Source organism: Anolis carolinensis, chromosome 3 (assembly GCF_035594765.1).
Source record: "Anolis carolinensis isolate JA03-04 chromosome 3, rAnoCar3.1.pri, whole genome shotgun sequence".
Classification (NCBI taxonomy): Eukaryota; Metazoa; Chordata; class Lepidosauria; order Squamata; family Dactyloidae; genus Anolis; species Anolis carolinensis.
In genome coordinates, this window is record NC_085843.1 from 60502148 (window position 1) to 60574236 (window position 72089).

The 72089-nt window shown below is 43.5% G+C and overlaps 1 long non-coding RNA gene across 1 annotated transcript; it reads left to right on the forward strand.

Moving 5' to 3' along the window:
* Window positions 1–12776: 12776 nt before the first annotated feature.
* Window positions 12777–32223, forward strand: LOC134297420 (uncharacterized). Its single transcript, XR_010004151.1, has 2 exons — window positions 12777–13306; window positions 30480–32223. It is a non-coding gene; the product is annotated as an uncharacterized LOC134297420 (long non-coding RNA).
* The last annotated feature ends 39866 nt before the right edge of the window (window positions 32224–72089 follow it).

Sequence of the window (72089 nt, forward strand, 5' to 3'; positions counted from 1 at the left end):
AGATTACTATCCTATAAATTTAATATTATTCTTTTAAACAGTAGTGCCTGGTGACTGTTTTAAAAAGTGGAAATGTATTCCAGTTGTTAACCTAAAGTTTAAACCTATTGTGCAGATCGGAGTCAGTGCTTCAGATAATTCCTGTAAAATCTCGACTAAAATCTGGAGTAAATACATCATTCTGCCATCAAACTTACAAAGTTGCCAATAAATGTATCCAATGGTTATTGATGTAAAGTATGACCCTATCACTGAAAGTTTAGATAGTGTAGGAAAACAAACCATCCTATGCAATGCTATAGATACTCAGCTGAAAAATAAAATACTTTATGAATGCTTTAGAATTAAAGCTTTTATCAAAACAGCTACATTTTTTGGATAAATTTTTGATTTACTGGACTAATAAACAAAAGTAGCAGTCTTATTATCAGCTCTCTGCAGAACTTGTTACAAACTTGTAATTATTTCAATTTTTTATTCAGTAACAAAGTTATTTTATGAAAACAAGTATCTTGGCATGTGCTGTTTTTGATCTTATTATCATTATCATCTTCACCCTCATCTCACCTTTTCCCAGTTCAGGAATCAAAGAGGTGTGGATCATTTTCGTGTATTCCGACTACGTCAGGTGTTTTCCAGCAGGTCATGCTTAATTTGTATTTATTTCTTTATTACATTGGTATCCCAGCTTTCTTTCATGCATAAATGTATTATGTGATGTCTTCCTCTCCATTTTTCTCCCCAAAATAACCCTGCAAGGTATGTTAGATTAGCACATAATGAGAGGCCCAAGGTCACCTAGTGAATTTCATGAGAAGTAACATTGCACCCAAGTTTCCACAAGTCCTGTCAATACATTAACCACACTGGTGATCTCAACATATTTTTTCATTTGCAATGTTTGCACTTAACAAGACATTCTAGAATCATAACAAAGATTATTATTATTATATTCTCCTGGGGATGAAGAGCAGTATATAAATTAAATAAATAAATAAACAAACAAACTATAATATAAATATGTGTATGCGATGAATTGTGTATGGCGTGCCCTCCCTCCTTCTCCCATCAGATGGCGGGGATGGGATAAGGTACATTGGTGCCCTGTTCCAATAACAACAACAACAACAACAACAACAACAACAACAACAACAACTTTATTTTTATATCCTGCCACCATATCACCAAAGGGAATCGGGGCAGCTTATATGGGAACCAAGCCCAGCATAAACAAAGATTACAAGCTAAAACACAATTAAAAACATAACACATAAAAATCTAATCAAAAACAGCAGAGTAAAAACATTCTAAAACTACATCAACCAACATCAACAACCAGTAAACCAGGACATGATGGGCATGATCAGATTCAAGAGGGCAGGACAAGGCCTTGTGCAAAATGCATACTATAGGGCCAGGGCTGGGGGTAAAGTGCTGAAAAACATCAATAAATTAGGGCTGGGCAGACCTGATCAGGGACTAAAATTGTTATTCAAAGACACACTGGAACATCCAGTATGATGGGTCCCTGTCCTCATCATATGGGAGAAACGGTGACAACACGTTTTGCCCCACTGCCCTTTCCCCCATCATATGGGGAAATTGAGAGGAAAGTGTGGGTAGCTCCATTGGAGCTACCCAGAAAACACTTTTCTCTCTGTTGTGGAGGAGGAAGCGTCTTGCAATGCTTCCCCTCCACTTCAGGAGAAATGTGGATAGGGCCAAGCCAGCATCATCCGATGATGCTCGGCAGGCCCCATCAACAAATGGAAGAACAGTACAAAAAAGCCCTGTGTAAAGAGTTCCCTGAACTTCTACAATTGTTCAGAAGTAAAGCTATTAGTGCCTCCTATTAAGATGGAGCCACAGACACTCATTGCATTTTCAACAGATTTACTAATACAACTGTGGTGTATCCAATCCTTTTCCTTTTCAGAACTTGGAAATAAACAGTTATAAATAAATATTACATATAACTAATTCCTTTCCTCCATAAGGAGGCATAGGTATATGACATTACAATTCCAATATGAGAAGTTTCACTAGGAGAAATGTTATAGCGCAAGTTAAAACCCACTTGACATCCTCTGGGGATGGTTACATTATCATTAATAAGAATGCCCTGGGCAAAGTAGAACACATAAAGTTACACTACACAAATGAGCCAAGACATGGTAGCAGTTTTTGCAGTATAAAAGGTCACATATGACACCAAAATGTTAGCGATTTATCTGGCATTGAATAAATATTGAAAATAATTCTTTATGATGGTGCACAAATAAATTGATGACATACATGTCACATTTTTCTTCATAATAGACTGACACATGTTTGGAGAAATGTTGATGGTGCATTTGAATGCATAATAATTTACACTGTGTTAATTATTTTGACTAGGTTTGGAAAACATTATCATCACCCATAAGGATGGCATCTGGTGCTGTTACAATAATTAAATATAAATATTTAATAGATTTAAATGAATTACATCTTATCAAAACTTGGCTTGTCTTTCATCTTGTCTTGATCTCTATGCATTCATCAGAACTTCTTATGAAATCTGAATTATATTCAGATTGTAGTGGAGAATAGTATCTGTGAGTTTTGTTTTCTCTTGTATTAATTTTGAATATGAGCTTTATGAATTTTGGTAAATTCTTCAAAACAACTGAAACAAACTTCTTGCCATCTACATTGTTCAAGTACAACACGGAGTTGTGGTTTGAGCGACTAGACTTCAAATCCCTGCTCATCCATGAAAACCCATTATGAGACTTTGGGCAATTCGTATTGTCTCAGCCTTGGAAGAAGACAAAGACAAACTGTATCTAGACAAATCTTGCCAAGAAACCCCGGTGATAGATTTGCCTTAGGACTGCCATAAGTAAAAAACAACATGAAAGCTCACAACACAAAAAGCTATTCCCAGAACTGAGAGGATAATGTGGTTTTGATCTGCTTTATAGGTATTAATGATAAAAGGAGATGGCAACCCTAATTCATAATGAATGTGCTTAAATAGACATGAAGTCAAATTATGGCCCCATTTTCACTGCCATATAATGGCATTTGAACTGCATTATATGAGACTACACTGAACATAAAATGCAGTTTCAAATGGCATTAGGTGGCAGTGTAGATGGGATCTCAGACTTTTAACAGCTAAACTCTCAAAGCTAATGTGGACTAATCTGTGATTTTCAGTTTTTCCTGTCACTGAAAACTTTCAAATCACAAGTTATTTTCAGCCTGAATTTGGGAAATTTCTAAGAAAAAATAAGTTGAACCAAAATCCTCATAGTGGATAGAGATAGATGTACGAGGGCTATCCACAAAGTAAATTATGTTTTGGAATTAAAAATTAACAACGTATAGGAAAAAAATATTTATTATATACATTTGAAAGCCACACTGCAATAATACTTTTAAACATAGTCCCCATTCAAAATTAGGAACATTTCATAACGATTAGTGAGTTTTGAAAGTTATTACCCTCAGTGCTTTTCCGTCGCTGCCCTGAAGAGTGTGGGACCCACGCTATTGCAACGCGGAAGCTCAGCCAGCTGAAGAATGAATGCAAAAAGAAGGGAGGAGCAAGCAAAAACCCCGCTCTCGCTTCTTTTGCAAGATTGCAAGAGAGAATCAAAACATTCTGGCCTCCCATTCCCTTCCCCTTCCTGCCAGCTCTCTTCCAGGCGCGGGCTTTCCTTGCCTCCCAAGGAGAAGCTGCCAGGATCGGCCAAGGCTTCTTGGCAGTTCCTCCTCCGAAGGCAATGCTGATCTCCAGACTGCTTGGCTGATCCTGGCAGCTTCTCCTCGGGAAGCTAGCTAGCTAGCTAGCTAGCTAGCTAGATAGATAGATAGAGATAGATAGATGATAGATAGATTCTCAAAAAGAAACATTTTGGTGGCTGTCTGGACATTAGGAGTGGAATTAAAGTTGTTGGACTTTATTGCATGAATACACTATTTCACACCAGTCCCTTTCACAATCACTGATAGCAGCTACATATTAGGATGAGCACCCTTGTTATTACACATCTCTCCATTTGAGGCATTGAACTGATTCACGGATCTATGGCCACTCATTCATATTTTCGCATACCCTCATGATTTCGCATCCCTCACTTCCCCTATGTCATAATTTAAAAAATAAAATTAAAGCAATGACACAGTTCCAAGTATGAATATTTTCTTAAAAGCCAAATACTAGTGAAAACTTAAAAATTACCAGCTCATAAACATCAAGGGTGAGAGCAGAAGAGTGAAATAGGAGGGGAATCCTGACCTCTGGTGCCATTTCAGTGCTGGCATTCTAGTACAGAAGCAGAACAGTACCACTGCACCAATTAGGTGACAGGAACCTTATGGGTTTGGCAGATATTGATCAATAACAATTAGGAGGTGCATACAACATTGGTTTCAATGCTGATTTGCCTCCCTCATATGATAGTCTACAATCAGATATGCATTACATACTTTCACGCCATGTATTGTGTCATCTCAATAGAGCACGTACCTGCCCAATTCAGTAGATATTCAACCCTACTATACAAAAGTTGCATAAATAATAAAAAGGTTTTCTGTGTGAATAACATGTCATTAATATCTAGTATAGCCTCATTAGGCTTAGTTCAAGACAAGTGCAATACATGGCAAATGATGGTAGCTCCAGGCGTTCTTTTTGCAGTACCTCTTAATTGAAGAAAATGTCCTTCCGTTCATAATGTATGTGTGCCTATCCTCTTCTTTTTCTCCTCTGAAATCCTGAGTCCAAAGCAAAGTTCTTGAAGTCATATCTCTTTTTTGTGTTGACATCAGAAATGAACCTGTCAGTCAACTGGTAGCACTGCTGATAGGAGTAATGTCCTTCAAAATTAAAAATAAGAAAAACAACACAGGCCATTGGACTTCTTGCCATAAAGTGTCTGTTCCTATAGCAGGACAATCAGATTGCTCTTAGCAGAAATGGCAGAGGGAAATAACATTTTTCCCATTAAATGAGAATATTTGGGCAGGAGGAAGTGCAGAAAAAAGCCTATACTAGAATACTATGAAGCTATGTCAGATACAGTACAAGATATTTGATGTGCTTTCAACTAGACAGTGTAGTCTTCTCACCTAATAAATCTAGTGTCTGGGCAATGTCAGTAAACATAAAACCCTTCAGACCTGTAAGATGCAATATCTAGTTCATCTCTGCGCCTCTTTGCTTTGCTATAGCAGGAAAATTATTTTTCTTAAAGAAGTATATTCTGGATTGACTTATTTCCTAGGCTGCAGGATAGATCTTACCAGGCTTTATCTAAAGATCTGCATCACATTATTCGCAAATCAAAAGGTGGAGATGTACTTGTATTCAGTGGCATCTGGTTTGCTGAAATTCATGTGAGAAGATCTTATGTCTTTTAGAAATTTTTCATGAGGTTGTTTTTCATGGCCTGGGAGATGGAATGGCCTGGTTTAACACACAATTATAGTTAAGTCTGAGTGAATAGTGGTTTGTTAGACCCAGCTGTTAGATCCTTTCCTTCTTACCATCCTAGCCTCATCAGGTTTTTTTTAACGCAGATGGACATCTTCTTGGTATTTGGAAATGCAAAAAAATATTTATTTACTTCGCTTTTCTCACCCTAAAGAGGACTCATGGCGGTTTGCAATTTGGCCACTTCAATGCCACATAGTAACACAGTGTATACAAAACATCATATTTAAACAATATACAAATAAACATATAACTACAATAAAACTGTTAAAACTGTTAAAAACATATATACATTTGAATATGGGGAAAATAGTATCAGGGGAACAGTGTCCAGGAAGCCTCACATTTCTTCTCAAATGTTCACATCCTCAAAAGAAAGCTTAATACTTTTTACTTTTCTAAAAAGGCTTTTAAACTAACTTTATATGTGTTTGGGTGTACTGGCTAACAACCTGTTAGTAGCATACACAAACATATGTTCATTTTATGCCTCATCTATTAATCTTTCCTTTTTATTTTCTTTTTACCTTTTGCATTACAGAGGTTGGTATTCCTTTCTAGCCTCCACTGTGACCAAAGCCCCCCCCCCCCCGGACCTGATACACTCCCCCATCAGATAGTCAGTGGCTGATGGACAGTAAGCAGGAACAGAATATTATCTGGCAATGTTCCTGTAGTCGGATGCAAAATGATTACATCACCTAGTGAGACCTCCAATGGACTCTTGATGATCTTACACACACATACTTGCACATACACATTAAATAGTAAAAACTCTGTCAAAACTCTAGCTCAATGACAGGAAAAGATCTCCCTCCAAATGCATTTATTCCCAGCTGTGTAAACCCCCTTCTATTATTTAAAAAATGAAATTCTGATGGAAGTTCTCCAATTGGGTGAGGTGCTGGCAACAGGTTGAAGCCAGATGCTCTTCAGCCCCTGTGGAGCTGTTGAGCAACAAGCAGCTGCTACTTTAGGTATTCTTCTCATTGTTCTCAGTTCTGGGATGAATCATCATTTAAAATTTTAATGGCAACAAGATCTGTTTTGTGACTAGATAGAGACTCTTTAGCATACATATACCAGAGAACATATTTGGCAGCTACAATTTAAAAACTTAGAAAAAAATGCCCACTGGCCTTTAAAAAAATGAATGATTTAGATTATTCAGACATATTAAAAACAGGGGGTTCAACACATGTTCTACTTTTTTAGAGTAGCCAGGAAAGGGTCAGTTAAGGCACTACAAGACAGAATAAGAAGGCAAATTCACTGCTTTATTCCATCATAAAGATTACAAAGACTTGAACAGTCTTTGCTAATAGCTTTGCTTTAGCAAGAACTTTAAGAGAAACCATGTGGCAGTGCATACCTCATCCTGGCCATTCAGCAGTTCCATCTAGAAGTGTCCACTAACAATAAGGTTGCATTCTGGACTTCATTTGGCAAGTCCAATTCAGAGTGATTTGGACTTGCCAAATCTAACTCTCACTAAATCTAACTAAATCTAACTGCTAAATCTAATTCTCACTTCAGAAATTAAAGTACTTGTCTCCCTTGTTTTTTATTTTATTTGATTGGTTCAAGCAGGATACAGTTTGTAAGCATATTGTTGTAGTTCAGCAAGCGCATGAGGATTTTTCTGAATGTCAGAGATTGAGGGGAACAATGGGTTTCAAAGTCAGAAGTGTGTGAATGATCAGAGAGAGTTGCAAGCAAATTGACTGATGTTGTGGATTGCTGTGCTCATTCCCAAGCAACAGAGAAAAATGAAAGCTCCAGTTCCCTTGAGAAAAGGCCTTGGGCTGATGGAGAGTGTTCTCAGGAAACTAGATTAGGCCTAAGAACACAAGGAGTGAAAAATAAACAAACAAGATATTCTTAGAGATTGAATCTTTTACTCCAAGCATATTCAGTGTCTGAAATAAAGGATACATTATTACTCACATTTTCTATTGTATTTCGCGGGTAATATCCTTAGAGGAAAGGACATTTTTGAGCTATATCTGGGATTAATGTATCATTTTGCTAAATTGACTTTGATTGGTTTGTTGATTCACAACAAAACTATATGATGGGATTGTGAAAAATGAAAGGTTGTGGCATTTAGCAGCAACAAAAGTTGATTGTATGTGTCATTGGAAGCAGTGGCTTTTAGATCAACTGATATGGAATACTGGTGAAACATTTTCCCACTTTATAACCTTGTGAGGTATCCAGAAGAGCACATGGTTCACTTAAATCTTAGTATCTTAGCATTATAGTAAATACTGTGGATACATTTCAGAATGAAGAACTGCAAACTTTGCTTAACATCTCTCTTTGTTTTCCCCTCCATTATGATACAATTATAGATTTAAAAAATCATACACAGAGAGGGAGTGGGATAAAGAAAAAAAACAAAAATAAGCAAAGTATTTTTGTCTCAGTGGTCCTAAGCATATGTTCTGCACAAAATCTGATATTTTAGGGATTTATAGCTCTTCATTCCAAAGCTTATCCAAATGAGAGACAAAAACACTTCCCACCCCCTCTTCCCCTGACCCCATATGTGTGTGTAGAGTTATCTGGAAAGCTATGGATTCCTTTCCCATTATTGACAGCACCAGACCACTTTTGTAATGGGATGGAGATCAGGGAAGAAAGGAGATATACCTGCTGTTTTGACCTACATTTGCTATGATGCTCTTATAGTTCACACAGCTTTGTATCTTGATCAATTTGGAGCTCAGATGTTATTGGTGAAATGCCCCATTTATTATTAATTTGGTTTCTCCTTGAAACCTATTTCATAGGTGCTATAAACATAAAGGCTGCATTTATACTCCTTGTGATATGGGCTGACACATCAATATAGGTGTTGTTCCCCCTGGGTATATGGACGATTCAGACATTAATGTTTCATTTTCCTTTAAAAAGATGGAACTCCACTACAGTGTATAGCAACATTGGCCATGGGAACTGAAAAGTATTGATTTATTTGCGTAAGCAGTCTGATCTGCTAAGGCGATAAATTCAACACACCACAAAGCAGATGGTTATAATCAACTGTCTACCATTTCCCAATCACAACTATTTCCTTTCTTTTCCTCTTTCTTTTTTAAAAATTAAATAATATTATATGAGTTCACCCACTGCAAAGAGGCAGCCCCCAAGGTGTTAAAGCCTGGAAACGATCAATAGGTCCCAACCTTCATGTCCCAGGGTTATTTGCAGATAATTCTGGTAGTATTTTTTATAGATGTCATAAACAACATTAAAAATGCAATGGCACCACACCACCAACAACAACAACGTTAAGATTTGAAGTAACATGAAGTGTGACCAGATGAGTGCATAATGCTTCTTTTTTGGGATGAGTGCATAATGCTTCTATGGAAAGGAAATATTCCTTATTTTTTATCCTGCAAATCAACTTACTGACTTTAAAATAACAAGCGATTCATGGAAATGTAACTCTGGAGAAGAATTTGTGATCTAGATATCTTTTCTCAAATCTGAGCTGGAAGGGGGGGGCCATCTCCTCCTGACAACTTATCTCATTCCCCACAGGAATGAGGTTAAGGGACAATGTTGTCTTGAGAATGGCTATTATTCAAGGATGTTTATTTAGTGGTAGTAGGCGCTAATCCAATAGAAACTAGCTTGTAATGTGTAATCAAATAATGGGCATTGCAGTTTAGCCTTCTCTGCTGAAGAGTAATGGTGCCTCACCAAACAACTAAATTCCAGGATTCCATAGCATTGAGCCATGGCGGTTAAAGAAGTGCCGCAATGCATTAACTCTACAGTGTAGATGCACCCTTACACTGGCAGAGGCTTTCCAAATATTTGGAATTTCTTTTCTAATTCTGTCAATCCATGGCACTAACTGATGGTCTCCCTTCCAAGTACTAACCAACCTTCCTAAATCTGATGAGAATTTTGGGGTAATACAGTGGTGGTACAACAGAGGAGTCCTAGGGCCTCATCACATGGACTTTTTCCCTGTCCTAGGATGCTGCCAAGAACCAGCAAGTAATGAGCCTGCTGGACCCCATCACATGACATAGGACTACTTCTGGCGGGGCTCTGTCCCAGCTCCATGCACGCTGCATCTCAGCAGCATGCTAAGAGGCAACCCTGAGAACCAAGGTGACTACCAGTGTTCTTATAAACTAAGCCGGGGTCAGTGCAGGACCAAGGCGGAGACAGACGAGTTACCGTGAGTGATGATAAGGGGGCAATGCAAGATTTGCCCCACTGCCTGATGAATTCCCCCACTGTCCCCTGTATTATGGACCAACATATGATGAGGTCCCTAGTGTTATAGTAGAAGTGTACAACCAGTTGTGCAAATCCCACACACACAATGAAGTGAATCAGGTTGATACTGATTATATGAGCTCTTGATTATAAACTGATGCCTGGTTTGATAGCATGTGAACAATTGTCACCATATGGAGGCCATTTATTAGCATTTATCCCATCCAGGCATCCCAGAACACAATGGGCACAATCCAAAAAAATTAAGTCTGATCTGGCAATCTGGACTTTAAAATATAAATACAAAGAAGCCAGATGGCATTACTCCAAAATGACCACGTGAAGAAAAACATGGCAGAAAGAAGAGGAGAGCTACACTTTGTTCACTGACAGTTGTATCATGCAAGCTGTATCAAAACATCTCATAAGTTCTCTATATGATTGTTCTTATGAGTGTGTGAGGGCACCAAATTTATATAAATATTATATCAGTTTTGAAACAGAGGACAGTTGAATTTTAATATATTTAAATATTAACGATAATATCACGGGGTGCATGAACTGCAGTTGTAGTTAATTGACTAACTTAACAAGGTTATTTCTGGGTGATGCAGCTTACTATATATTTACACAATTTCAATACATATGTAGATTGTGTATCTCTAATTTCAGACACTTATCTTGAAAGGCTATAAAGAAGGACCCCCTTTTCCTTCAATGGCAGGCTATTTAAAGAGGGCTAGTTAAAGTGACCGCAAATGTTTTGTAAAATGACCAGTAACAATTCCTGCTAGCAATATTTGCCTAAGGGGTAGTTTGTGATCCAATTAAGGCAACATGAAAACTGTGACAACAGGCAGCACTATTGAAATGCCTATATAATCACTGCAACAGTCTGAAAGCAAATAGGTGCAAATTAAGATGGAATATGCTGGAAAGATCAAAACCCCAAGATCCATCCCAAGCGGTTTGACCTCTGAGTAGCATTACCCATTTTGATAGAAAAGCAAGAGTTGCGATCAAGTACAGAATAGCAGGCTTTTAATCACCCCAATATCAGAAGAGCTTAAGCATACTAAACTATTTATTGGAATATATCCAATAGAAAAACAATTTCCAAGACTACAAAGGTGCCTGAATGGATGCTAGTAAATGCTTCCCACTAGTGACTAATGTACATATGCCATCAAACCAGGCATGAGATTATATCTAATTTTTTCTCTAATAAAAAAGTTTATAATTGATATTTGTTATTAAAATGAAAGAATGTGCCAATTGTAAGGCCACATGGTTTGAAACTATACTTCCAAGTGATTGTTGTTATCTACACATGATTTCAAATAACTGTGACCACCATACTGTCAAATTAGGTATCTTAGGTATGCCAGCAGACTTTATTTTTAATATATGTTATTCACCCTCCTTCCCTCCCTCCCTCCCTCCCTCCCCCCTCACACACACACACACCCTACCTACCATTTGGTCCAGAACACATTAGTTGCCAGTACTGGCAAAGGTATGGTCATAGTGATGAAACCTTTTAAACACCAACTGGTCAAAACTGAACAAATCACTCCATAGTACCTTTTGGAAAAGTTCTGATATGATATTGGAACTTTTGGCTTCTAGTGGCTGACATTATGAGCAATAAAAATTATGTCATTTAGAAAAGAAGAAAATTATACAATCTGTTCCAGTGTGAGCTATTTTCTGAACCTCCAAATGAACTTGAGTGGTCATCTATATTCTATTTTTAATGTAAAATTGTCCCAGTAGTTTCCATAATATACTGCAGTCTATTTTTCCCCTCTATGTTGGATGCCAAGGAAACTATCAGCAATCCTCCCCTCCTGCTGGTAAATACAAGCTGTTTCAGATGGCTGTAATGATGCAGCAACTACAAGTGGAAATTAAGTAAAAGCATTCCCTTTCCTTTTCAACAATGAGTTTTATTAAAAGTCTCCATTGCAGAGGTAGACAAGGGATGATACTGAGTGCTCATTTTTGTGGCATCAATTATATAATAGATGATATAAATATTTAAGGAAAAAATATTTCTTTTCCAATAGACATTTTCTTTCTTAGACCACAGTTCAGACTGTTAAATCACCTCCCTCCCTCCCTCACTCCCTATCTATATTATCTATATCTATAGGGGTGTGTGCGGGGGGGGGGGGGGGAGTACGTTATAAGACCTGAACATTAAAACCTTTGAGGGTGGATGTATGCAAATGCTCTTATATATATATGACCATTTTCATACTCAAAACAGAAGTCTAGCTTTTAAAATATTAAATACAGTTTATTAACACGTCTAGCTAAAGTGCCAACCCTGCTAGGCAAGGAGAGTAAAGCAAATGGAAATTTGTGAAGACAGTTAACAACAAGGCTTCAAACCTAGTAGAGATGGATGATTCTTAGCTGTGATTAAAAAAAAAGGGACTACAGCCAATACTGACCAGGTTCACACATAACAATAAAATGGAATTTGGGAGACTCATGGCTTTTAATTCACAAGCAGGATGCTCTTGCTCACTAACCAATCACTTCTTTTTGGTTTCTCTTACTGACAGGAGCAGCTAAAGATGATACGAAAGCCAAAGGTCTACATTACATCCAATCCAGAAAGTCTTGCTTTGAAGCTAGGAATCAGAAATAAGCCAAGAATCAGAAAACAAGTATACATTATAGCTTCCGATACAGGCTGGTTAAGTCACCCCAAAAAAACCCACCCTCAGCCAAAAAGAGAAATTGAATACCCCCTTGAAGGAGACCATAATGGATGGGGCTGCATCAGCTTCAGTGGCTCCAATAACATGGGAGCGGTGAAATCAAGCCTATTTAAGGCTGATCCACCCCTCCTTCCTCCTCCTGCTTTTCAGTGCGTGGCCCATCGTAAGGACAGAGTGAGTATAGACTGGTCACATTAAGGCCGGGTAGGATTTTTTTCCCCTCAAGGTCTCTGGGGGGGGGGGGTCATCTACCCCACACTGTTTCAGAGTGGTGTGGTAATTGGCTTAGGTTAGGTCATTTAAATAGGTTTTATTTATTTTGTGACAGATAAATGGTTTATGATATCCTGTTAGGCACCTTCCACCCTCCTTGGTGGGTGAAGTGTGGACTTCCATAGAAGTCTTTTTAAGTTCTGTGGCTCAGGGGCTGTAAATAGTTAGTTTCCCTTGGGGTTGGAATTAGGGTCTTTCACTTTTGTAAAACTTTGAGATTTGGGAACACCTTCAAGACAGCCTTCTACTTTAATTTGGCTGAGTATTGGGGTAGCCCTCAGGATCTTGTTGCTAATACAAGGATGATGGTCAAAGGAGGTGATTTACGGCTACAGCACGAGGATTTTGGAGGAATGGATTTTAATCATATGTTTTATATTTTTATATTGTTTTAATTGTTTTATTGGATTTTCATTGCTGTTTTAATTATGTGTAGGCATTGAATTGTTGCCAATTTGTACGATGCCCTGAGTCCCTTCGGGTGAGAAGGGCGGGATATAAATGTTGTAAATAAAATAAAATAAATAAAAATAAAGGAGGTGACACCTGGCTGAAGAACATTTCCCACTAGGTAGTAGGCTTGCTCAAATAATTCGTTTTCCCCGTTTACCGTTATTGATTCGTTTTTTTCGGATTTTTTGAAGCAATATTGAATCTTGGCTGTCCACACGCCTGGATATCGCGGTTTCGAACCGCGATTGGCCGTTTTCCGTAATGGCGCCTTTTTTTTCGTTTTTAAAAAATGCTTTGTCAAATCATCCAAACTTTTTTAAGTCCACTGGGGCAATCTAGTGTGTTGTTTGCCCCTTGTAGCCAATCAGAGAGCACGTTTAACCAGGGGGAGGGGCTGGTAGGACGTGCTTAATGAAAACAGCGTGCACACGCCTCGTGGCTCAGTCGCACTGGGACTTTTGGAGAGGGTGGAAGGGTAGAGATTCATTGGTGTAGGCAGGCAGGAAACATTGCTGCGTCACAGCATGGCTGTGTGAAGACCAGGACAGGAGAAAAGGTGGGGTGGTCTGTGGCTGAGTTTGGTGGTGTGGGTCTTAGGTCTTTCTATTTGTTTTGTTGTTGCAAACTTGCAAAGGGCTGTCCTGTGGGTGTTTTTCCTGTTCAAAATACAACTCCTTTTGGGAAAAGAAAAGCTTGCCTTTGTGCCTTGCCTTCCTTGTGTGTGTGTCTGCCAGGGACGCTTTGAAAAAGAGTTGCATATCCCATCCTGTTCAAAATACAACTCCTTTTGGGGAAAGAAAAGCCTGCCTTTCTGCCTTGCCTTGTGTGTGTGTCTGCAGGGACGCTTTGAAAAAGAGTTGCATATCCCATCCTGTTCAAAATACAACTCCTTTTGGGGAAAGAAAAGCCTGCCTTTCTGCCTTGCCTTGTGTGTGTGTCTGCAGGGACGCTTTGAAAAAGAGTTGCATATCCCATCCTGTTCAAAATACAACTCCTTTTGGGGAAAGAAAAGCCTGCCTTTCTGCCTTGCCTTGTGTGTGTGTCTGCAGGGGCGCTTTGAAAAAGAGTTGCATATCCCATCCTGTTCAAAATACAACTCCTTTTGGGGAAAGAAAAGCCTGCCTTTCTGCCTTGCCTTGTGTGTGTGTCTGCAGGGACGCTTTGAAAAAGAGTTGCATATCCCATCCTGTTCAAAATACAACTCCTTTTGGGGAAAGAAAAGCCTGCCTTTCTGCCTTGCCTTGTGTGTGTGTGTCTGCAGGGACGCTTTGAAAAAGAGTTGCATATCCCATCCTGTTCAAAATACAACTCCTTTTGGGGAAAGAAAAGCCTGCCTTTCTGCCTTGCCTTGTGTGTGTGTCTGCAGGGGCGCTTTGAAAAAGAGTTGCATATCCCATCCTGTTCAAAATACAACTCCTTTTGGGGAAAGAAAAGCCTGCCTTTCTGCCTTGCCTTGTGTGTGTGTCTGCAGGGACGCTTTGAAAAAGAGTTGCATATCCCATCCTGTTCAAAATACAACTCCTATTGGGGAAAGAAAAGCCTGCCTTTCTGCCTTGCCTTGTGTGTGTGTCTGCAGGGACGCTTTGAAAAAGAGTTGCATATCCCATCCTGTTCAAAATACAACTCCTTTTGGGGAAAGAAAAGCCTGCCTTTCTGCCTTGCCTTGTGTGTGTGTCTGCAGGGACGCTTTGAAAAAGAGTTGCATATCCCATCCTGTTCAAAATACAACTCCTTTTGGGGAAAGAAAAGCCTGCCTTTCTGCCTTGCCTTGTGTGTGTGTCTGCAGGGACGCTTTGAAAAAGAGTTGCATATCCCATCCTGTTCAAAATACAACTCCTTTTGGGGAAAGAAAAGCCTGCCTTTCTGCCTTGCCTTGTGTGTGTGTCTGCAGGGGCGCTTTGAAAAAGAGTTGCATATCCCATCCTGTTCAAAATACAACTCCTTTTGGGGAAAGAAAAGCCTGCCTTTCTGCCTTGCCTTGTGTGTGTGTCTGCAGGGACGCTTTGAAAAAGAGTTGCATATCCCATCCTGTTCAAAATACAACTCCTTTTGGGGAAAGAAAAGCCTGCCTTTCTGCCTTGCCTTGTGTGTGTGTCTGCAGGGACGCTTTGAAAAAGAGTTGCATATCCCATCCTGTTCAAAATACAACTCCTTTTGGGGAAAGAAAAGCCTGCCTTTCTGCCTTGCCTTGTGTGTGTGTCTGCAGGGACGCTTTGAAAAAGAGTTGCATATCCCATCCTGTTCAAAATACAACTCCTTTTGGGGAAAGAAAAGCCTGCCTTTCTGCCTTGCCTTGTGTGTGTGTCTGCAGGGACGCTTTGAAAAAGAGTTGCATATCCCATCCTGTTCAAAATACAACTCCTTTTGGTGAAAGAAAAGCCTGCCTTTCTGCCTTGCCTTGTGTGTGTGTCTGCAGGGGCACTTTGAAAAAGAGTTGCATATCCCATCCTGTTCAAAATACAACTCCTTTTGGGGAAAGAAAAGCCTGCCTTTCTGCCTTGCCTTGTGTGTGTGTCTGCAGGGACGCTTTGAAAAAGAGTTGCATATCCCATCCTGTTCAAAATACAACTCCTTTTGGGGAAAGAAAAGCCTGCCTTTCTGCCTTGCCTTGTGTGTGTGTCTGCAGGGACGCTTTGAAAAAGAGTTGCATATCCCATCCTGTTCAAAATACAACTCCTTTTGGGGAAAGAAAAGCCTGCCTTTCTGCCTTGCCTTGTGTGTGTGTCTGCAGGGGCGCTTTGAAAAAGAGTTGCATATCCCATCCTGTTCAAAATACAACTCCTTTTGGGGAAAGAAAAGGTTCCCTTTGTGGCTTGCCTTGTGTGTGTGTCTGCAGGGACGCTCTGGGAAAGAGTTGCATATCCCATCCTGTTCAAAATACAACTCCTTTTGGGGAAAGAAAAGCCTGCCTTTCTGCCTTGCCTTGTGTGTGTGTCTGCAGGGGCACTTTGAAAAAGAGTTGCATATCCCATCCTGTTCAAAATACAACTCCTTTTGGGGAAAGAAAAGCCTGCCTTTCTGCCTTGCCTTGTGTGTGTGTCTGCAGGGACGCTTTGAAAAAGAGTTGCATATCCCATCCTGTTCAAAATACAACTCCTTTTGGGGAAAGAAAAGGTTCCCTTTGTGGCTTGCCTTGTGTGTGTGTCTGCAGGGACGCTCTGGGAAAGAGTTGCATATCCCATCCTGTTCAAAATACAACTCCTTTTGGGGAAAGAAAAGCCTGCCTTTCTGCCTTGCCTTGTGTGTGTGTCTGCAGGGGCACTTTGAAAAAGAGTTGCATATCCCATCCTGTTCAAAATACAACTCCTTTTGGGGAAAGAAAAGCCTGCCTTTCTGCCTTGCCTTGTGTGTGTGTCTGCAGGGACGCTTTGAAAAAGAGTTGCATATCCCATCCTGTTCAAAATACAACTCCTTTTGGGGAAAGAAAAGCCTGCCTTTCTGCCTTGCCTTGTGTGTGTGTCTGCAGGGGCGCTTTGAAAAAGAGTTGCATATCCCATCCTGTTCAAAATATAACTCCTTTCGGGAAAATAAAAGCTTGCCTTTCTGCCTTGCCTTCCCCTGGGCTACGGGTGTGTGTGTGTCTGCAAGGAACGCTTTGAAAAAGAGTTGCATATCCCATCCTGTTCAAAATACAACTCCTTTTGGGGAAAGAAAAGCTTGCCTTTCTGCCTTGCCTTGTGTGTGTGTCTGCCAGGGACGCTTCCTGATTTTCCCAAGACAACTTTGGGAAAGAGTTGCATATCCCATACTTTCCTGTAGAACTGGAAAGTACAGGTATCCCCTTGTAAATAAATAAAACTAACTAAATGTTATAGACTACGCTTTTGCAACAGTAAATTGGCCAGAATATAACACGTTGCCAATCAAGATTCAACAAATATTTCCCACCAGTAACACAACACCTAACCATCATCCCTTCTGTTACCTGAAAACACTCCCCTTGACATGAAGCGCTCAGCTGTACGCGGGTCTGGGGGAGCAAGTCCTAGTAGTGGTCAAGCCACGGCCAGGACACTGTGGGGGGCCAAAAAAGTTAAGGTGGGTCCCATACGTCTGGAACGCCGAACTATGGGAGTGGGTGGACTTGATGAAGAACCAGGCTGTTCTAATGCAGACAGTTCACAGGCATCCACCCGGAGCCGGCTGTCGCATGGAGCTGAGACAACTGGACGATCATTGGAACATACAGGTGTTGCCGTCGTGGAACTACAGGTGGTGGATAGTGAGGATATAGATAACCCCACCCCTCCACCCGCTACTGACAGTGAGGAGGAGGTAGAGGAGGTACTACCATCAAAACGTAGACTTCCTCATGCTGCTGAAAGGGTGCCCACGACTCCCATCTCTGAGGGCGTCGCCACAGTGGCTGTGGGGAGGCCAAGGTCATTTATTTGGGACCATTTCCATGTCCACTCTCAGAGTTCTACTTTGGCAGTTTGTAGACACTGTGGGGCAAATATCAGCAGAGGCAGAGACACGAGACATCTTGCGACACCGGGGTTGAGCTCTCACATGAAGCGACACCATCCCTCCATTTCGCTGGGAGGGGGAACTGCAAGCCCTTCCAGTGGCAGCCTTAGCACGCAAAGTTCACCAGGTGAAGATAGTGGAAGGCGGACACAGTCCACCATGGAGGATTGGGCCATTCCATTACCCAGAAAGAAAACGGGGGAAACATTGCTCACACCCCAGCAGATAACCCAAACTGTGGGAGAGATGATTGCCCTAGATCACCATCCCTTCCGCCTGGTAGAACAAGAAGGCTTTGTACGCCTTATGAAACGACTGTGCCCCCGCTACAAAATCCCCTCCCGTCACACCTTTTCCAGAAAAGTAATCCCCGGCTTGTACGAGGGCTGTAAGGAACGCATTATCCAGATGTTGCGTAGCGCCATGGGAGGACACATCCATTTTACCTCTGATATTTGGTCAAGCTTGGGAGGAGGCCACTCCTACCTCTCTCTCACGGCACATTGGTGGGAGAAGGAAGGCACTATGGATACATCCCATCGTTGGGCACTCCTCGCATTGGAGGTAGTTGATCGTGATCACAAGGCAGAGACCATCTGCAACTATCTGGAAAACATGATGGGGGAATGGATGCAGTGTAGGCCGGAAGAAATGAGGAGGGGCTTTATGGTGACGGACGCAGGGAAAAATATGATCAAAGCGGTTGAAAGTGCCGGGTTTCAGAATGTGTCCTGCATGGCCCACTTGCTTCACAATACCGTCAAGGAAGGTTTAAAGAGCCAGGAAGAGCAGTCGGGCAGCAACACAAACATCTCCCTGCTGATCGAGCGCTGTAGAAAGATCGCGGGCTACTTCCACCGGAGCATCAAGGCAGCCCGGCAGCTGAGAGACAGGCAGAGCCTTGAAGGCCTCCCGCAGCACAAGCTGCTCCAGGACGTCTCGACTCGGTGGAATTCAACCTTAAAAATGCTCGAACGCATGGTCGAGCAGCAGAAGGCGGTACACGGCATCTCCCTCACTTTGGTTGCGCCTGTTAGCAAGCTTGTTCCAACTAAGCAAGAGTGGGACACCATCTCCCAGCTAGTAGACGTACTAAAGCCATTCAAACATGCCACTGAGACACTTTCGGAATCAAAAGCTCTTCTGAGCCAGGCAGTGCCCATGGTCTTGAGGCTAAGGAGGCACCTAGAAAGGCTTGGGGCCGGTCGAACAATTGACTCCCTGGCTGGACCGCTGACACCGCCGGTCCAGGAGGTGGTGAGGAGGTTGTCCTTTGCTGTACGGAAACGGCTAGAGCCACTTCTTTCCAGCAAGGTCCATATGCTGGCGGCCTTGTGTGATCCACGGCTAAAGTACAACGTCTGCCCAAAAGACTTTACCATGTGGAAGGCCCAACTTGTTGACCTTGTGAGGGAGGTCTTTGCTGCCAGGGTGGAGGAAACGGGCACAGCGGCCCCTCTTCCAGAACTGCCTGTCACCCCAAGCACTAGCGCTAGTGGCGAGACGGAAAGTCCCGCGGAGCCGGTAGGGGGTTGCCGTAGGGATACGGATCTCCAGCCGCGAACAGGAAACGTTTTCTTTGCAGAGACGGTGGCCATACTTGCCTGCTCTGAAGAATCCTCTTTGCTGGCTTCTGCTCAAAAGGTAGACTCGGCCGAATGCTCGGTCAACAGGTACTTTGAGGAGCCTCCGGAGATAATTTCTTGTGATCCATTGTCCTATTGGGCTTCACGCGAACACATGTGGCCGGATCTGTCGCACGTAGCCCGCCAGTTCCTCAGCTGTCCTCCCACCAGCGTCCAGAGCGAAAGGGTCTTCAGCATAGCGGGAGATGTAGTCACGCCCCACCGCAGCTTGCTGGACCCTCAAACAGTTGAGAAACTTGTTTTCCTGAAGGCCAACCTTCCTGTGTTGAATTTCCCAGATTTGGATTTTGAGACCGACTGCTCCTAGAGCAACAGTTCTCCTCCTTTAACCAACTCTGCTTCAGAGTAACTTTGGCCAATTTTTTTGGGCGTCCGGGCGGGGGGGTGGCCCCTTTGGACTCTGTCCAACAACTCTCTCCTCTATCCTACAATGCTTTCCTCTCTCTTTTCCCTTCCTTTCTCCTCTTTTTCATCACTCGACGTTGCCCCACTGACGTTTTTGGGTTCATCCATCTCAAGGGGCCGTTTCACGAATCATGTAATCATGGAATCATAGAAAAGTAGAGTTGGAATAGAACTCATGGGCCATCGAGTTCTCCCCCAAGAAAGACGCAGGAAGTATCATTCAAAGCATCCCCGACAGATGGCCATCGAGCCTATGCTTAAAAGCTTCAAAAGAAGGGGCCTACAACACAGTCCGGGGGAGACAGTTCCACTCCCGAACAACCATCGCGGAGAGAAGTACTATCTTTCATTTGTCCCTGTTGAACTTAATATACTTTTGGCCCATCTCTGTATTCGGAAGTTACAAAACGTTTTCTCTCATGTAATACTGGCTCTGTAGAGGTTGAAGGATATTCTGTGGAAAATTAGACCATAAAAGCCAAGGTAGATAATGCTTCCTCTTTGTGTTCTGTTCGGATTTCATTCAATTCCCTTTTTATTTGGGGGGGGGGGGAAATATTACCATCACGAGCCATGACTGTTTGGTCTTCTACAGATCCTCGCAGCTCCTGTACAGAAAGAGCACTGTTATATTTGATGTGGATACTTCAGATAATCATTTCAGGTGTAGGAATACGCCAGACTCTCACTTTACAGAGGTATACTATCTGTCCATCTGAACCTTTGAGGATGTCTTTATCCACTGGAATTAATACACCTCGACTTGGGACAGAACTTCTCTAAATTGTCATCTTTCAGTGTCCCATTGTCTAGAGCGGGTGTGGTTGCCGCAGTGGTCATGGGACGGCCGCCTTTGGGTCCCCTAGCCCTCTGCCCGCTTACGCGGAGGGTGCCTTTATAACTCGGAGGGGGGAATCATCAAAGACAGTGGTACTCCTCCGCCTTTGCCAGCATTTCTCCAAATGGTTGTCTAGTGTCCCTTCTCCTTTATATGCCGTGGTCTACGCTGTGGTCGTTAAACGGCCGCTTTTGGGTCCCCTCCCCCTTTGACCTGGCACGCAGAGGGTGCCGTTCCCCCTTCAGGACGTGTGCCTTGCGGCTGCTTTAGAAGTTTGGGCGCAGGTTACGCCGAGTGGGAATTGCCTTTTGCTGGCTTGTTGGGAAAACGATAGAAGAGGTACACGGCCTTCCCCTTGGGTGGTGGGGTGTTGCTGTGGGTAGAGGCTTAAATCGCAAAAACAAAAAACTTTGTGGGAGGGCCGTGCCGAATTCTCCGGGATGCATGCCGGCCAACTGTGGCCGGCTGTCTCAGGGTGGGGTCTTTGCTGCCCTTTGTTTTTTCCCCTTACTTTTCTTTTCTTTTTGCTGCCTCTCGGACTACGTGACGCCAGACTCTAGAGGTATATGCCCTTCCCCCTTCAGGGCGTGTTCCTTTGCGGCTGCTTGCAATGTGTGGGCGCAGGTTACCCAGAGTGGGAACTGCCTTTTGCTGGCTTGTTGGCAGGACGATAGAAGAGGTACACGGCCTTCCCCTGGGGTGGTGGAGTGTTGCTGTGGGTAGAGGTTTAAGTCACAAAAACAAAAAACTTTGTGGGAGGGCCGTGCCGAATTCTCCGGGATGCATGCCGGTCAACTGTGGCCGGCTGGCTCAGGGTGGGGTCTTTGCTGCCCTTTGTTTTTTTCCCTTACTTTTCTTTTATTTTTGCTGCCTCTCGGACTACGTGACTCCAGACTCTAGAGGTATATGCCCTTCCCCCTTCAGGGCGTGTTCCTTTGCGGCTGCTTGCAATGTGTGGGCGCAGGTTACCCAGAGTGGGAACTGCCTTTTGCTGGCTTGTTGGCAGGACGATAGAAGAGGTACACGGCCTTCCCCTGGGGTGGTGGAGTGTTGCTGTGGGTAGAGGTTTAAGTCGGAAAAACAAAAAACTTTGTGGGAGGGCCGTGCCGAATTCTCCGGGATGCATGCCGGCCAACTGTGGCCGGCTGGCACAGGGTGGGGTCTTTGCTGCCCTTTGTTTTTTTCCCTTACTTTTCTTTTCTTTTTGCTGCCTCTCGGACTATGTGACGCCAGACTCTAGAGGTATATGCCCTTCCCCCTTCAGGGCGTGTTCCTTTGCGGCTGCTTGCAATGTGTGGGCGCAGGTTACCCAGAGTGGGAACTGCCTTTTGCTGGCTTGTTGGCAGGACGATAGAAGAGGTACACGGCCTTCCCCTGGGGTGGTGGAGTGTTGCTGTGGGTAGAGGCTTAAGTCGCAAAAACAAAAAACTTTGTGGGAGGGCCGTGCCGAATTCTCCGGGATGCATGCCGGCCAACTGTGGCCGGCTGGCACAGGGTGGGGTCTTTGCTGCCCTTTGTTTTTTTCCCTTACTTTTCTTTTCTTTTTGCTGCCTCTCGGACTACGTGACGCCAGAGTCTAGAGGTATATGCAATTCCCCCTTCAGGGCGTGTTCCTTTGCGGCTGCTTGCAATGTGTGGGCGCAGGTTACCCAGAGTGGGAACTGCCTTTTGCTGGCCTTTGGGTAAAACGATAGAAGAGGGTGGAACGATTCAAAGTCTCCCATCACCCTGAGAGGCTGTGATTGACGCTATTGCTGCGGAACGGCCGCCTTTGGTTCCCCTTGCCCACTGTCCGCGCACACGGACGTTGCCGATTGCCCGTCAGGGCGTGTGCCTTTGCGGCTGCTTTCAAGGTGTTGGCAGAACGTTTCGCCGAGTGGTAAATGTTTTTTGCTGGCCTGTGGGTAAAACAATAGAAGAGGGTGGAATGATCAAAGACAGTGGTACAGTCTCCCATCACCCTGAGAGGTTGTGATTGACGCTGTTGCTGCGGAAAGGCCGCCTTTGGTTCCCCTTGCCCACTGTCCGCGCACACGGACGTTGCCGATTGCCCGTCAGGGCGTGTGCCTTTGCGGCTGCTTTCAAGGAGTGGGCGCAAGTTCCGTCTCGTGGAAACTGTTTCTTGCTGGTCTGTTGGTAATAACGAGGGTGGAGTGATCACAGACTGTGGGACAGTGTCCCATTCACCTTAAAAGGAAGTGTACTCAACGATGTGGCGGCAGAACGGCCGCCTTTGGTTCCCCTTGCCCACTGTCCGCGCACACGGACGTTGCCGATTGCCCGTCAGGGCGTGTGCCTTTGCGGCTGCTTTCAAGGAGTGGGCGCAAGTTCCGTCTCGTGGAAACTGTTTCTTGCTGTTCCCCTCGCCCTCTGGCCGCGCACGCGGAATCACTGAAAGAAGTGGGACACCTTGGCCTTTACCACTTCTCAAAATTGTCTTCTTTTACTGTACCATTGCCTTGTGCGGGTGTAGTCGAGAGCATGTGATGATAATCTTACGCAGAGTAAGAAGTAGAGAATCAATCCACTCAGAATCTCTTTTGCTATTAAAAACAATTACTTAATAATGCCTTCATGTTTCCTTTGGAATCCACATTTCTGCTTTGTTTCTACTTTGAATTACTTTCTACTACATTACACACTATATCTTTCATAATTGTACTTCCTCAAGTTTACTTAAACTGTATGTATACCAACCAACTGAAGTCATTTCCCTCTATCCAGGTCATCAGCAGGAGAACTTTAATAACCCCTGAAGAACACACTAGTCTTACCTGCAGTGGAACTGCATGGAAACATGTGCCTAACATCAGAGCCTTAAAACCTTCCCCCTCCAAAAAGCATTATAGGTCTGTGTGGTCGTTTGTAGCCTATTTAAGAATAGCTTGACAGGCCAATAGTATTTCGCACTGTATAGTTTTTTAACTGTCAAACTACCTCCTCTTCAGTCCTCGGACTCGAGCCGTGTTTTTACACCACTGTTTTTTAAGCTGGTAATGCTGTATGCTGACTGTGACTTCAGTTATATCTTATGTCTTATTGACCCAACATGAACACAGAAGAGTCTCACTGATCAAAGCCAAACGGGCCTACCACTGCTGAAATAAGCAGATTTCTTGGATTGGACTTGTTGAAGAAAAGCATATAACACATCATATCAGGTTATTATTATCCAAATAAAGCACCATAAATGCATGTTATACAACCAAGGAGACATAAGAAGTCGTTCTATATGCTGAAATGATATGTTGCTATTGCTTACTTTATGAATTTAGCTTCAAAATATCACAATACAATGGAATCATTGACTACAGAAATGGCTAGATTTTTCCAGAGGCTAGACGGTTTGCTGTTATGGAGTGTATCTTTGTGTCATGGGTTGTGGTGTGTGGGCGTGGGGCCGGCCAACGGTGGCCGGCCCCCCGGGTCTGATGGGCTTGGGCCCACATTTTGAAAGCAGACGTGAAGAAAGCATGCCCTTCCCCCTCTGGGTTCAGCGGTGTGGGCGTGGGGCCGGCCAACGGTGGCCGGCCCCCCGGGTCTGAGGGGCTTGGGCCCACATTTTGCAAGCAGACGTGAAGAAAGCATGCCCTTCCCCCTGTGGGTCCAGCGGTGTGGGCGTGGGGCCGGCCAACGGTGGCCGGCCCCCCGGGTCTGAGGGGCTTGGGCCCACATTTTGCAAGCAGACGTGAAGAAAGCCTGCCCTTCCCCGTGGGTTGCGGCGTGTGGGCGTGGGGCCGGCCAACGGTGGCCGGCCCCCCGGGTCTGAGGGGCTTGGGCCCACATTTTGCAAGCAGACGTGAAGAAAGCCTGCCCTTCCCCGTGGGTTGCGGCGTGTGGGCGTGGGGCCGGCCAACGGTGGCCGGCCCCCCGGGTCTGAGGGGCTTGGGCCCACATTTTGCAAGCAGACGTGAAGAAAGCCTGCCCTTCCCCGTGGGTTGCGGCGTGTGGGCGTGGGGCCGGCCAACGGTGGCCGGCCCCCCGGGTCTGAGGGGCTTGGGCCCACATTTCCTTCTTTTTGGTCTTCTCTCTCTTTCTCTGGGAAGGGTGCCGGCCAACGGTGGCCGGCCTAGTATTTTAAAGTGTGGGCCTTTTTGGCGGTGGCTTTTTCTGTCTTTTCTTAGGTCTTTGCTGCCTCTCGGCCTACGTGGCCGAGTTTCCCCGATGTACCGCCTCTCTCTTCTCTCGCCGGCTGTCGTTCTTTAGCCCTTTATGCTATTTTGCACAGAAGCCTCCTTTGGGGCGGTGTCCTCTGGTTTTTTTTCTCTCTCTCTCTCTCTCTCAGGGATGCGTGCCGGCAAACAGTGGCCGGCCCGGCTTAATGTATGGGCCTTGTCGCCTGTGGCTTTTTTCTTTCTTTTCTTTTCTTTTCTTTTCTTTTTGCTGCCTCTCGGCCTATGTGGCCGAGTTTCCCCCGATGCACCGCCTCTCTCTTCTCTCTCGGCTGTCGTTCTTTAGCCCTTTATGCGAGTTTGCACCGAAGCCTCCTTTGGGGCGACGGCCCCTCTTTCTTCCTGTCTGGGAATCGTGCCGGCCAACGGTGGCCGGCCTAGTATTTTATAGTGTGGGCCTTTTTGGCGGTGGCTTTTTCTGTCTTTTCTTTGGTCTTTGCTGCCTCTCGGCCTACGTGGCCGAGTTTCCCCGATGTACCGCCTCTCTCTTCTCTCGCCGGCTGTCGTTCTTTAGCCCTTTATGCGAGTTTGCACCGAAGCCTCCTTTGGGGCGACGGCCCCTCTTTCTTCCTGTCTGGGAATCGTGCCGGCCAACGGTGGCCGGCCTAGTATTTTATAGTGTGGGCCTTTTTGGCGGTGGCTTTTTCTGTCTTTTCTTTGGTCTTTGCTGCCTCTCGGCCTACGTGGCCGAGTTTCCCCGATGTACCGCCTCTCTCTTCTCTCGCCGGCTGTCGTTCTTTAGCCCTTTATGCTATTTTGCACAGAAGCCTCCTTTGGGGCGGTGTCCTCTGGTTTTTTTTCTCTCTCTCTCTCTCTCTCAGGGATGCGTGCCGGCAAACAGTGGCCGGCCCGGCTTAATGTATGGGCCTTGTCGCCTGTGGCTTTTTTCTTTCTTTTCTTTTCTTTTCTTTTCTTTTTGCTGCCTCTCGGCCTACGTGGTCGGGTTTCCCACGATGCACCGCCTCTCTCTTCTCTCGCCGGCTGTCGTTCTTTACCCCTTTATGCGATTTTGCACAGAAGCCTCCTTTGGGGCGGCGGCCCCTCTTTCTTCCTCACAGGGAAGCGTGCCGGCCAACGGTGGCACGCCTAGTATTTCAACGTGTGGGCCTTGTCGGCCTACGTGGTCGACGTGTTTCCCACGATGCACCGCCTCTGTCTTCTCTCGCGGCTGTCGTTCTTTACCCCTTGGTGCAATCTTGCACAGAACCCTTCTTTGGGGCGGCGGCCTCTATTTCTTCCACTCAGGGAAGCTTGCCGGCCAACGATGGCCGGCCTAGTATTTCAGTGTGTGGGCCTAGCCGGATGTGGCTTATTCTTTCTTTTCTTTTATTTTCATGAAATCAGCGGGGGAGGATGGGCGGGTTGTGTTTCCACAGAACACCACTCAAAGAAACAGTTAGCGGTATCCTATACTGTTCTAAATTGCTCGACAACATAATGATAGAATCATAGAAACATGGCACCAAACATCATATAATCATAAAGCTAGAAGAGACCATCCAGTCCAACGCCATTCTGCCATGCAAAAACAATATACAGTAGAGTCTCACTCATCCAACACTCGCTTATCCAATGTTCTGGATTATCCAACTTATTTTTGTAGTCAATGTTTTCAATATATTGTGATATTTTGTTGCTAAATTCGTAATTAATACGTAATATTACTGCGTATTGAACTACCTTTTCTGTCTAATTTGCTGTTAAACAAGATTTTTTGGGGCTTAATTTGTAAAATAACCTAATTTGCTGTTCAAAAGGCTTTTCCTTAATGTCTCCTTATCATCCAACATATTTGCTTATCCAACGTTCTGCTGGCCCGTTAATGTTGGATAAGCGAGACTCTACTGTATCCAGAAATATCTGGTGCTGTAACCGATATATCATTTACCGTCCCGGAATACTAGCCAGATGGCCCATGAATGGTCACAAAAGTCATAGAAATATGGTCACAGAAGTCATGGAATAATAGAAACATGGTCCCTAAAGTCATAGACTCAAAGAACCAAGTAACAGAATCATCCAAAAAGTCCTAGAATCCTAAAATGATAGAATCATAGAGTCATGGCGCCAAACATCATAGAATCATAAAGGTAGAAGAGACCATCCAGTCCAATGCTATTCTGCCATGCAAAAGCAATATAACACTCTTGCAGGCTTCATCATTACTGGATCCGTCCTTCAGGACTTTTGCAAACGTTGGATGTGCAATGTTGCTATTTCATCCAAGGCAGAAATTCAACTCATTCTTGGATGGACAAACAGAACCACAACTGCTAACGTTCCCTTAAGGCAGTGTTTCTCAACCTGTGGATCTCCAGGTGTTTTTACCTACAGGTCCCAGAAATCCCAGCCATTTTACCAGCTGTTAGGATTTCTGGGAGTTGAAGGCCAAAACATCTGGGGACCCACAAGTCGAGAACCACTGCCTCAAGGGAGAAACTGTGGCATTACCTCCGAAGTTAAAAAATTGGAAAAACCAAACTCTTCCTTGAAAAGCTGTGATTGTCTAGACATGTGGGGGTTAAATCTAGGGCAAAGGAGGGTAAAAATAGATGGGAGGGTCCAATGTGAAAGGTTTGGAACCCCTCCCCTTATATATAAAACAAAGACTCCGCCTCCAATATGTGGCATTCAGTGTGTGTCCACACCAGGGTAGAATTGGCACCATGCTCTCCAGATCAGCCATGCACGTGCCACATTATGCCCCTTCCATGTTCAGGGAGTTTGACAGATGGAAGGGCTATCTGAGCCTTGCGAAAGTGGTTACGGAGATCATCGCGGAACGCAAGAAGGTCCCATTTCCATCTCAGAGTTGGGACACAATGGAGTACGACATGCAGCTAGTCCTCAACGAGGACAACTTTGAAACAGCATCACAATGGGTTAATGGAAGCAGTTCCAGCAGCAAGAGCTCCAAAGGTAGTGCCAATGGCCAGGCTTCCCAAAACAAGGAGATTTGCAATTTCTGCAAACACAACGGGGAATCCAAGCAGGTCTATTCGTCCCACCGGCTGAAGGGGATGGACGGCACCGTGGAGTGCCCCATCTTGCGCAAATACACCTGTCCGCTCTGCGGTGCCACGGGCGAAAAGGCCCATACTTTAAAATACTGCCCACTGAGCCAAGGGAAGAGGTCGCTGTATCGCAAGTGCGGACGTAACTCGGCTGGACGCAAGGTGAGGAGATAAGAAGATCAGGAGAAGACCGAAGCATTTATTCTTAGTTTTAGTTTGACTTTGTAAAAGAACAACATTTGATTTCGAGCATCATTAACACTCTTTACATTTCCTCCCACTTTGTTTCAGGTTTGGAGAATGGAAGCCCAATTCTCTTAGACTACATTTGTGAGTCCAGAAATGTTTTTTTATGTATATTGTTGCCTTCTTTCACATTTGTTGTACCTAGGTTAATTATATTGTGTTTCTTTTAGATGTGTCAGTTGCCTAGTGTGATGATTCATGGGCCCTGCAGTCCTATTCCTGACAGTATTGTGGCAGATGAGGAGGAAAATATGGAGTTTTCCCCAGATTTCCGGTCGGAGTCAGAGCCTTGGCAGCTGCCTGAAGTTCTAGTCCAAGAACCAATTAAACCTGACCTTGGTGGGAACTCTCCCCCTTATGGGAGAAAACAGGCTTACACGACTGATAGAGGATCGAGAGAAAAATTTAGAAGTAGTGCTCGCCTTGCTGCCAAATATGCCACTGATTAGAAGTATTTCCCCTGAGAAAATACGGGGAGTCTTGCACCTGCAAGCTGGTTTCCTTCGCTCCCTGTTCTCTAGGGAAAGTGATTGTTGTTTGGGGAAACGAGACCCAATATAGGGAAATTGCGCGAAGGATTCCTTGCGGAGTCAATTCGTCAGCTCCTGGAGAGAGGTCATGTGTGTGTGGACTTCGAATCCTGTTCCTTGCCTCCTGAATCTAGTTCCAAGCCTTGTCCTCGTCTCACGGATTTACCACAGATCTTGTTCCATGCTTCAAGTTGCTTTGCCTTTAGCCACAGCTCCAGCCACGTTCCAAGTAACTTTCAGCCTTGTGTCAAGCTTCATTGGATTCAAGACTTTTTCTGTTTTCCCAACGCTTTGCTTGGCAAAGCGTGTGTTGCGGTTATTGGATTATAATCTTTGGACTCTAATATTTCATATTGGACAATAATCTGCTGGACTATATTTGGCCTCATTTGAAAGGTCTGCTTCTGAACTTTATTCTACACTTGTTTTTATTGACTTTATATATTCCTTTAATAAAGATATTAGATAGAATCTGGCCTCAGTGTATGGTTATTGGTGCCCAGCAGCCTAGATCCTGACACCTTGTATCATGCTTTTTTATACATATAATCATGTTTTTTACATATGTAATATCACGTTCCTTTGACATATGTAATTGCCTTATATCATATTTTATATTGTGTTTTATATATGCAGTTACTTTACATGTTTCTTTTATGTATGGATGTATAATTTTTACATGTTTAATTATATTATTTGCAACTATAATTGCCTAATATCATGCTTCTTTTATATATGCAATGACATCATGTTTATTTAACGTATATAAGTGCCTTATATCATGTCCGGGTTATCATGTGTGTCTCCAGAGGGATGCAGCCCTATCCTTTGCAGGGAAAATATAGAAATATCTTCTAAATGGCTACTGTCTAGAATTTTGTTTTGTAAAGAAAGGAAAAGTTTATATGCTATTGGAAAGAAAGATACTATTTTATGTTTAAATTTTGGAAAGGAATAGAATTGGTTATTATTACTGTGGTCTAACCTTCAATTGTTTGCAAGTTGTTCTAAAGTTTGGATCGTAGAGTTTAATAAACAGAGTTTATGGTTTTGGCATCAAAACTGTTCATGTTGTGCTTAAATGGGATTGAATTTTCTTTAATTTGTGGCCCATAATAGGCTGGTTATAAGCCTGATCTGGAAGGCAGCCAAGGCAAAGACCATTGAGCTGCTGAACTTGCAGACTGAAAGGTCCCAGGTTCAAATCCCGGGAGCAGAGTGAGCGCCCGCTGTTAGCTCCAGCTTCTGCCAACCTAGCAGCTTGAAAACATGCCAATGTGAGTAGATGAATAGGTACCGCTGTGGCGGGAAGGTAATGGCACTCCATGTAGTCATGCCGACCACATGACCTTGGAGGTGTCTATGGACAACACTGGCTCTTGGGGTTAGAAATGGAGGTGAGCACAACCCCCAGAGTCAGACATGACTGAACTTAACGTCAAGGGATACCTTTACACACACACACATGCAGGGACTACACCAATTTAACAAAGTTTCAGCCACAAAAACAAAGTTTCTAAAGTAGAGCAATGACTTTCACAGTAAAGACAACCCAATTTAACAGGAAATAAGACTTTCAAACCAGGAACAGATTTCTGCAATTATTAAAAAATGGTTCATTATAAAAGCTATGAAAATTTGCCAAAAATCAGAGGATAAGGGAAACGTTCCACATTTTGGTGAGCTATCAGTGTTAAATGTGTTCTACCACTGTACCAAGTTTGAAGAAGATCACTCAAAAAATGAGGGCGGGAGAGCCCCCTAAGTCCCCCCCCCTTCGGGCTGTTTTTGGGCCACCGCGCATGCGCGTCCGCCATTAACGAATTAATTTAGAAAATAACGAATTTTCGTTAATTTCGAAAAATTTTGGGGGCAAAATTCGTTATTAGCAACAAAAACGAAAAACTGCCCCCTCTAGTTTTGAAACGAGTTTAGAATCAAATTTTTCATGGATCGATCAAGCCTACTAGGTAGCAAAGTGTTTATTGTTGGCAGATCCTTTTCCTTGACAGGTTAACTCATTTCTATGGGTATTCCAGAAGTTAGAGTCAATACATTAATAGGTCACGTAAATGGCCCTTTATCTCTATGTTTTGTATCTGGTCTCTTTATTTCGGGGTGCAGGTTCCCATACCAGCTTGAATGCAAGGCTAAGCTTTTCCTTCCTGGATAGTTTGGAGCTCTTTTAGTAACTCACTAGCTGTGCCCGGCCATGCGTTGCTGTGGCGTTGTCTGGTGGTGTTGGTGAGAACTTGTTGATGTAGTGGTGGTATTGAATGTCTGTTGTATGGTTGTCTTTAGGGGCCGGGCTGTGGCGCAGCTGTTGAGCAGCTGCCTTAAATCACTCTGACCATGAGGTCATGAGTTCGAGGCCAGCCCGTGGCGGGGTGAGCACCCGTCAATTAAAAATATAGCCCCTGCTCGTTGCTGAGGGTTTTCTGAAGTTCTTGACCAAAAGTTTGTTATTATATTTATACACAGTAACATCCAGAAAGTTGAAATGTGACAGGTTGAGATGACTGGTAAACTTGATAGACGTATGTATAGTGTTAATCCAATTAGAAAATCCTACTGCAGCCTCAATTGTTTTAAATACCATGAATATGTCATCAATAAATCGGCCATAGTATATTATATTGGCATAGTACATATTTAAAGATGGGTTTAGCAATATAGTACTTCCTAAATTTGCCATGAATAAATTGGCAATGGAGGGGGCCAACGGACTTCCCATAGCCACACCGAAGACCTGAAAGCAGAATTGATTTTGAAAACGGAAATAATTTTTCTCGAGTACTATGTCTAACAGGTCCGTCAAGAAATGTGTGGGTGGTTGCAACTTTGTTCTACTACGAAGGATATTCTCAATGATGGCACGAGTCTCATCTAATGGAATGTTAGTGTGATGACTCATGGGCCTTGTAGTCCTGTTCCTAGTACTATTGTGGCAGATGAAGAGGAAAACATGGGATTTTCACCGGTTCAGCAAGAGCCGGAGCCTCTTCACCTGCAGGATGTTGATGTTTGCCCACAAGAATTCAGCCAAACAGGCCTTGGGCAGAACTCCCCCCCGTTTTCCAGGAGGGAAAATTATTCTAAAGATAGGGGAGCCAGGGAGGCTAATCGCAGAAGCCTGAGAATCGCTGCCAAACAAATGGCTGATTAGGTCTGCTTCCCTTGAGAAATTCTAAGGAGTCATGCATCTGGACAGAGTTGGGTTTCGCTTCTCGTTCTCTAGGGAAAGAGTTCTGTTGGCGGGAAAACGAGACCCAATATAGGTGTTTGGCGCGAGGAATACTTTGCGGAGTCAATTGATCAGCTTGAGGAGAGAGATCGTGTGTGGACTTTGTAATCCCAGTTCCTTGCTTCCCGGATCAAGCTTCAAGCCTAGCCTTGTCTCACGTTTTACCACGGACTCTGTTTCAAGCTTCATGTTCGTCTTGCCTTCAGTCAAGGATCTAGTCGAGAATCAAGTTTATTTCCAGCCTTGTTGTCAAGCTTCATTGGACTTTAAGACTCTGTTATTTCCCCACACTATTGCTTGGCAAAGTGTGTGTTTCGGTCAAGTGGATTAAAACTTTGAACTCTAATATCTTATATTGGACAATACATTTCTGGACTATATTTGACCTTATCTGAAAGGTCTGCTTCTGAACTATATTCTTCACTTGTTTTTATTGATTTTATATATTTCTTTAATAAAGATATTAGATAGAGACTGGCCTCTGTGTAAGGTTATTGGTGCTCTGCAGCCAGGATCCCGACAGTTTGACTCCGCCACCTTAAGCACCAAACAACCTAAGGCCAGAATGTCTACAGGAACCGGAGTGGAGGCTCAACCAGCCAGTTACACCATTTCCCAAGATGAATTCAATCGAATCCGAGACACACTCCGAACGCAGGAGGGAGAAATACGGGGCTTGAAGGAACGCGGAGCCCGTCTCCCTGCCCTAGCGCTACCAACCAAGTTTTCTGGAGAAGCCTCCAAGGTTCATGTTTTCCGTCGCCAGTGCCAGGCGTATTTAGAAGCCCGCCAAGCCGAGTTTTCCCAAGAAGATGTCAAAGTGGTGTGGATCTACAGTCTCCTTGATGGGCCTGCAGCCACTTGGGCGACGGCGCTATATGATGCGGGTTCCACGCATCTAAGTACCGCGCAAAATTTCTTGAACCACCTTAGAAAGACCTGGGGGATCGAGGACGACGAGGAGGCGGCCGGCCATAAACTCCGGCGTCTCTTCCAAGGGGACAGGCCGTTGTCCCGGTACATAGCCGAGTTCTGGGTGCTGGCTCAGAGCACCGGCTGGAACGATATAGCCCTTAGAGGACAGTTTCGCGAGGGCCTCAACATCGAGATGCAGGAAGAAATCTCTAAGGTGGATCCCCCAGGGACTCTTGAGAGACTCATCAACCAGTGTTTATGAGCCGAAGTCCTGCTTGCCAACAAAAAACAGTGGCTCCGAGGCCAGAGTGGAAGAGCCGGAGTGAAACCTCCCGCTTCCGCCAGTGTTCAACCACGTCCAGTTTGGAGATCCCCACCGCCAGCCCCAAACCCCATGGGAAGCGAGGAGGAGCTGATGCAGTTGGGCAATGTGCGCCCCCGACTAGATGTTGCCGAAAAGGCCCGCTGCCAACGTTTGAATCTGTGTTGGTACTGCGGGAATGGGGGCCACTTCGCCAGAGAATGTCCTGCCAAAAGGAAGCCCGCCGCCCGCCTGGCGGCGGCGTCCTCCGCGGAGGTGGAGGCGGCTGGAGCAAAGCCGGCGGGGGAAGCCAGCGACCGGGCGTAGAGAGGCTCGCCAACCCGGTCAAAAACCCCACTCAAGAGCCGCAAACCGGGGTCCTATTCCTCCTGGTGGTCACGCTGTGGTCAGCGAAAAAAGGACCCGTCATGATCCATGCCATGATAGATTCAGGGGCAACAAACAACTTCATCGATAGAGAGTATGCCGACTCTCTGGGATTACAATATCATGATTTCAAGAATGCCCAGGTGGTGCAGGCCATAGATGGCCGTCCCCTAAAGACGGGTCCAGTAAGCCAATGGACAACCCACCAGGATGTGGATAAGGGAACACATGGAAGAAATTTCCTTCTTCGTTACCGAGGTTCCCCACTTCCCTGTGATTTTGGGTATTCCATGGCTGACACTCCACGACCCAAACATCTCCTGGTCCAACAGAGAACTGCAGTTCGCCTCAAGATATTGCCAAAACCATTGTCTAGTAGCCAAGGTCTGCCATGCCACAGACGCTGAGCCCATCATCACCTTGCCCAAGAAATATTCGGACTTTTGGGATGTTTTCAATGAAAAGGAAGCCGAGAAACTACCCCCACATAGACCCTACGACTGTGCCATTGACCTGGTGGATGGGGGCCCCCATTCCACGAGGACACCTCTACTCCCTGACTGAACCAGAGCAAGAAGCTCTCAGGGAGTTCATAGAGTCAAACCTCTGCAAGGGGTTCATCAGACACTCTCAATCCCCAGCAGCTTCCCCAGTGATGTTTGTGAAAAAGAAGTCAGGGGACCTACGCTTGGTTGTGGACTATAGAGCATTGAACAATATCACGAAGCGGAATCGCTACCCCCTGCCTCTGATCTCGGACCTATTAGACCGGCTCCGAGGGGCCAAGGTATACACCAAGCTGGATCTCCGCGGGGCTTACAATCTAGTTCGCATAAGAGAAGGGGACGAATGGAAAACCGCCTTCCAGACCAAATTTGGATTATTTGAGTCCCTAGTCATGAATTACGGATTATCCGGAGCTCCCGCAACGTTCCAGCATTTTGTCAACGATATCTTCCAGGATTATCTAGATCGGTTCTTGATCATATATTTGGACGATTTTTGATGTATTCTAGATCACATTCGGAACAAGAGCAACACGTCAGAATGGTGCTACAACGATTGCGGGATCATGGACTATATGCCAAGTTAGAGAAATGCGCCTTTGATCTGCAAGAGGTAGACTTCCTGGGATACCGCGTCTCGCCACTAGGGCTCTCCATGGACCCGGCAAAGGTTTCAGCAGTATTGGAATGGCGGTCGCCAACCAACAAGAAGGAAGTACAGCTCTTCTTGGGGTTTGCAAACTACTACCGCAAATTCATCCCAGACTTCGCTTGCTGGTCTGACCCAATCACCAGCTGCATCCGAGGGAAACAGCCTTTCCGCTGGACGGAGCAAGCAGAGAAAGGGTTCCACCAGCTAAAGCAGCTATTCACGACCCAGCCAATTCTACAGCACCCTGATCCTAAAACCCCTTTTGTTGTGCAGGCTGACGCCTCTGATGTAGCAATTGGGGCTGTACTCATGCAACCAGTGGGAGAACATCTTCATCCTTGTGCCTATTACTCCCGTCAACTAACAGCCCCAGAGAGAAATTACACTATTTGGGAGAAAGAACTTTTGGCCATAAAAGCAGCTTTTGAAAATTGGAGACATTGGTTGGAAGGGGCCAAATTTCCCATTGAAGTTCATACTGATCATCAAAATTTAGAGCACCTAAGGACCGCACGAAAGTTAAATCAAAGGCAGCAGCGCTGGGCTTTGTTCTTTGAACGTTTTGACTTCCAGATCCATTATTTGACCCCAGCTCAGACCAAGCAAGCAGATGCTCTATCACGGAAACCAGAGTATGCTGCAGGACGCAGAGAGACCTCAGAATCTCGATTGCTGCAACCCGGAAACTTTGCCACGCTCAGTGGGAAACACCAAATCCACTCCAATTGAACCAACTCCCTCTAACCCAGAATCCCTTTGCACTCAAGAAATTAGAGCCAGTCAACAGGCAGATGCCTGGGCTCAAGAACAGATTCGCCAAGGACGTTTCCCATTCTCACTTAAGGATGGGTTACTATGCTACAGGAATCATGTTTACATCCCTCCAGGTCCCAGCAGAGAAAAAGCACTTCATCTGTGTCATGACAGCAAGCCAGCAGGACACTTTGGGCTATTTAAAACCATGCACTTGATCCTACGAGATTTCTGGTGGCCCAAGATCCGCAAGAATGTGGAGAAATATGTCAATACCTGTGATGAGTCATGGGCCATGTAGTCCCGTTCCTGGCACTGTTGTGCTAGATGAAGAGGAAAACTGGGGTTTTTCACCGTTTCAGTCAGAATTGGAACTTTCCCAGCCAGATTTGGAAACCTTGCACCTGCAAGAGATTTGTCTTCCAGAAGTCTGTCAAACAAGCCCTGAACCTAATCTCCTACGTTTTCTCGCCATGAGTTTTGTAAACAACAGAGGGGAGTTCAAGCGGCCTCTCGCAGGAGTGCGAGGATAGCTGCTAAGCATTCAGCTGATTAAGTCTGCTTTCCATGGGAAACTTTAAGGAGTCACACATCTGGACTCAGAGAATAGCTTTCGTTTCTGGTTCTCCAGAGAACTGCTCTTTGGCGGGAAAACGGGACCCTATTTAGGTGTTTTACCCACAAGGGGATCTTGCGGAGTCAATTCGTCAGCTACCGGAGGAGCGTGTGTGGACAGCTACTCCGTTTCCAAGCCTCGTTCCTGTTTCAAGCCTTGTACCCGATTTCAAGCCTTCGTTTCCAGCCTTGTTTTACTCTCCGGATCTTGTCTTGTTTTCCGGACCTCGCCAAGTAATTCCACGGATCCTATTCTTGCTCCTCGTTTCCTTGCTGCCTCGAATCAAGCCTTGTGTTTCAAGAATCAAGTTATTTCCTAGCCTTGCTCAAGTTCATGGACTAAGGACCTTGTCATCTCCCCTCACTTGCTTGACAAGTGAGTGTTTCGGTTATTGGATTACAACTTTGGACCTTAATATTTCATATTGGACATTGCTTCTTTGGACTAATTTTGACCTTTCCTGAAAGGTCTACTCCTGGACTAATTCATACGCTTGCTTTTATTAACTTTACATATTTCCTTAATAAAGATATTAGATAGATTCTGGCCTCTGTGTATGGTTATTGGTGCTCTGCTGCCTGGGTCGTGACAGTTTGACTCCGCCACCCTAAGCACCAATTAACCTAGGCCAGAATGTCTACCGGAGCCGGGCCGGGTGGCCAACCGATCAGCTACACCATCGACAAGGATGAGGTGGACCGGATCCGTGATAAGCTCAATGCGCAGGATGGGGAAATAAAGGGTTTGAAGGAACGCGGAATCCGTCTCCCGGCCATGGCGTTGCCAACCAAGTTTTCTGGAGAAGCTTCTAAGGTTCATGTTTTCCGTCGTCAATGCCAGGCTTATCTAGAGGCCCGTGCTGCCGAGTTTCCCCAAGAAGACATCAAGGTGGCGTGGGTTTACAGTCTCCTAGACGGGCCAGCGGCCAACTGGGCGACGGCACTGTTCGACCAAGCCTCCCCACATCTAAGGTCAGCGCAACACTTCTTGGACCACCTTAAGGAGACCTGGGGAATCGAGGACAATTTGGAGGCAGCCGGCCACAAACTCCGGCGCCTCTCCCAAGGGGACAGACCCTTGTCCCAGTACATAGCCGAGTTCCGAGTGCTGGCCCACAACACCGGATGGAACGATGTAGCCCTTAGAGGACAATTTCGGGAGGGCCTCAACATTGAGATGCTGGAAGAAATCTCCAAGGTGGATCCTCCCCACTCTCTTGAAGCACTCATTGATCAATGTTTACGAGCTGAAGTCATGCTTGCCAACAGAAAACAATGGGTCCGAGGCCAGAGCGGTAGAGCTGGGGTGAAACCTCCCGCTCCCACCGGCGTCCAGCCGCGCCCAGTATGGAGACCCCCGCCACCAGCCCCATACCCCAGAGGGAGTGAGGAGGTGCCGATGCAGTTGGGCAATGTACGTCCCAGATTAGATGCCGCCGAGAAGGCCCGCCGCCAACGCCTAAATCTCTGTTGGTACTGCGGAAACGGGGGCCACTTCGCCAGAGAATGCCCAGCCAAAGGGAAGCCCGCCGCCCATCTGGCGGCGGCGTCCTCCACGGAGACGAAGACGTCTGAGGCGGCTGGCGCACAGCCGGCGGGGGAAGCCAGCGACCGGGCGTAGAGAGGCTCGCCAACCCGGTCAAAAAACCCACTCAAGAGCCGCCAACCGGGGTCCTGTTTCTTCTAGTGGTCACCTTGTGGTCAGCAAAAAAAGGACCCGTCATGGTCCATGCCATGATAGACTCCGGAGCCACCAACAATTTCATTGATAGAGAGTATGCCAACTCTCTGGGATTACAATATCATGACTTCAAGAATGCCCGTGTGGTGCAAGCCATCGATGGCCGTCCCCTCAAGACGGGTCCCGTAAGCCAGTGGTCGGAACCCACCAGAATGTGGATAAGGGAACATATGGAAGAGATTTCCTTCTTTGTTACCGAGGTTCCCCATTTCCCTGTGATTTTGGGAATTCCATGGCTGACACTTCACGACCCAAGCATCTCCTGGTCCAACAGAGAACTGCAGTTTGCTTCAAAATATTGCCAAAACCATTGCCTTGTAGCCAAGGTCTGCCATGCCACAGACACTGAACCCATTATCACCTTGCCCAAGAAGTACTCAGAGTATTGGGATGTATTCAATGAAAAGGAAGCCGAGAGATTACCCCCACATAGACCTTATGACTGTGCCATTGACTTGGTGGAGGGGGCCCCGATCCCGCGAGGACATCTCTACTCCCTGACTGAACCGGAGCAAGAAGCTCTCAGGGAGTTTATAGAGACAAACCTTCGCAAGGGATTCATCAGACCCTCTCAATCCCCAGCCGCCTCCCCAGTGATGTTTGTGAAAAAGAAGTCAGGGGACTTACGCTTGGTGGTGGACTATAGAGCATTGAACAATATCACTAAGCGGAACAGCTATCCCCTGCCCTTAATCTCGGACCTACTAGACCGACTTCGAGGAGCCAAGGTCTACACCAAACTGGATCTTCGGGGGGCTTATAATCTAGTTCGCATCAGAGAAGGGGACGAGTGGAAGACCGCCTTCCAGACTAAATTCGGATTATTCGAGTCCCGAGTTATGAATTATGGATTATGTGGAGCTCCCGCAACGTTCCAGCATTTTGTCAATGACATCTTTCAGGATTATCTAGATCGGTTCTTGATCATCTACCTGGATGATTTTTTGGTGTTTTCTAGATCACAATCAGAACATGAGAACCACGTCAGAATGGTATTACAACGATTGCGGGATCATGGACTTTATGCCAAGCTGGAAAAATGCGCTTTTGATCTACAAGAGGTAGATTTCCTGGGGTACCGCGTCTCGCCACTAGGGCTCTCCATGGACCCGGCAAAGGTTTCAGCAGTATTGGAATGGCGGGCGCCAACCAACAAAAAAGAGGTGCAACGATTCTTGGGGTTCGCGAACTATTACCGCAAGTTCATTCCAGATTTTGCCCGCTGGTCTGACCCAATCACCAGCTGCATCCGTGGGAAACAGTCCTTCCGCTGGACAGATCAAGCAGAGAAAGGGTTCCAGCAACTAAAGAAATTATTCACGTCTCAGCCAATCCTTCAGCACCCAGATCCTGAAACCCCATTTGTTGTGCAGGCGGACGCCTCCGATGTGGCAATTGGGGCTGTACTCCTACAACCAGGGGGAGATCATCTTCATCCTTGTGCCTTTTATTCCCGTCAATTGACCACACCAGAGAGAAATTACACCATTTGGGAAAAGGAACTATTGGCCATAAAGGCAGCCTTTGAAACCTGGAGGCATTGGTTAGAAGGGGCCAAATTTCCCATTGAAGTCCATACTGATCATCGGAATCTGGAGCATCTAAGAACTGCCCGCAAGCTTAATCAGAGGCAACAACGCTGGGCTTTATTCTTTGAATGTTTTAACTTCCAAATTCATTATGTAACCCCAGCCCAGACCAAGCAAGCAGATGCTCTGTCGCGGAAACCGGAATACGCTGCAGGGCGCAAGGAGACCTTTGAGTCCCAGCTGCTACAACCCGAGAACTTTGCCACGCTCACGGTGGGAAACACCAAATCCACTCCCATTGAATCAACTCCCTCTACCCCAGGGCCCCTTTGTGCTCAGGAAATCAGGGCTAGTCAGCAAGCAGATGCCTGGGCACAGGATCAACTTCGCCAAGGGCTACATTTTCCCTTTTCGCTTAAGGATGGGCTACTTTGCTATAGAAATCATGTTTACATCCCCCCAGGGCCGGGCAGGGAAAAAGCACTTCATCTGTGTCATGACTGCAAGCCAGCAGGGCATTTCGGACTATTCAAAACCATGCATTTGATCCTAAGAGATTTCTGGTGGCCCAAGATCCGCAAGGATGTGGAAAAATATGTCAACACCTGCCCAGTATGCCAGCGCTCCAAGACAAGAAGGGAAAAGCCCTCAGGGCTTCTACATCCCCTCCCTACCCCATCTCGCCCATGGGAAATAATTTCTGCGGATTTTATCACCGATCTACCACCTTCCTGTGGATTCACCACGATCCTAGTGGTGGTGGACCTTTTTACCAAGTTAGCCCATTTCATTCCCTGTGATGGCCTTCCCACGGCCAAAGAGACTGCAGATCTATTCCTCCAACATGTTTTCAGATTGCATGGATTGCCCAAGAGTTTGGTCACAGACCGTGGGTCCCAATTCACCTCTCGTTTCTGGAAAGCACTACAAAAACTATTGGGCATAGACTCTCGTTTATCTTCGGCTCACCATCCCCAAACGGATGGGCAAACTGAGCGCACCAATGCCACTTTGGAACAATACCTTCGCTGTTATGTGAACTACCAACAGGACAATTGGGCTTCCCTGTTACCGCTGTCAGAGTTTGCCTACAACAATGGGGTCCAGGCTTCAACTAAAGAAACCCCGTTCTTTGCAAACTACGGCTTCCATCCACGTTTCTTCCCCCCAGTCATTGAAACCTCAGAAGTTCCTGCAGCAGAGGACTGGCTGCAGGAACTCACAGCGGTGCAACAACTTTTGCTCCAGCAACTGGACCAAGCCAAGGAGAACTATAAACGCCACGCTGACAAACATCGCCAGCCGGGCCCCGAAATCAAGGTAGGAGACCGGGTTCTTCTGTCCACTCGTTTTTTGCCCTCCCATCGCCCTTGCCGGAAGTTAGATGCCCGTTTCATTGGCCCCTATCCAGTGGTGGCGCAACTTAACCCCGTGACTTTCAAACTCCAACTTCCGCGCTCTATGCGCATTCATCCAGTGTTTCATCGCTCCCTGCTCCTTCCGGCGGATGGTGTGCGCCCTGATGCAGACCGGCCGGCTCCCACTCCTGTTTTAGTAGATGGGGAGGAGGAGTTCGAGGTTCAGGACATTTTGGATTCTCGCTTTCACCACCGCCGCCTACAATATCTCATTGACTGGGTGGGTTTTGGCCCCGAGGAACGCTCTTGGGAAGACGCTTCCACAGTCCACGCTCCCGATTTAACCCGCCGCTTCCATCAGACCTATCCCGCCAAGCCGCGGCCTCGCGCCTCGGGGAGAGAGTCCCAGTTTGAGAGGGGGCTTGAGGAGGGGGATAGTGTGATGAGTCATGGGCCATGTAGTCCCGTTCCTGGCACTGTTGTGCTAGATGAAGAGGAAAACTGGGGTTTTTCACCGTTTCAGGCAGAATTGGAACTTTCCCAGCCAGATTTGGAAACCTTGCACCTGCAAGAGATTTGTCTTCCAGAAGTCTGTCAAACAAGCCCTGAACCTAAATCTCCTACGTTTTCTCGCCATGAGTTTTGTAAACAACAGAGGGGAGTTCAAGCGGCCTCTCGCAGGAGTGCGAGGATAGCTGCTAAGCATTCAGCTGATTAAGTCTGCTTTCCATGGGAAACTTTAAGGAGTCACACATCTGGACTCAGAGAATAGCTTTCGTTTCTGGTTCTCCAGAGAACTGCTCTTTGGCGGGAAAACGGGACCCTATTTAGGTGTTTTACCCACAAGGGGATCTTGTGGAGTCAATTCGTCAGCTACCGGAGGAGCGTGTGTGGACAGCTACTCCGTTTCCAAGCCTCGTTCCTGTTTCAAGCCTTGTACCCGATTTCAAGCCTTCGTTTCCAGCCTTGTTTTACTCTCCGGATCTTGTCTTGTTTTCCGGACCTCGCCAAGTAATTCCACGGATCCTATTCTTGCTCCTCGTTTCCTTGCTGCCTCGAATCAAGCCTTGTGTTTCAAGAATCAAGTTATTTCCTAGCCTTGCTCAAGTTCATGGACTAAGGACCTTGTCATCTCCCCTCACTTGCTTGACAAGTGAGTGTTTCGGTTATTGGATTACAACTTTGGACCTTAATATTTCATATTGGACATTGCTTCTTTGGACTAATTTTGACCTTTCCTGAAAGGTCTACTCCTGGACTAATTCATACGCTTGCTTGTATTAACTTTACATATTTCCTTAATAAAGATATTAGATAGATTCTGGCCTCTGTGTATGGTTATTTGTGCTCTGCTGCCTGGGTCGTGACAATACCTGTCCTGTATGTCAGCGTTCCAAGACACGAAGGGAGAAGCCGTCAGGGCTACTGCATCCCCTTCCTACTCCATCTCGCCCATGGGAGATAATTTCCGTGGATTTTATCACTGACTTACCACCCTCCCTTGGATTCACCACGATTCTAGTAGTGGTGGACCTTTTTACCAAGTTGACCCATTTCATCGCCTGCGATGGCCTTCCCACGGCCAAAGAGACTGCAGATTTATTCCTTCAACATGTTTTCCGACTACATGGATTGCCCAAGAGTTTAGTCACTGACCGTGGATCTCAATTCACCTCTCGTTTCTGGAAAGCACTACAAAAACTATTGGGCATAGACTCGTTTATCTTCAGCTCACCATCCCCAAACAGATGGGCAAACTGAGTGCACCAATGCCACTTTGGAACAATACCTTCGCTGTTATGTAAACTACCAACAGGACAATTGGGCTTCCCTATTACCTCTGTCAGAATTTGCTTACAACAATGGTGTTCAGGCTTCAACTAAAGAAACCCCGTTCTTTGCAAACTATGGTTTCCATCCACGTTTCTTTCCTTCTGTCATTGAAACCTCAGAAGTCCCTGCAGCGGAGGACTGGCTGCAGGAACTCACAGCGGTGCAACAACTCTTGCACCAGCAACTGGATCAAGCCAAGGAGGACTATAAACGCCACGCTGACGGTCGTCGCCAGCCGGGCCCCGAGATCAAGGTAGGAGATCGGGTTCTGTTGTCCACTCGCTTTTTGCCCTCCCACCATCCCTGCCGGAAGTTAGATGCCCGTTTCATTGGTCCCTACCCAGTGGTGGCGCAACTTAACCCCGTGACTTTCAAACTCCAACTTCCGCGCTCCATGCGCATTCATCCGGTGTTTCATCGTTCCCTGCTCCTTCCGGCGGATGGTGTACGCCCCGATGCGAGCCGGCCGGCCCCCGCCCCTGTTTTGATGGACGGGGAGGAGGAATTCGAGGTTCAGGACATTTTGGATTCTCGCTTCCATCGCCGCCGCCTTCAGTATCTCATTGACTGGGTGGGTTTTGGCCCCGAAGAACGCTCCTGGGAAGACGCTTCCACAGTCCATGCCCCCGACTTAGTCCGCTGCTTCCATCAGGCCTACCCTACCAAGCCGTGGCCCCGTGACTCGAGGAGAGGGGCCCTGTTTGAGGGGGCCTTGAGGGCGGGGATAGTGTGATGACTCATGGGCCTTGTAGTCCTGTTCCTAGTACTATTGTGGCAGATGAAGAGGAAAACATGGGATTTTCGCCGGTTCAGCAAGAGCCGGAGCCTCTTCACCTGCAGGATGTTGATGTTTGCCCACAAGAATTCAGCCAAACAGGCCTTGGGCAGAACTCCCCCCCCCCCCCCCGTTTTCCAGGAGGAAAAATTATTCTAAAGATAGGGGAGCCAGGGAGGCTAATCGCAGAAGCCTGAGAATCGCTGCCAAACAAATGGCTGATTAGGTCTGCTTCCCTTGAGAAATTCTAAGGAGTCATGCATCTGGACAGAGTTGGGTTTCGCTTCTCGTTCTCTAGGGAAAGAGTTCTGTTGGCGGGAAAACGAGACCCAATATAGGTGTTTGGCGCGAGGAATACTTTGCGGAGAGAGATCGTGTGTGGACTTCGTAATCCCAGTTCCTTGCTTCCCAGATCAAGCTTCAAGCCTAGCCTTGTCTCACGTTTTACCACGGACTCTGTTTCAAGCTTCATGTTCGTCTTGCCTTCAGTCAAGGATCTAGTCGAGAATCAAGTTTATTTCCAGCCTTGTTGTCAAGCTTCATTGGACTTTAAGACTCTGTTATTTCCCCACACTATTGCTTGGCAAAGTGTGTGTTTCGGTCAAGTGGATTAAAACTTTGAACTCTAATATCTTATATTGGACAATACATTTCTGGACTATATTTGACCTTATCTGAAAGGTCTGCTTCTGAACTATATTCTTCACTTGTTTTTATTGATTTTATATATTTCTTTAATAAAGATATTAGATAGAGACTGGCCTCTGTGTAAGGTTATTGGTGCTCTGCAGCCAGGATCCCGACAGTTAGTATAGAGTGAGGTGACATCAATCGTAACTAGAATGCTGTCCTCCTCAATTTTGAGATTTTCTACAATATTAATGAAGTGTTTTGTATCTTTAATGTAGGAATCACAGAGAGGGACAAATGGTTGGCAAAAGGAGTCTAGATATTTAGCAACTGGTTCCAACACAGAAGATGAACCAGAAATAAAAGGTCGGCCTGAGGGTGGAGTGATGCCTTTATGAATCTTAGGAAGAATATAAAAGATAGGTCTCTCCTAACTGTCTGATTTTATTATTCGATTTGTATTATTACTGTGCAGATCTTGGATGGCCATCTGTCAGGAGTGCTTGGTTTGTGTCGTCCTGCATGGTAGAAGGAAGTTGAACTGGATGATCCTTAGGGGTGTCTCCTAACCTTATGATTGTATGATATTCTTCTTCTTATTATTATTGAAAGGCTGGGTGGCCATCTGTTGGGCGTGCTTGGATTGTGTCCCCCATAGCAGAATTGGGTTGGACTGGATTACCACAGTAATTATTTCATATTACAGTAGAATCTCACTTATCCAACATTCGCTTATCCAGTGTTCTGGATTATCCAACGCAGTCTGCCTTTTAGTAGTCAATGTTTTAAATTCATTGTGATATTTTGGTGCTAAATTTGTAAATACAGTAATTACAACATAGCATTATTGAGCATTGAACTACTTTTTCTGTCAAATTTGTAGTATAACATGATGTTTGGTGTTTAATTTGTATAATCATTACCTAATTTGATGTTTAATCGGCTTTTCCTGAACCCCTTCTTATTATCCAACATATTCACTTATCCAACGTTCTGCCGGCCTGTTTATGTTGGATAAGTGAGACTTTACTGTATATTTATAATCTTATATTATCTGCTTAGAACTGGATTATATGAGGCCTCTTCTACACAGCTGTATAAAATGCACACTGAAGTGAATTATCTGACAGTGTGGACTCAAGATAATCCAGTTCAAAGCAGATAATATAAGATTATAAATGGGTAATATAGCTGTGTGGAAGGGCCTTGAGTCTACACTGCCATATAATCCAGTTAAAATCAGATAGTCTGTATCTTATAGGCAGTGTGGAAGAGGCCTGAGGCCTAACTGTGCCTGTCCCCTGGGCTGAGTAGGTTGCTAGGAGACCAAGTAGGCAGAGTTTAGCCTTGTAACTGGCAGCAATTGGATAAAAAACAATTATTCCTTTCCCTCTAATTAGGACTTTATTTTTCTTTTCTTTTTGTTGTATGAACGTAGAGGCATGGATGAGGGGGTTGTGTTGCCAAGTTTAGTATTTCTGGGATATGTAGTTTTGTTGTTTTGTCCTAGGCTGATTTTTTTTATCCTTTTATATATATACAGAAGAGGGAGGAGGCTGGCAAGTAGGCTTAGGTCAATTCACTGTTCATTAAAGAAGAAGCCAGGATTATCTGGAATTAAAGTTTATCATTATATCCATTCTGCTTGCTCTCTCCATGTGCGTATGAAAAACAGACTCCAGAAGCATTGTAGTCATTCCTGTGACTGGAATTCCATTACTATATGGAATTTAGTGTGGAATTCATTGCTACACTTTTGTCTTTAAAATGTTTTTTTAAACTATTGCAGTGATAATAATAGCAGCAGTGATAGTATGTTTTAATATTCACTAGAGATGTGCAAAATTCTGGAAGCCATTTTGAATTTCAGAACATTTTGGCTATTCCAAGCTACAAACTATTCAAATACTTTTCAAGAAGGGCTCCTTTGAATCATTTATGAATCAAAACACAAGTCTCTGAATCTTTTGGATAAATTTGGAAAAGGTTTATTGATTTGGACCTTTTTTTTCCAATGCAACATACTCTGGAGTGGGTGGGAAAGGGGGGTAGGAGGGGCTGGTTGATGTGACTGACAAGGGCAGCTGCACACTATTTTTTTTCCTTGTCAGACAATCAAAAGAAGAAAGCCAATCATGTGGCTTTCTGTAAAGCTGGCCTGTATATAGCTGCATTCAGCTCCTCCATTTTCTGTGGTGGCATAGCATAGGAGAGAAAACAAATGTGTGTCCTTAGCTCCTTTCAGTTTATCTGCCTGTCTGTTTCTAAAACTTGTAGGAACACTACTTTAGCAAGTAGGCATGTGCAGTCCATAAAAAATGAATCTAAAGTACTGACAAAATTGGGGGGTGGGGGTTCTGGAGCTTTGTTTCTAAAGTTTTGGTGGTGAAAATTTTGGAACCCTAATGAGACAAACAACATTTTGTAATTATTTTGTTAATGGTGATTGTGCATGCACATTGCTGCAATAATTACTACTACTGGACAAATTTTAGGGGCTCCTATCTTCCTAATTTTAAAGCTATTGGGGTGAAACGTGCTACAGTTATAAAAAAAATTACCACTGTGAGCCCACCAAATTTCAGAATGATTCACTTATCCACAGAATTTAGGAATATTTGTAAAGTTTTTAATAAAAATATTTTTAATAATAAAGAAAAACTGTTACTAGTTTTAAAGTGTTATTTCCTTTTTCATCGTGTGGTCATTACTTTGAAAGTAGTTGTTCTACTTCAAAAACTTTATTTTTGTGTCAGAAACTGTGTTTAATTGGTGGAGATTCAACAAAGAAAAATGTGCTATAGTAGTGATTCTCAACCTGTGGATCCCCAGATGTTTTGGCATACAACTCCCACAAATCCTATCCAGTTTACCTGCTGTGAGGATTTCTGGGAGTTGAAGGCCAAAACTTCTGGGGACCCACAGGCTGAGAACCACTGTGCTATAGGGTGATGTCCCTTGCACAAAAACAGTTTTTGCAGTGTTTTTATGCCATGTTTTGCCACTTTTGCCATGTTTTTATGACAGAACCAATTGGAAACTGCCATTTATAACTCTGGAACACAAATCATAGCACAGACACCATCAAGAGACAGAGATTTGCTTACTTATTAGAGAGAGATCAGTCACAGTCCCCCTCTTTACATATTCTGTGGGAGGGACAAGCCTCTCTCTCTTTGATTCTGATTGGTGCCTTCTGATGCTGATGCAGTCTGGGAAATGTAGTTTAGGGCAGGCCTCACTTCCCAAACCATGTTTGTACATGTGTATAATTAAATTACTATAATTTGGAAACTTCAGGGGTTCCTATCTCTGGCATTTTAAAAGCTATTGAGGTAAAAGTTGCTACAATGGTAGAACACATTTACCACGTTCGGCAGCCAGGTTGCTAACGGGAGCGAATTACATGGAGTGATCAACCCCCCTGTTTAAGGAGCTCCACTGGCTGCTATTTATTTTCCGGTCCCAATTCAAGGTGCAGGTTCTTACCTATAAAGCCTTAAACGGTTTGGGACCCGCCTACCTTCGTGACTGTGTCTCCCCCTATGAACCTGCACAGTCTCTTTGTTCATCCGGGGAGGCCCTTCTCTTTCTCCCGCCTCCATCGCAGACTTGGTTGGTGGGGACGAGGGAGCGGGCCTTCTCAGTAGTGGCCCCCTGGATCTGGAATTCCATCCCTAGGGAGGTTAGACAGGCTCCCACCCTTGCTTCTTTTAAAAAGCAATTGAAAACTTGGTTCTTTCATTGCGCTTTTGAGTAATTACTCCCCATGACCAAAATTAACTTACATATTTTTTCTGCATCGTTCTCGGTTCTTATAATAAATTGGACTTCTATCCCCACCCAACGGTCAAGAAATAGTTGCACCTTGTCCTCTGGCCCGAAGCACTTTATAACTTTACTATGGCACTTTAGTTCAATTTGGCCGCTCCATACTATCCCCCTCCACCAACCTGGTGGTTCATTTTATTCTATTTTACTTTTACCTACTTTATGTTTTAATGGGCTTTTATGCTTAATGTAATGTATTGTTTCCATAATGTGATTTTACTGTGTTTTATTTGTTGTAATACATTTTAATTGTTGTACTTGTTTACTGTTTTTGGGCCGTTGTCCCGTGTTAGCCGCCCCGAGTCCCTGCGGGGAGATGGTGGCGGGGTAGAAAAATAAAGTTATTTACTTACTTGCTCTTTTCCCATCAAGTTTTATAACATTTCCCTTATCCATGAAGCTTTTTAAAAAAACTACCAGAGCTATTTATTTGAATTTTATATACAATGCACAAGATCACCAGGGCATCATTCCCTGGAAGTTTCAGAAAGAGTCATACATCTACAGATTTTTGGTGATTTTTAAAATTTTAGACCAAAGGAATTTATCCCCCAAAATGCAACAACAGCAATCTCCTTGAATGTCCATCAGTCTTTATGACATTCAATCACATAACTTCAATTTAGCATAGATTTATATTATTGCTTACTTACTTTAGTCTTCTGTGCACATTCAATAATTTTATTATTAGACTAACTAAACAGCAACTGCTGCAGCCAGCCCTCATTTGGATCCTTCTGCCTTCATTTGAATCCTGAGCAGTATTGCATTCTAGGAATTGTAGTTGACAGCAGGGCCTTTTGCATTACCTGCTGTTGGGGGCCTTGCTTTCCAAAACTACATTTAAGATGGCTGTATTCTGAATCTCCATTAAGTTTAGTCATGCTCACAGCATTTTTCTTAGGGCGATGATGGGGCAAATCTCCAAGATAGAAAACTTGATTTTTAAGCACTTTATGGTCTCTTGGCTTTACCAAAGTTGTGTGAATTTTAACTGCATCACAGCAACTTACAAAGGAATAGAAACTTAAGGATCAAAGCAATGAAAAGGTTCACATATATATAATTATATAATGAGGCATGGCTGTCATGTAGGTGATGCTGTTAAGTCTAGTGGCTCTAGACAGGCTTTCAGGGGAGTGAAATCCAGAGAGAAAGAAGTACTTCTGATCCTCCTAAGCCCACCCAAATTAAAAGGACATCTTTTGTTGCTGGTGATGCTGCTGCAGTTGAGGAAACCTCCCAATCTGAGCTGGCAGTGTTGTCAGAGGAGTCACAGCTGGATCTGCCCCTGGAGGAAATAGAGGAGATCATGCAAGAAGTGGAAGTATTCTTGGGACCAGCACCTCACTTGATGGAACCAAGATTGTCTTGTCCAACTTTGGCTGGTATCCCAACTGCAGGTGTCCCTTGAGCAAATTGATCTGGTTGGAATGATCCATCAATTCATTAGATTATGATATTGTGTTCTACACAAAGCTGCATTTGAAATGTGTTTGTAAAGTAGAGATAATGCAAAATGGTGCTTAAATTCCTATCTAGATCACATTTTACTAGTTGTTAAGGAACTGTTCCAATTTTCTACGTTTCCAAATGCAGTTCGGTGTCTTTGGCTTTACTCTGCAATCCAGAAAGGACTTGGAGACAGGATATGTGGTATTTGGAATATTAATGTTGTATGGCAGATAATGTTTCTAAAACCTTAAATTTTGATGTTGTTTGGCAATTCAACAGGAAATCTGTCAGTGTCAAAGACTGTTGGAGTTTTTTTTAAAAAAAAGATGCAATTCCTGTTCCAAGTCATATGGCTCAGGAGAAATGTAACAAATGCCACAAATCCTTCTGTAAAGATCATACTTTTATTATATATTGTTGCTATTTCTTTTCCTCCCCCTGAATTCTTCTTACAGTTCTGCTATCTTCTTTTAATAACCAATCATCAGACTCCCATTTTGTTTACCTTACACACCATACCAAGCTCTCCCTTGGGATACAGTTTCTTTGTGCTATCAGTTTCTCGGTGTTTAGATCATATTCTCCTTCAATTTCACTCTCCTTCTCTACAATAGTGAAAAATGTGTTTGTATCAGGTTTATCAATTCCCTTCAGAACAAAAAGGAGACCCCCTTTAATTACACTATTGATTCCAAGAGGTACAATATGGCATGTATTCCAGGCCAGCTCTCTGATGGAAACAAGTGTATTCAGAAACAATAACTTCCATACTATTCCACAATAAGATCACTTTAGCTCATGATAATTCAGCAGGTGACAGATGTCACAAGAAATAATAGCTGGGTCATAAAATGTATATATTAAAAATAAATCATACATTTGGAAAATTTCTCAAATATCTTGGTCCCAGAGTTTGAAATGGATGGAGGACTACTTTTCTGTGAAACATGGGCTACATTTTCGAAAAAGATTTGGGCTATTTGTCAGGCAATGCAGAGCAATGTCAGGGCCCTTGGGACTAAATCAAGAGTGGGCAATGTTTATTTATCTAGCTGATTGTGAAACTCCTATAACCCTAGCCAGCACAGAAAATAGTAAGCGATCTTGGGAATTATGGCTGAGTTGCTGCATCAAGTAGTTGAATCTTAGTTCTACACACACAGTTTTGCATCTTCCTCCATACTTACAGCTGATGAGACCTGGGAGGGTCCACCATTTCTGCTGAATGACATTGGTTTCACCTTGGAATGGGAATGAGGCCGTGTTCACATATGAAGTCATGCCTTTTCCTTTCCTTTTCCCTCCAAGCCTAAACCATCTGCATTCCTCCCATCTCAATTTCCTTCCTCACAACATCACTGGTAAGCAGCAAGAATGGGCATTCCCAGATTTTGACAACTGCTGGGGGACAGAAGTCCTTATACCCCTCTCACAATAGATGCATACACATGCTTCAAGATGTTGGCTGATCTTGAGATGAAGACACTTCTGAATTGTGGCTTGTTTCCTACCAAGCTTTAGATATGAAAATTTTACTGCCTTGTCTTTTTCCATCCAATGTTACCAGGCAGTTTTTCAGTAAAATCTTTCAACTTCTACTACTGGAACTTGTCCTCCTCCTCTTCTTCTTTCTCCTTCTCCCCAGAAGTTTCCTAGCATTGGGACCTGAAGTGCAAACATCCCAGAAGGAAGTCTGCTTTTAGAAATCAGGGTTTTGTGGATCTTTGTCCACTGACTGAAGCAGTTGTTCAACTGTTAACCTTTAATATGTTTCTAAATAAGGGAACTATGCCCATCTGGGAATGGGTATCTTGATTTATCTGCCTACTGCTATGTTCTGCATGTTAACCTGCCTGCTTCCATGGCACTTGAGCTATTAAGTTGGTTTAGACCAGGCCTGAACAATCCATGGCCCTCCGGGTGTTTGGGGGACCTTAACTCTCAGAAACCCTAGCCAGCTAGTCCAATGGTCAGGAATTTTGGAATGAAGGCTAAAACATCTGGACGGGCCTGGTCCAGAAGTATCTAAATGCAGGGGGAGGCTGATGGAGTTTAAATGTTATTCTCTTTTGTTTCAGTCCCCACATGGCCAAAACAGTATCACCTTTGCTTGCCCTAAGATTCCTTCCAACCAAATAAACAATAGAATGGACATCGGATACAAAATGTAGGCCTGTGATTCCAACGCTGTTACTATTCTTCTGTATGATAAAGAAGCCAGTGGAGCTTTGAGAGCTTGCATAAAGTTTTTGTTTTTTAAAATGTGTTTCAGCGTGCTATTTGAATTTGGTATAGAATAAATCCTGACCACCAAACAGTCTTCAAATACAGAAGTCTTACTGGAGAAAATTGCTAACATTATAGTTTGCTTAAATAAACAACAAAATTGGCAAAGAATCAGCAAAGAATAACAATAAGCATATCCAGAAACTAGTATACTCCTGAGAACTTTGCCTCCCTATTCTGACACAAAATGGATGATCACTCATTGGTATCTACTGATTACTGAACAGCACAATTGAATCAAGATGATTAGTACTTAATTTAGGAAGGTTGGACATATCAATGCTTAGTGAGCCCCATACTGTGGCAATTGATCAGCCTACTGATCAGAGAGCTGCATTTTTAAAGTTTTGGCTTAGTTTAGATTTAATTTAAATGTAGATATGCTGAGTTTGGTAAAATATTTGAAGGTAATATTGCAGAATCTTCTTCTGATGACTTTGCTAGATAAGACGGGACTCATTTCTCTGTACAGGGAACTGACTTTGTGTTCACATCAAAGTGCAAAATGTGCAACTGAAAGATGATCTGCAATGATGTGATCATCATTCCTTCCTCCTCTTTTCTTCTCTGCGTCCTCCACTTTTTTCTCTTTGTTCTCATCTTCTTCCCCCCCCCCCTTCCTCTTCTTCTTTTTCCTCCTCCTCCTCTTTATTCAATTACTAAGGGGTGGGAGGTGAGAGGAAACCCTATAAGCCTCAACTTTTTCCTCACTGCAGGGGTGGTGCTTGGGCCAAGTTGGCCTGAGGCAGGAGAAGGGGATCTTACTGGGCTTTTCCCATCTCAGAGAGACAGGGAGGAAGGATTATCACTAATGTGTGTATTCCTCTTCTCCCCTCCTTGATGGCTTCTTTCTCCCCCTATCTCTTCCCCCTACCATTCATAAATTCCTCTTCTCCAAAGCACCTTCCCAGCTCACTCCCTCAACACAAACACACACACACACACACACACACACAGAGTGAGGCTGTACTTCTAAACATAAAGGAGAAATAGAAGAGCAATACAGGAGCCAGAAAGATCCCCCCAAATCAGTTGAATTACAGGAGTACCTGGGAAATAAGAAAGAGTTGATCACTCCATGTTGATCTCACCTTCCATTCGAAATGGGTGGAACATGACTACATTGTTCCACTGGTTTTACTGGATTCAAAGTGCAGTTATCTTAGATTCAATTCAATCCGATTTTATATTATTTTTGAGAAATCTGTGAAGCCATCCTAGCCATACAGATTTTTAACAACACACATTTATAAGTCCATGAGCAATGCATTCCCATTTTGTTAATGGCTAGGACCCTTCTGGTGTTCACTTTTTAATGCCCTTTTGGGCTTGAAAAATGAATACTTCTTTAATTTTGCCAGACAGTTCTAAAAGACTATCAATTTTCTATGATTTCCTCATTGCCATGGTTAATCACCATTTACTCATCACATATGTTACCAGAACAATGCCAGAAATTTGACCAGTGAACCTCCCACTGACAATGCTAGTGTCAAGCTTGATGATATTCTTCAATATAATTTATAAAACATGCAGGATTTATTTATTTTTTGCCAGGTTCAACCTGTTTGTAATGGGAAGTATTGCTGCATATTATTTCCCTCTGCATAATAGATAAATACAAAGTCTGCACACATGATACCCCACAGATATGCACAAAGTTGTGGCAATTGGCATAAGATATGCCCAGTATTTCTTGGCTGTTAGAACATTTCAGTAGTAAAAGCCAAAAAATCAAAACATGACTTTAATGTGTGGAAATGTAAGCAATCAAATACTGGAAAAATATATAAAATAATAGGCCATTTCCCTGGATACTCATTCCACAACTGTGACCACTAATTGATTGTGGAGTGAACTTTTTCCCCTTCCCAAACTGATTTTATGCACACCATAATAATAATAATAATAATAATAATAATAATAATAATAATAATAATAATAAAACTTTATTTATACCCCGCCACCATCTCCCCAACGGGGACTTGGGGCGGCTTACATGGAGCCATGCCCAGGACAATACAATATAGCAAAATATACAAACAACATATCATAATACAATTAAACAATACAATAAATAATAATGTACAGTACAACACAAAGTCAAAAAAGCAATGTAACAGGGCGGGCCGCATGAACACTCAGTTAAAATTTGGGGTGAGAAAGAGATAAGAATAAAAACCACGGGGAACAGGGACATAAGATAGAGAAACAGTCTAGAGGATAGATGTTGGGGGGAGTAACAAAAGAAGTGTATAACAGTTACTCTCCGAAAGCACACCGTAAGAGCCATGTTTTTAAATCTTTCCTAAAGGCTAGAAGAGTGGGGGCTTGCCTGATTTCAATGGGCAGTGAGCTCCACAAACGGGGGGCCACAGCAGAAAAGGCCCTCTCCCTTGTTCCCACAAGGCGGGCCTGAGATATAGGCAGTGGCGACAGGAGGGCCTCCCCTGATGATCGGAGAGATCGGACAGCCTTATTGGCCACAGACTTAGGATCATCCAAACTTCATCAATTGTATTTCAGTGATGATTTCCACCGATGCCAAAATATTAGCCATCTTTGTGTAACTCTAGAGCTATAAAAAGAAATTTTTAAAATACATTTCATAGCATAGCATCTATAGTAGATAATCAGAAAATCTACCTGGAATACAATAGGGCACAGGAATTATAGGTGCCTTACTTATTCTGGACAGTACTATATGGAACCTTGCTTAGCTTTATTTAGATTGCATTTTATGTTGATTAAAGTATCTTTTAAATGGGTCATGATTTGTGCATTTGATGACGACTTAGGCTTGTTATGGTTCAGTAAGGCAAGCTGATCTTCTAGCCTGACCTTCCTCCTTGAATCTGCAATTTCTGAGAGACAACTGATTTGAGTGACAAGGGTATGTTCCCTTGTCTATTGGGAAACAGTTGATTGTTTTAAATCCTCCTGTGAATGATCTCCAGTGCACCAGTCAGAAGTAAGGTCCCTGTCACAATTCCCTCTCACACTAAAGATTGCTTACGGGAATATGAGTGGGAATATCATCTGCTTCCTAATCTATATAATAACACATACATGTCATTCATAGCAGCTGTTGCCTCATTGTTTGTTTTGTTTTTGTTTTTATATTTCCTAGGTATCTTCTAAACTTGTGATTACATAAGAGATCATTAATATGGACCAGTCATTGAGAGCAATCGAAAATCCTGTGTGGATTCACCACTTTACAACAAGGCACTATCACATCTAGCTCTAGAGGGAAAACCAAGTGCACAGAATGAAAAGCAAGTGAATGTTTCTATATTCCATAGAATCATAGAATAGGAGAGTTGGAAGATACCGCATAGGCCATCCAGTCCAACCCCAGGAAAATCGCATTCAAAGCACCCCTGACAGATGGTCATTTAGCCTCTGTTTAAAAGCTTCCAAAAAAGGAGCCTCCACCACACTCCAGGGCTGAGAGATCCACTGCTGAACACAGCCCTCACAGTTAGGAAGTTCTTTCTAATGTTTAGGTGGAATCTCCTTTCCTGTAGTTGGAAGCCATTGTTCCACACTTTAGTCTCCAGGGCAGAGGTCTCTTTTGAGTCTTAGCCCAGTTAAAAGTTCTTTGGACATCATTCTGGCTTCTTTGCACTTTTCTTTTCTTTTTTTCTTTGTTGGAACTGCTTGCATTTGCGCCTTGAGTATTTCACTTTTGAAAAACTCCCATTCATCTTTAACTCCACTTGTCTTTTCGTATTGGCATCCATGGAATGCCTTTCAGTATTTCCTTCATTTTTCAGAAGACAGCTCTCCTAAAGTCCAGAACACGGGTTTGACTTGTCTTAGTTTCAGCCTTCCTTTGTATTGCAAACTGCAGGAGCACGTGGTCACTTGCTCCTAAGGATCCTACCATTTTAATTGCATTGATCAGGTCCTCTGCATTTGTTAGGATGAGATCGAGAGTAGCCGATGCCCTTGTTGCCTCTTCTACCTTCTGGACTATAAAGTTTTCTGCAAGGCAAGCGAGGAATTTGATGGACTTTGTACTCTTGGTTGGGTTTGTTTTCCAGCAAATATCGGGATAGTTGAAATCACCCATTTCTACAATATATCTTCTTTGTGCCTGTTTGGTCAACTGCTGACAGAAGGCTTCATTGTGTTCTTCATTCTGGTTTGGAGGTCTGTAGTAGACGCCAACAAGTTCTTTTTGAGTTCTGCATCACTTGATTCTTATCCAGATGCTTTTCAGGTGGTTTCCCAGATTGCAGTCTTGCATCTCTTTAGCAGTGTAACTGTTTTTGACATATAAGGCTATTTCCACTCCTCTCCCCTTTGTTCTGTTTTTCTGAAAGAGGTTATAGCCCTCAATGGCTACATTCCAGTGATGGGAGTCATCCCTTCAGGTTTCAGTGATGCCTATAACATTGTAAGTATGGTGTGCTAAAAATTAGAGTCCATCCTGTTTATTTCTCATGCTCTGTGCTGTTTATTTTGGAATTATTGTGCTCTCAGTACTTGGCTCTTGTTGTGTTTGTGCAACCCTCTGTTTAGCCTTTTTGTAGTTCCCTGTAGTCATGGGTAAAGTACTGTTCAAAAGGCTGTTGCTCCCTCCCCTGGTGGACCTAGTTTGAAGTGTGTCTGATGAGGTTTGTGAGATTGTGAGCAAAAAAGTGTTTTCCTACTTGTGTGAGATGTACCCCATCCCTTGCCAGTAGGCCATCCTCCTGGACAAGCAGGCCATGGTCGAGGAAGCCAAAGCGTTTCACCTGACACCATTTTCTGAGCCTATACTATTTTTCTGGCTCTTGTAGGGCCTTGTCTTCCAATGATGAGAGGGGATGAAAAGATCACCTGTACATTACACTGTTTTAGCTTTGTTTAGAGAGCTTGAATATCATTTGTGATCTTTTGAAAAGTATGCCTACCCGTATCATTGGTTCCTACATGAATCAACATGAGGGTGAAGGATGATGGGGTTTGATGAGCCTGGTAAACCTCTGAGTGACATGTTGTATTTTTGCCCCCAGGAAGCAGCATATTTCTCAAGCCATGCCATCCGATCTGGAAATAATGGCTTCCATTCCTCTAAGGAGGAAGTCACCTACTCCCAAGACCTGTTTCCTTTGAGGAGTGACAGGGTCGCTTTTGTGCAAGGTAGTGTGTAGGCCCTCTGAAAAATGTTCCTGTTAAAGTGGATTGTGTAGGTGTAAAGTGTTGTCCTCCTCCTCCTTCTCGCCATCCCTAGTGCATTCATCAAGGACAATCCATTGAGATGCATCCAAGAGCCCATCATTTTCCTGAGTGTGTTCCTGTTGTGCCTGGTCTACAATTGGGGATGGAGCATCTGCATGATTGTGTAAGTGAGAATGTGGTGAAGCATCATCCCAGTCAGGGCTTGATCAAGGATGGTCCAATGAGTGGGAAGTAAATATCGTCCTCCCCAAGATGTTGTGTTTCCTGATCAGATATTAGTGGTATAAGAATTTAGAATCTATTGTGTAACTGCAGCTGAGCAGAAGTATTCTGAGGTCCTGTGTTGCTTTCTACAGGTGACCTTTAGTCCAAATTTGAATTGATCTCCCCATAAGTTTCCCTATCATGTTCGTGTTGCTGTGATATGAGTTCCGTATCTAAAACGCGTGTTGTGCTTTATCCAAGAAGAGCGTGAGTTCCTGAATGTTCTTAAGGGTTTTAATACGGTCCTCGAGTTGTTGGATCCTCTTTTCCATGAGGGTAATCTGTTTACGCTTGATGCAGATATAATTGATTAGTTGTTGTGTGAAGAAACTGAACATGTCACAGCTTGTGCATGTGTTGGGAAGGTTTTGCTTTTATTCCATCTCTTGGTGTGTGAGTTTACCATGCAGGATCCTTTGTGTGTTTGTTTTATGTTGTTTTTCTGTATCTCCTGTAAAGATTTGTGTTCATGAAGGTCTGGCAGCATGCATAAAACTGTTTTAAATAACTTAAACAGGAAGCAAACATTCACTCAATTGCTAGCTTCAAACACCAGGGAACAATCACTCAATTAACTGCGAATATGAAACTGTCAATCAACTGAAGTAGCTAGCCTTGCCTTCAAAACAAAACAAATGCTCACACAGCTTTCTAGTGCCCCTAGCAGAGTAGCAAGCCTTAAACTACAGGAGTCAGACACACACCCAGATTTCCACTGCAATCTAAGACAAGGCCTACCTAAAGCGAGGGAACAAAGGTGGCTTTTTGCTTCCTCAACTTCTGTGGGAACCCAACTTGAGTTCAGCCTCTGGCTTAAATAGCTTAAACAGGAAACAAACACTCACTCAACTGCTAGCATCAAAGAACAGGGAACCATCACTCAGTTAATTGCTGACCTGAAACACACAATAGCTAGAATAATATAACAGTTGAATTCTCAATCCAATGCAATCTCTTTGTCCCTTTGTTAATCCACATCCTTACTCCATTTTGTCGTGTGACTCCATTGGACTTTGCCAATACTACCTGAAAATGTTTGGGTACAAGGGCTTTCCTCTTGCAAGTAGTATATTTTGCCACCATTTTGCTGCCAGTTACAATTAACTAGTCTTAGTTAATGTCAATCTTTCTAGCCAAAGCTCAGATTTCTTATCAAAATTGAGTTTTGTCCCCTCTAAAAAAAGTAGTGATATAATAGGGAAACATTTTCTTATTTGCTTTTTTCCTGCATTTGCCCTTCTTCAAAATAACCCTCCCTTCTTTTCTAAATGGTACGTATATAGAATTTGTTCTACATGGAATATATGTGCATGGCTGGTGAGTAGCTGCCGGTCTGCCCTACTCCATTTCATGTATTCTATACTCTTTTCAATCTTAGAGATCATGCAAAAACACTCATGCAACCAAAGCCAGACTCCTTTTTCACTACAGAGCCATGAAATTGTGTGTGACAGTATAATACAAAAATGTATGTCAAAATATATGGGGAGCTAGCACAATGAATTCTGGTAGCTTTCTGGCATTTTGAATAATATAGGATTTTGAAATCATGTGATTTCTCTAAAGAACATGATTTTTCTTATATTGTGTGTGTTTATGTAAAGTTATATAAAATATTATTTTGGCTTGATTTAAGTGTTTAAGTCAATGCTTCAAACATTATAAGACTTGTTTTGATGCACCAGAGCATGTGGACATCTGGTCCAGTTTTCAGTGTATGGAGTGGCCTGGCAAGATGAAGGCAGTGACTCATGGTGACTGGTGCCCCCATATGACTTTGACTTGGGCTATAATGTGAAGTATAATGGAGCTGCATAAGGTGCTTGACTTTATCCCCAAAATAGTTTCATTCCTTTGGATAGTGAATTCAAATTTGAAGCTGAAACCTGGAGCAGATTACTATTTTACCGAGATGGGAGTCACAGCTGACAGTGCTCCTTCTGTTGTTTATCCTCAGCATATAACTATCAAATAAATTCTGTCACTGAATATGGACAAACTGTCATTATTATCTTGGTTAAAACTCATGAATAATGTTATCTTCCATGAATTTTACTAATACAACCCACACATTAAAAAAGGCAAGGAATGTCAGGTGGTAAATAAGCGACTTCCAAATGTTCTTCTCTCTTGACATTGCTTGTATGTTCCTGCATGACAAAGGGTTGGACTGGATGAACCTTGTGATTTTTTACAAATCCATGCTTCTATGATTCTGTGTTGTTCTTATAGGGAGACTGACCACAAGCACCACTGGAGAGACAGAAAAGTCATTGCTTGGAGAGTGTTTGTATTGAACATACAATGCTCACTTTAAGGTCACTTCCAGATAGTGCTAAAACACAGGTTTTAGAAGAGGGGCAAAAAAACCTGGGACCTGAGAACAGGCTCCCACACAGACTGGTTGGTCTTGAGATTTCTTCCTTTGACGTCCGCACACATATCTTTGTCTTGCATTTTAGAAGGCCACTATATGGCTGTGAGACATCCACCAGAAATTCCTGTGGGTTTTTCTACGTACTCTAAATGCACCCACAACCTAATGCATTTTCTGAATGGGATGATTTCTAGAATACAAACATAACTTTTTCAAATAACCCAGGAATGTATTTATAAAATATGTATCTACACAGACACAGCAGACATTAAACACAGGACATCCATCCATGTCCTGAATGTCCCACTGCCAATAACTTATTACCTTATGATGTATCAAATATCTTCTGAGAACACAGCATAGCACTTTTGTCTTGTGGGAAATCTCTCATAATCTCTGCACTGCAAACCAGACTTTTGGGCTGAACTGATAAATCGCCACACAGAACCTGGCCCACCTCCTTAAAATTTGGCATAATAATTTCCCCTGACCTGCTACACGAGTTATGGTCACATAGTTCTTTATATCTTTTGCGCAGCAATTTCGTTTTTGTTCTACACTCTTCAACTGTTCTATCATGGCCTCTCACCCTCAAGTGCTTAGAGACTTGCTGGAAAATGTCATAATTTCTATGTGAACTTTTTAACTGTTTTTGCACCATGCCCTCCCAAAAATGAGAACAAAAAAAGCACAATTGCTAATCTGCACAATTATCCATGTGATGTTTTTCCCAACTAGCATGGGGGTAAGGCTAATTAGCCACCTGCATGACCTTGGCTCCATGTATTAACATTCCTCTCCAGCTGTTTGCTGATTCTAAAATGCGTACATTCGCATCACAGCAGTGTTAAAAATCCCAAATTTTTGAAGTGCAGGGACACACAGTGCTTGAATACGTGCATCTTCTGGGCAGAATCGGGATATTGGTGCACTTTTTAATCTCATGCATTTTGTGCTTTGTAGTGAATCAGCACGTGTTTTCCATTGATGTTGTCTAGCTACCCCCATTTGAAACAGGAACTCCCGTTTCTTAGGCATTGTGTGGATGGAGCCTAGGGCAAGGAAATTATCCTAAACCATTGGCTATCTCCATTATAGCCATTATTCATACTAATAATGCAGACTCTTGGTTTTTTGCAATGGCAAAGGTTTGGACTAAATTATGCTGAGAACCCCCAACTATATGTGTCTGTAAATCACTTGTTCATTTGTTTTTAAAAGGTATTTAATTTTTTTAAAAAAAACATGGCCATCTTTTTACAGAATACAAGAAGGTAGTCTAAATAGGTCCATTTTTTTTTAAAAAAAAATATTTACCCTCTTTGCTTATTCCAAAATCAATGCACTGGAAAAAAACATGACTGTGATTACAGTCCTAATGGATTATTTTGATTGCTTATTTGAGAGAGCTCCCTGTTTCAAATGAAATCCTCTGAAACTGTTAGATGTTGATTGAAATGTCTCCAGTGGATGTATGATAATCCTTCTTCTTTATCATCTTCATCAGTTTCTAATGGTGCAGTGTTTACAAGATTTAGCTCCAATCCGTTGCAACATCTCTCAGCTAAATTCCATCTCTTTTCCTTTTTTTTCTTGGCTCACTTTTCTTGCTGTCTCATGTTTCAAGTTGGTCTTCCTAGGATTGCATTTAAAAGGAAAAAAAACCCATCCCACTGAAAATTCATTGTCTCTGAGCATATGTTCAGACATTTCTAACAGCTATCAAAACTAATGAGAAGAGTCTTTTTATAAAAAGCTCAGCTCCTCAGATTGATCAAAGCAAGATGCTTATAGGGTAGAAATAATTTCCATAATCCTATTGTGGCCCACAAATTCCTCCTGAAATCTCAGACATTCTTCAGCATCTGACAATAATGACATTCTAAACATAAGGTACCTCAAATCCTGCTTGAGGTCATAAATTCTTTAAAAGAGGCAAGGAGAAGATTTTGTCCTTACACAATATAAAACTATTGATGCAAGCTGTCTTACCATCTTTAGAGTATTAGAACATTGGTCTTTGAACTTCCTTGTCCTTCCTACTCCATCCAGAAGCGACTTGCAGTTTCTCAAGTCACTCCTGACACAAAAAAAAGAAAAAGAAAATTTGATCAGGAAAAGATGCCCATGCTGGTGACTTACTAGACAGAACCTTATATTGAACTAGATGAATTCAAGATACATTTCTGTCCCTGAAATCCTTCCTTTCACACTGCACAATTATAGCACTACAATTTTATTTTAACCACCATGGTTGCATTCTATGAAATCCTAGATTTTGTCATTTGGTGAAGCTTTTTAGTTCTGTGGATGGGAAATGCAAATTCTAGGATGCCATGTTGGATGTTTTTTTTTAATGCCACTGAAATGTTGGAACAGAGTCAATTTTCATTTTAAAAGAACCTTGTGTTTTGATGCTGCTGCTGCTCAGTTGCATAGTTGATTCCAACTCTTCGTGAGCTCATGGATCAGTCCACGCCAGAGCTCCCTGTCAGCCGTCGCCACCCCCAGTTCCTTCAAGGTCAAGCCAGTCACTTCATGGATACCGTCCATCCATCTCGCCCTTGGTCGGCCTCTCTTCCTTTTTCCTTCCATTTTCCCCAGCATCATGATCTTCTCCAAGCTTTCCTGTCTTCTCATGATGTGGCCAAAATACTTCAACTTTGCCTCTAATATCCTTTCCTCCAGTGAGGAGCCGGGCATTATTTCCTGGAGGATGGACTGGTTGGATCTTCTTGCGGTCCAAGGCACTCTCAGGATTTTCCTCCAGCACCAGAGTTCAAAAGCATCTATCTTCCTTCGCTCAGCCTTCCTTATCGTCCAGCTCTTGCATCCATAGGTTTCACTATGCAGACCTTCATTGCCAGTGTGATGTCCCTGCTCTTCACTATTTTATTGAGGTTGGCCATTGCTCTCCTCCCAAGAAGTAAACGTCTTTTGATTTCCTGGCTGCAGTATGCATCTGCTGTGATCTTCGCGCCTAGAAATATAAAGTCTGTCACTGCCTACACATTTTCTCCTTCTATTTGCCAGTTATCAATAGGTGTAGTTGCCATGATCTTGGTTTTCTTGATGTTTAACTGCAACCCAGCTTTTGCACTTTCTTCTTTCACTTTCCTCAGCTCTTCCTCACTTTCGGCTATCAGAGTGGTATCATCTGCATAACTAAGGTTGTTAATGTTTCTTCCCGCAATTTTAACTCCGGCCTTGGAATCGTCAAGCCCCGCATGTCGCATGATGTGTTCTCCATACAAGTTGAATAGGTAGGGTGAAAGTATGCAGCCCTGATGTACTCCTTTCCCAATCTTGAACCAGTCTGTTGTTCCGTGGTCTGTTCTTACTGTGGCTACTTGGTCTTTATACAGATTTCTCAGGAGACAGACAAGGTGATTTGGTATCCCCATACCACCAACAACATGCCACAGTTTATTATGATCCACACAGTCGAAGGCTTTAGAATAGTCAATAAAGCAGAAGTAGATGTTTTTCTGAAACTCCCTGGCTTCCTCCATTATCCAGCGGATATCCATTTCTTCGGTTTTCCTCTTGTCTGCAGTAGTAGATCTGGTGGTCATCTTTTGTGAAATGGCCCATTCCAGTCCATTTCAGTTCGCTGACTCCCAGAATGTCTATCTTTAATCTTGACATCTCACCAATAACCACATCCAGTTTGCCCTGGCTCATAGATCTTACATTCCAGGTTCCTATAGTGTGTTGATCTTTAGAACATCGGATTTGTCGTCCACCTCCAGCACCGTCGGCCGTTAGCCTTCCTTTCAGCTGTGAGCTAACTGTGTCATCACATCTGGGGATAGTTGGACTTGTCCTCTGCTCCTCCCCAGTAGCATTTTGACCATCTTCCGACCTGGGAGCCCTATCTTCTGATGGTATACCGATATTTCTCTGGTTGTACTGATCCATGTATTTTGATATTAAGTAGTAAATCCACAGAAAACTATTTAAAATGTGAATTCACATCCGGAATGCTTCCAGTAGAAATAACTCCGTTTTTTTTCGGAAACTTGAACCCGACTTCAAACTGCAGTAGCTAAAAAACACATGTTGCCAAGGTGCTCTACTGCACATACATTGGAGTGTTTAAAGCACATCAAGCAAAGTTGAGGGAAAGTATGAATTAAATCACTTAATGTGCTTAACTAATGTAAATCACATTACATGGAAAAGTCAGCTCTGGAGAATGCAAAGCACATTATAAATACCCACCTGCACTGGAGCACTTTACCAAAGTCAGAAGGGAGAAGGCGGCTAAAAAATGCTCCAAGGGCATGGCTTGGCTGCAGGGCATTAACAATATGACCAAGGGAGGTCTGGTAATTTGGTTCGAGAGGATTTTTCCATCTAGCCTGAAACAGGCAATAATTAGGCCCATATTAAAAAAGGCATCCCTTGATTCCTCCATTCTTAACAACTATAGGCCGATTTCCAACCTTCCTTTTTGGGGCAAGGTGCTGGAGCTGGTGGTTGCGTCCCAGCTCTAGGGATTTTTGGAAGACACTGATTTTCTAGACCATTTGCAGTCCAGTTTCAGGCCTGGACACAGTACTGATACGGCTTTGGTCGCCTTGATGGACGACCTCCACAAAGAGTTAGATAGGGGGAGTGTGTCTGTTGTAATGGAGCCTTCGAGTAGAGATACTACTAGTTGTGTTAGAAGAGGCAGGAAGACTGCTCATGAGCAAGACTCCAATGAGGAGCAACAAAGGAAGAGAATCCGGGAAATACTTATGGAACCCACTGATGATGAATCTTTTGAGGGTTTTGAAGGGGATTATGGGTCTGGGAGGATGGGATATTGGACTCTGGGAGTGAAGTCATGGATTGGATTAGGGTTCAAGAGATCCGGGATGTTTTTGAGGAACCCACAATCAGTGGTACATTTGAGGGATGGCACAACGAAGATACGGCTGTATCTCAGGAAGTTATGGGTTTGGATAGAAGGTGGACTGGCTGGAGAGATCGTAGAAGGGCAGCAGCTGGAGGAGGGGTTGGTGGGGCATTGGCTGACTCCAGCTCTGATGAGGATTTGCAGCAACAAGGTTCAGCTGTAGATAGGGCGTTAGCTGGCTCAAGCTCAGAGGAGGACCTTGTAAATAAAAGTAAGTTTGTTGCTAATGTAACCTTGCAATCGACAAGGTGTTTGTTGGGCGCTTTCAGGATCTCTATTTCAGAAGACGTGTTTGGAAGACTGCTTTGGGACGTAAGTGTTAACCTGGGTTTTTTAGTGGCAACGGGGGCTGGCATTGTGTGGGTTTGCGCTGGATTGTCCTGTGTTGGTTTTATGCATTAGCTGCCGGTTTGCCTCTGTCACTTTGGCTCTTTGTGATTGACCTTGGACTGGAATTCGGTGATTGGGACTTCTCCTTAACGACGTGGATCGGAACTCGATGCCTGTGACTTCTCCCTAACGATGCGGACTGGACGTGGCAGCTGTGACTTCTCCTTTACGACGCGGATTGGCTTCAAGGACATTTTGGGGCACGGTGTGGCCGCTGGTCGCTGCGGATTGTTGCTGGTTGCTTTCCTGGGTTTGCCAAGCTCCAACAACTAGGTGGAGCGAGTTTCCAGCCATTTTGGTGTAGTTTGTTTTAATCTGGATTATTTTCCAGGATAATCCAGATTATATCCCAAGTTGAGCTTTCTTGAGTTCTTTTTGGACATTGTTCTTTCACACTGAAGAGAAAGTGTTTTGAGCCCTTTTTGATTACTTTCTAGGATCTTTTGTGTTGTTTTGCAATAAACTGAGTTTTTTATATTGGCTGACGTCTGACTCGTAACAGTGTCCCTTTTGGTACTCTTGTACATCTCAGTGGCTTTCGATACCATCGACCATGGTATCCTTCTGGGACGGCTTTCCAGGATGGGCTTCGGAGGCACTGTGCTCCAGTGGCTCCGGTCCTTCTTGGAGGGCCCTTCCCAGTTGATGAAGCTGGGGGATACTTGCTCGGACCCATTGGCCATTGGGGTCTCACAAGGTTCCATTTTATCCCCCATGCTTTTTAACATCTACATGAAACCGCTGGGTGAGGTCATCCGGAGTTTTGTTGTTCAGTGCTATCTCTACGCAGATGTCACTAAACTCTACTACTCATTTCCACCTAACTCCAAGGAAGCCCCTCAGATACTGAACCGGTGCCTGGCCGCTGTGATGGCCTGGATGAGGGCAAACAAGCTGAAGCTTAATCCTGACAAGACAGAGGTCCTCAAGGTCAGTCGCATGTTTGATTGGGGTATATGGTGGCAACCTGTGCTTGACGGGCTTGCACTCCCCCTGAAGGTGCAGGTCCGCAGTTTGGGGGTCCTCCTGGATTCGGTGCTGACACTTGATGCTCAGGTGTCAGCAGTGGCTGAGAGGGCCTTTGCACAACTAAAACTTGTGAGCCAGCTGCGACCGTACCTCGTGAAGTCTGACTTGGCCACGGTGGTCCATGCCTTAGTCACCTCTAGACTGAACTATTGCAATGGACTATGTGGGGTTGCCCTTGAAGACGGCCCAGAAACTACAATTAGTCCAAAGTTCAGCAGCCAGGTTGCTAACGGGAGCGAATTACAGGGAGTGGTCGACTCCCTTGTTTAAGGAGCTCCACTGGCTGCTGATTATCTTCTGGTCCCAATTCAAGGTGCAGGTTCGGTTGGCGAGGACGAGGGAGTGGGTCTTCTCGGTTGTGTCCCCCCAGATCTGGAACTCCCATCCTAGGAAGATCAGGCAGGCACCCACCCTTGCTTCTTTTAAAAAGCAGCTAAAAACCTGGCTCTTTCGCTAAGCATTTGAATAATTTAGTCCCCATGATCAAAATTTAGATTAATACACCTTCTTTCACACAGGTCCCTTTTCCTATAATAAATTGGACATCTGTCTCCCACCTCTTCAGTCGATAAATGTTTGCACTTTGTCCTTTGGCCCCAAAGCACTATAGAACTAAACTATTGCACTTTAGTTCAAATGGCCCCTCTACATTATCCCCAACCTGGTGGTCCATCTTATTTTATTTTATTTTTAACTCATTATATATGTTAAATGAGTTTTTATGGTTTAATGTACTGTTTTTCTTAATGTAATTGTTTTGTATAATGTCGATTTTACCACGTTTTTATTGCTATACGTTTTAATTGTTTTACTTTGTCTAGTGTTTTCAGCCTCTATCCCATGTTAGCTGCCCCGAGTCCCTGCTGGGAGATGGTGGTGGGAAACTTACTTACTTACTTAACTAACCCCATAGGACACGCAATTGACTTCACCTACTGCTAACTATCATTCCCTTTTTTCCACATCTTATGCCTCCAGAGCACATGTGTGCATCTTGACTGGAAATAGGGGAAAATACTGTGGATTCTGCAACTGATTTGAAGCTACCTGACATGGTACCAACCCCAGAGATTACTTCGGTCCAAAGACCAAAATTTGCTTGAAGTCCCTAACATACGGACTTATCATTTGTCTTCTACTAGGCAGAGAGCCTTCTCGATTGTAGCTCCTCAATTATGGAATGCCTTGCCAGTTGAAACTCGAACTATCTGAGACCTATTTGCCTTTCGGAAAGCCTGCAAAACCTTTCTCTTCCGACAAGCTTTCGATGGGTGAAAAACTCAGGGCTATGTCTGTTTTTATTGTTGTTTTTATTGTTATTTTAAAGCTAATTGTATTGTTTTAATCTATTTCTGTAAACCGCTCTGAGCCAAACTGGGAGTGGCGGTATACAAGTCTAATAAATAAATAAATAAATAAATAATCACCTTCCTAGCCTTGAACCTGTTCCAAACATATCAATTTAATCATCTATGCCAGCGTTTCTCAAACTCTGCTCCTCCAGATGTTTTGGATTTTGGTTCCCACAATTCCTAACAACTGGTAAGCGTGCTAGGATTTCTGGGAGCTGAAGTCCAAACACCTGGAGGAGCACAGTTTGAGAAACACTAATCTATGCAGAGAAACCATTTCCAAACCAACCTAAGTGGTCAGTATTGATGTGCCCCAGTTAGCACTTAACATGTTTTATGAATAAACCTGTTGTATCCCAGCCTGCACATGAGCTGTCAGTCTGGGGTTGGGTCTGTTCAGTCAGTGATTGTACCTGCACCTGACCTGACAGATGAATCTGGGTTGGGGCCTAGGATTTCCATGCAGCCAGAGGCAAATGATTCTGTATAGTCAGAGTTAGATGAGGCTGCTGTTCCTGGACAGCCAGAGTTAGATGAGGCTGCTGTTCCTGAGGATTCTGGAAGCAGGCATACAATGGTTTCAAGCTGGCAGCTTGAACCATATTCCTTGGGAGAGTTAAAGTTGAGTTATCCCTTGGCAGATGAGCATTCCAGTCATGGTAAGAGTAATGAGGTTGACAGAAAGAAAGCAATATGTCAAGAGACAAAAAGGGAGGTTTTGAGAAGGAGCAGACGGTTGCTAATGAGAAAGGATTTTGACCAAAGTTCTCATGGAAAGAGGCCTTGATTCTAGCTTTAAGAGGAGCCGCTTCTGAGAGAGATTTCAGAGGTGGTAACTTTGCTCATCGAAAGGTTTGTTCTTGCTTCATGGACTCTTGTTTCACGTTAGCTTTGGACTACCTGTCAGGGATTCCTCTTCTTCAGAAGGGGAAGGGAAGCAGAAAAGTGCTCATGAATCTGAGGGTGAGTTGTAGTCTGAAGAGGAGACTTTGCTAGTACCCTCATTCCAGGAGAGGCGAAAGGAAACAGAGCAGAGACGTCATTCAGCTCGATTAGCTGCCAGAAATGCAGCTAAGTAATTAGGAACTGCCCTAGCAGCTGTGTGAGGACCCAGGGCTATAAAAGCAGAAGCAGGTGCGGCCAGCTCTTACTGGTAACAAACTGACTCTAATGCCTTCTCTCTCTGTCTGCCTGCTCCAAGTCTGCATCTGGATTTTCTGTATTCCTGTTTCTTTCTCTGAAGTAAGACTTCCTGGTTTTCTTTTGCATTATTTCACTGAGTGTACTGTACTTTATGTTTTGCTGAAGTAAAGCAGTTTTCATTTACTTACCACAATGTCTTAAGGCTGTTCTTGAAAGACAAAACAGGACACTACCATGCCAAGTTCCCATAAGCCTTGCATCTTGGGTTTTGTTCCAAGTCTTGTCTTTGCTCCTGGGGATTTTGGATTATCAAGTCATGTCCCTGAAAGCCTTACAGTTTGAATCTCTTGTTCCAGTTAAAGATGCTGTTCTTCATTCCAGTTTTTGATCCTGTTCCTTGGACTAATTTTGATTACCTTGTTTGAAGTTTATTTTTGTGTTTGGTTTTCATGGACCCTTGCTTCAAGATTCTCAAGTATCTCATACTTTGTGGACTAAAACCTTGTTTCATTGACTTTGAACTTTGATTTGCTATTGCTTACATATATTCTTCAATAAACTGCTTGCATTGCTTATAGTCTGGAGCTCCAGTGTAGTTTTGAGGTGTCTCTATAACCTAGGGGTGCAACAAAACCCCAGCATCCATCACAGCAGTTCTCCCAGACAGCAAAATGAGGCATTACAGGCATGACATAGAGAAAACACCACTTAAATGTAGTTTGGATCTACTTCCATGTCAAACAATATCACATGAAGACCAGCTCTTTCAGTTTACCTGAAAGAGTTTTAAAGCACACTTCAGTATGATAAGGACTGGAATTCATGTTGAGCTATTATCTGAATGCATATATGCTCTTTATTTGTGTGGATCTGAATTTTGGGTGCAGTGGGAACTGGTATTACCAAACTCACCACACAGTATCCGAATTCTCACACCCTGAAGCTTCCTCATTCTGTGATCAGAAAAGATCCAAGAAATTATGAACAAAACAAACATAGAATTATTACAAAAGTGTTCTGACCTTCAGAGGACTTACCGTATATACTCGAAGATAAGATTTATGAGCTGAAAAAGCCTCCCCCGGCTTATAATCGGGTCAAGGTCAAGGCTGGCAACGGAGTCTGCAGGCTATTGCTTGCAATATGTGACATATTTCTCTCTTCTCCTCCCTAACCAGTGTGTTTACTTTTCCAAAGCCTCCCTCACTCTTAAGGGAATGTTTTGAAAAGAGAGACACCCTTGCAAGTCAGGAAGAAGAAAAATATATATTCATTAGTCTTATGAAAGTATTTTCCCCTGAAATATTTGTTAAACTCTCCTACAGATATATAGGCATTAATCCTTTGCAAGCTTTTGCAATCTCTATGTACCTTTATATGTGTATCTATCTATATACATTAGTTTTATATATGAATTTCCCCTCATATGTTTGCAGATCTTTGCAAATCCTTTATACATATAGATCCATGCACCTGTGCATCTGTAGCCATACATATACATTATTTTTATATATGAATTTACCCTCATATGTTTGCATGTCTCTGCAAATATCTATATAAAGAGAGATGTTTGGATAGATATGAATATATTATTACCTACCTATATATAGGGCTTGGAAATATAACAGGGGGGAAATGAACACACAAATATATATATATATATATATATATATATATATATATATGGGCTTGCAAATATTATAGGGGAAATGCACACACACGGAGGGATTTGCAAACATTTCAGGGGGAAATGCATATGTGAAATTAGTATCTATAATTATAGGTCTATATCTAGCTTTGCATTGTTTATACAAGCATTGAATGTTTGCCTGTTACTATGTTGGAAGCTGGCCTGAGTCCCCATGGGGAGATACGGTGGGATCCAAATGAAGTTTTTTTTATTATTATTATTATTATTATTATTATCATTATTATTATTATTATTATTATTATTAGGTTATCGTTGATACCATATTGCTTTGGTTGCCCCTACTTTTCCACTTATAGAGCTAGTTTATTGCTTTTCTTTGAAATATGGTAAATATTCAAAAACATTTAACCTACTGATGCCTCTGTTAATGAAATTTTATTGGTATCTATTTTTATTTTGAAATTTACCCATAACTGCTGCATTTCCCACCCTCGGCTTATACTCAAGTCAATAAGTTATCCCAGTTTTTTGTGATAAAATTAAGCCTCGTCTTATATTCGGGTCAGCTTATACTCAAGTATATACGGTATTCAGTTTCAGCATTGATGTCATCAGAGGCAGTTCAACCACCAGGCCAACTAGGCAGTTGCCTGTGGTGCCATCTTGTTGGGGGTGCCATTGAGGCAACTCCTGTCTCCTGCGGTCTGCCTCCACTGCCGCGCCTCCCTCTGCAAGGAAAGAGCCGAGGTCACCGCAAAGCCCCGAACACCTTCCTTCTCACCAGGAAAGCGTTTGGGGTTTTGCGGAGCAAAAAAGCTGCCAAACACCTTCCTGGCGAGGCCTCACCAGGAAGGCATTCGGCGGTTTGGGGAGCAGAGAACAAATGTCTGGCGAGAACGAATGTTATTTATTGTCTTGATTTTAGAGGGTTTTTTTTAATGCTATCTGGGTTATCCAAGTACACACTGCCCTATATCCCTGTTCAATGTTTGGTGCTAAATTCGCAAATATAGTAATTCCTACATAACATTACCATGTATTGAACTGCTTTTTCTGTTGATTTGTTGTAAAACATGATGTTTTGGTGCTTAATTTGTAAAATCTTAATGTAATTTGATGTTTAATAGATTTTTCCTTAATCCCTCCTTATTATCCAACATTTTTGCTTATCCAATGCTTTTATTTTTCAGTGATTGGTTTGATGGGGGGGGGGGCAAAATTCTGTTCTCCTACACTTGAAAAATACCTAGGGCCGGCTCTGGATGTCATCATGGTGTGACTTGCTAGGCTGAGTATAATCAGAACTTTTTTGATCCCCCCTGCTTCCATTGAAGCACAGAATAGATGTATGAAGTAGTTTGATGCTTTAAGTTAGAGGGACGCTACATGGGTCAGCATAGTGCATGGACCACATGAGGATCTTGAGCTGTGTTGAGGAGATGTTGAAGTCATAATGTTTGTAATATACAAGATATCTACTCATCTCACATTCAGTTATAGTCAGTATAGAAACTGATATGCTGCTAAAGAGTAAAGACTGGGGTTGAGATCAGAAATCACAGATGTATTTACAAATACATAACTACATGTTTTCTCCTGATCCAACACCCCTTCTTCCAGCAACATCCAGAGTGAAGAAGAGTTGATGAGCTTGCTTTTGACTGTTGCGTCACAAATCAATGTCAGGAGGTGAGTGGAAGCCTCATCCTTTACCCTGATCCCCAGAAGAACAGACCTCCATTGCTCATTATTCCTGCTGGTGTTAAGATTTGGGAAGGTATTTGTAATTGAGGAAATGCTACCAAAATTGTAAACATAAATATGAAACTATTACAAATATGTAAATCTAGCTTATATATTAATAACAGTTCTACAGGATGCCAAGTTTCTTTCACATGTGTATGTTCCCTGGTAACATTCTTACATGAAACTCTTCAAATTTAGATTTTAAATATATTTACAAACAACAATAACCTCCCCTCACCAGAAATTAGTTGAATGAAAACTATCAGTTATGATGTCCTTACAAATCTTCCACTTAGCATATGCAAGCCTACTGCTCAAGGATCTCCCTTCTGTTTATAAATTAGACTCAGAATTTTTTTTATAAACATATATTCCAGTAACTTCATTGGAATAGATGAAAGTATGCATCGTTTGTACTATTGAAATGGAGGTACAAGCATTTCTAACACTTCTTTCATCTTGTAGGCTTGCTAACAATAATGATATACTTTTGATTGGCTGTATCATCTGCTGAAGGCTTTTACCCATAGCCAGGCAAATACACCACCAGACCAATAGACATAATGCTATCTAACTGGTCCATCATCACCACAATAAACATCCAATGAAAGAAATGGAATGAAACATTAGCTGTCGATCTCATCATCACGATCATCATCATCAATGATCACCACCACCAGTAATGGTGATGGTGATGATTGCTTTATTCCACTGAATTATTTTCTCCTCTTTAATCATT